Source organism: Schistocerca piceifrons, chromosome 4 (genome assembly GCF_021461385.2).
Source record: "Schistocerca piceifrons isolate TAMUIC-IGC-003096 chromosome 4, iqSchPice1.1, whole genome shotgun sequence".
Taxonomy (NCBI): Eukaryota; Metazoa; Arthropoda; class Insecta; order Orthoptera; family Acrididae; genus Schistocerca; species Schistocerca piceifrons.
Genome location: NC_060141.1, coordinates 506609735 through 506681823, shown reverse-complemented (window position 1 = coordinate 506681823; position 72089 = coordinate 506609735).

The following is a 72089-nucleotide window of genomic DNA, read 5'->3' as shown; positions in this document are numbered from 1 at the left end:
TTCAGTGTCATGGCCGTGTGGGCATTTCTGACGAGAAACAATATGAGAATTTTTTTAAAATGATGTCGTCTTTGGTTTTAGTTGTTACTGTTTCATTTCACTATTGCAATTTTAGCATTTGTGACATTTTCAAGCATGTACAAAGCATAATACAACGCACTGCGGACAATGTAATTTGAGATTAACAGTATGTGCAACCAATTATGCAGTTTGTTAACATTCACAGAGGCAAGTTACAATGTTTTTGACATACAGATTGACAATGGGCAGAGACAACAACGTAATATGTACGCACATCAAAGACCAAACAGTCATGAGACTGTGTTTTATGTATCGTAATTTTGAGTGGATTATGTATATTATCAAAGGTTTACACGCCTAACGTGTGCACTTGTAATCCATTAGAGTAAATGCCTAAAACAATACAGAAAGTATGTTCAATAAGGATGCATCTTGTTTGTTATTTGAAGGCACTGTCCGCAGCTCGTGGTCGTGCGGTAGCGTTCTCGCTTCTCGCGCCCGGGTTCCCGGGTTCGATTCCCGGCGGGGTCAGGGATCTTCTCTGCCTCGTGATGACTGGGTGTTGTGTGATGTCCTTAGGTTAGTTAGGTTTAAGTAGTTCTAAGTTCTAGGGGACTGATGACCATAGATGTTAAGTCACATAGTGCTGAGAGCCATTTGAACCATTTTTTTTAAGGCACTGTAAATCTCAGTGTCTTCTGGAGCGTCCGTTGATCTGCCTTCTTCCAGTCTATGAAGTAACTTTAAAGATTCCTCGTTGCTGCTAGTATTATGATTGTAGGGTCGTAGATGTGCACTAAATGCGGGTTACAATTCTCATATATGTTTGTGTGCTCTATAAATCTGGTGGAGAGACATTTAACCGTTTGTCCCAAATATAAACTTTTACATTCGTCACATTTGGTATTATAAATTACTGATTGTGCAAATAATTTTGTTTTGTGGATAGAATGCGGGGCTACTGTTCCTGTTCGTTGCTCGTGTGGAACCCGATTCGTATAGGTCTATTAGTTTTACGAAAATTATGGGCTCTTCTGTCTGATAGGTCACCATAATACGGTAAAGTAGTGTACTTAATTATTTTTGCCTCTCTTTATAACCCTTATGAACAAACGGACAACAACAGTAAATATTTCTGAATTGGTTTGGGCATTTACTATAATGTATTATAGGTGCACACTTTAAAAGTGTGAAACTGTCATGATGGAATTAATCCACTCAAAATTACAGTGCTTAAAATAAAGTGTCATGATGGATAATGTGTTGCTGATTGGTTACTTCCGATGTACATTCATATTTCGTTGTCAGCTCTGTCCCCTGTCAACCGGCATGTCAAAAATCTGTTAATTTCATATTACATTGTTCTCAATATGTTGTATCATGCTTTTTACATTCTTGGAAAAGTCACACATGCCGAAATTGCGATAATAAAATAAAAACAATGACATTTAAAAGCAAACATGTCATTTAAAAAAAGCCTATAGAAGCTGTGGACCCATATTACAAGAAAGTAATGAACGTGAAAACAGACCTCTGCTCAACCCACTCGCCTGATCCGGGCCCTTGAAATTTCTCTCTCTTCCCAGAAATTCGGTTGAACCTCAAAGGGCGGCGTTTTGATTCCACGGAAAAGATTGAAGGGGAAGCGCAACTAATATTGAACGCGATTCAGCGAACAGACTGCTTAAAACAAAAGAAAAATTGTTGGAAGCGTTGCGTACAAAAACGATGGGACTACATTTAAGGCGAAGATGGAAATTAAAGCTGTAAGAAAATTTTTTGATTTTTCGCAGATATTCACTGAAATTTTGTGTATCACCTCGTACGTGATCTGAAATCACCGCGACTGGTATATCATCTTCAAATTTTGGTCTCGATTATCGTCGTGTACGCGCCACAGCTGGAATGGTTGGAATTACTTATAACTGTTCCTACATGACCGTTAAGACAGTAATTTGTTATTTATTTTCTAAATTACCTTTTGAAAAAAACCTAAAATTTAAGCTTACGGCAGAAGCTTTCCCATTTGTCGTGTATGACGGAAGCAGCGCGTTTCACAAGAAAATAAGACTTCAACACATTGCGCCTCTCATACGCTCTCAATCTGTAGCTTACCCAATACATTTTCTTAACTCGGCAACGGCCGTTCTCACGCTAGGTCATCAAGAGTGCATGATTCACGCAATATGGCTTTCTTGTGCTCTGTGGGCCGCTGAGAACTCTCTGCTGACGCCAACTTCGCCTCTTCTTGTCTACAGCCTGCATCGGTAATTAATAAACTGGCCTTAAATAACAGGGCGAGTTAAATTAGTCTGTTACAAGCTGTACAATCGCTGACATTGGTCTGCTCAGTTCTCTCTCTCTCTCTCTCTCTCTCTCTCTCTCCGTCTGAACAGGCCTTGGAAGGCCCAACGATACCGACCGGCCGCCCTGTCATTCTCAGCCCACAGGCGTCACTGGATGCAGATACGGAGGGGCAAGTGGTCAGCACACCACTCTCCCCGCCGTATGTCAGTTTACGAGACCGGAGCCGCTACTTTTCAATCAAGCAATTCCTCAGTTTGCTTCACAGGGGCTGAGTTGCCAACAGCGCTCTGCAGACCAGATGGTCACCCATCCAAATGCTAGCCCAGTCCGACAGCCCTTAACTTTGGTGATCTGACGGCAACCGGTGTTACCACTGCAGCAAGGACGTTGGCAGTTCTATAAGTGTTGTGGACCGAAGAGATTTCAGGCTCTATGTTAACCTCGACGGTACTTCTGTATTAATAGTGTCTGAAACGATACTGAGTAATATCGCCAGTGTACGGTACGGATCAGGTGCCAATTATTCACGTCAGCTATTGCACAGAAATTTCGTACTAGCTCAGGTACACAGGTCAATGACGGAGAAATATGTCGAAACTCGATTATACCGGATTTTGACTGTGGTGCTGCTCCTTGCAATCAACCAATCGAAAGAATGAACGTGCGAAGTCAGTCAAGGTGGTGCAAGTAATGCCGTAATTGGTTTGTGTTGAAGTAAATGTAGGTTATCCAAGCCACAGTACTTGTGCATACGTGTCTCTGCCAGCTGATGTGTGATTTCAAAATATTGGGACCACTACTATCTTGAAACCAAATGTCACCTAGTGGTGTGGGGAATTGTGAAGTAAGGAAAATACGCAGGATGGTCAGAAACAGTCTGAAAAGCTTGCAAGGGTGTTTGTTGCAGGGTACGTTGTCCTGAGAAATAACTGTTAAGAAAATATTCGATACGTTACGCCATTTCCGATTCAGTTATGTTGAAGTTAGCCAATCAGGCCGTTGCGCAAATTTAAGCGACTGCCAGATGCAATTAGCGTCACTTGTCCTCATGAGGTAGGTGATAGCGCACGAGACTGCTCTGTCATTGGCTCAGATTCGATCCTTGCTACCGTCCCATGTCAAGTTTCTGTATCGCCTTCTAGTTCGGTTTTGGAGAACCAAACGAAGAACACCTTTGCCAACACCGCTCTGGCGGACCGCTTGAATTTTCGCACGCAGTGGCCTTATTGCCTAGCTTGAATGCTAATTGACTCCGATACGGCTCAACGTATCGAATTTTTTCTTTGTTCTCAGTGTAACCTACCCTGAAATTGCCTTGCAAGCTTCTCCAGACTGTTTCTGACCACATTTTGTAAGCGGAGCGGAGATTAATTGGAAATTATTCTAGCCACGATACGGACCGCGAACAGGGAAAAGCCACTGATGTAAGTGACTTTGACAAAGAACAGACTGGTATGGTGCGGCGAACTGCAACGATCATCTCGGGAACGGCGAAGTTGGTCGACTGCTCGTGTATTGCCCAAGTGTCTTTGGAAAGTGGTTGAAGGACGGTGAAACTACGAGTAGGCGACAAGTAGTTCGACAATCCATGCTTCAACGGAGTCATGCTAGTGGGCAAGATAGATCTGAGATAGATCTGACGACAAACTACAACACTGATGCAGACACAAGTGTTCAAAGTACAGCTTCAGCGCACATTGTTGAACATGTTGAACTACGTGCTACTAGTTTGACCCAAAGACATCGTCAAGTACGATTGCAGTGGGTGCTGGATCATTGGAATTGGACCATGGGTCAAGGTAAACGTGTCACCTCGTCGGACAAATCATCTTTCTTGATAAACTCCGTCGATTGATGTGCCCGTATAGTCCGTCATCCACGTGAACGGCTTTGGAGTGTGCACGGCACCACGTAAGCAAGCCAGTGGGGGAAATATTATGGTATTTGGGTAATTCACCTGGGCTTCCACATAACCTATCGTAGTACTTGGATATATCATGATAGGTCTAAACTATGTGAACAGCATTGCGAAACAACTGCATCGCCTCATCTGAAAGCAATGGAATACATATGCGACGCTATGCGATCCAGCCAAGCTCCCGCACTTTACGAAAACTGCGTGATCGGAGTTCGTAGACTTCTGATGCTACATGCCTTCGGAAAATTAATAAGGAAATTCATCCTAGATAGAACCGCTGTTTTATTATGTTCCACGGGTGGATCATCACACTATTTTTGGCCCACCAGTGTATATACGTATCCAAAAAAATAATACGAACATTATAGCGAGTAATGCTAATTAGTGTTCACATATTCGATAGCAATTATGACTTACAGACACAAGAAATTCGTTGCTGCCCTTCATCTCATTTTTCCAACGAAGCGCTCAAAACTGTAACGTCTTCAGCGTGTCGCTAGCGTTGACTAGCTGGCCACTTACATGTTGCAAAATAGCTTCCTAGGAGAGATGAAAAAGATAAACGCTTTTGGTTTCCCTATCTCTATTTTGGGCAGTTGGAGAACCATGCAAGCGTTGGGAGGGGGGGATGTAAATTCCATCCTCTTGACTTTGCCCGATTCCCGTATGTCACACAAGAACTCAGAATCATAAGTATGCTATCATGTCTCTCGGCTATCTTCTGAACTATGTTATTATTATTATTACTATTATTATTATTATTACAGTTATTCTTTTTTGTTATCTTCAAGGCTGATGCTGCTCTCCAGCTACTCAGTTCTTTGCAAACCTCTTCATCTTCGCATAATTTCTGCAAAATACATCAGTTTCAAACTGTATACCCTCTAATGTAGCGAAGTCTCTAACAAAATGACTATTCCTTGATGACTCTGGATGTGACCTACCAAGCACTGCCTTCTTTCTATCGAGTTGTGCAATAAATTTCTTTTTATTCCAATTCGTTTAACTATTTCTTGAATAGTTGCCTAATTTTCAGTATTTTTTTATGGTACCACATTTCAAAATGTTGGAAACTTTTCATCGTCCTCATTTCGCTTCCGCACAATATTCCGTTTCAGACAAATATTTTCACAAGAGATGCCCTGTAAGGTATCAGGCAAATCCAACACCTTCCACGAAAACCCTGACATGATAAGCAAATCCAGTAGTATGTCACATAGCTCCGAATAAATCGTGACATTAAATTAACCAAAGTAATACGAGTAACGAGTGAGCAAATGGAATACCACAGACTAACACAAGAATGCCTAAATGCATGTCATACCTTCCCACCGTGAGACAGACGCGGTTCCGAGGGGAGAAACGAGAACAGAACCGTGTTAAGCTGGAAGGCCCTACGATAAGGGACGGACACCCACGTCGCCAGCTAACCGCTAGGACCACCCCCCAGCCCATGTTAAAACCTAGAGCCCTCCAGAAGAACAGTATAGATCTTACGATAACACAAAAAGGGCCACCCCAGCTGCAAGTTTTAGCGTGAGACTTTCTCGCGTCTCTGTTACGTTGCAAACTTTAAAAACATTACCTCACCACTAAAAGTATAACGTTTCTCATTGGATAGACAGGATTTTTGTAGGCGGAGCTTAAGGTTAACATTGAGACTCTGATTGGTCAGATGAAAACACAGCCAGATAGTTTTTTTAAACCAACTTCGGTAAGTTGTAGTAAGGATAAGTTAGGAGAGAGTTGCTTCCGAGACGGTGAGGTGAGCGGAGCTGTGCTGCCCGCCGCCCCCTGACGAACACCGACAAGGTAATGAACGCACGCAATGCCGCATAACAGCGCATAAAGCTTCACTCAGAACTGCAAAAGTCTTATCTGTTACACCCCTTTTTTGCGTAATACTAGTGTTGATCGTCAATTAAAGCTCATGGTGTTCACATTTACCACTTGAAGTAAAAATTTGAAATGCGATGATTTTTCTGTTATACAGTTATTGAGAAGCCACAGCAGCCACTGTAATTTACGACAAGTTAGATAAGTAATTAAAGATAATTGAGGGTCACTGTAGACCATTTTGATAGTTTTCTCTTTTGTGAAACTTCATTTAAACCTAGATTATAGATGTGATATGGCATAGGTCATCCTTCGATCCATTGTAGAACTTGGAAACCCACTCAGGGAATATTCGTTCACATTTTTGTTGAACGCAGTTGGCTTTTATCATCCTGTATTAAAACATTTCCTTTCATCAATAGTGCAATTTATAAACAATGTTTTGTGAGTAGAACTGCTTTTTCGACGTTATTTTACCAGCTAACTAAAAATAGGAAAGCCTTGAACCCCTTCCACTAAATTTAGTTAGTATTAAGATTCTTTTACAGGGAGTGCAGTGGAGCTGACACTGAAATCATTAAGTATTTGGTTATATCATCGCTAGTCTCACTGAACTCTTCTGAACTCTACATGTCATGTGTGGTCTGGCGTCTCCTTACCAGCAACAGGTCCCAGGTTCAAACTAGTCAATTCCCTAAGAAACACGCTCAGAGCATCATTGTGCGAAAGTGGTAGGGAGACACGATATAGAACAAACAGACACCATGCAGAATGTTAGAAAATGGCGACCCTGCCAGGATGGTAAAATACCATGATTGAAGGTCGACCACATGCCTAACTAGGTCAGAAAAATATCCTGTTAAAAATTTTTCGTAATGAAAAAATTTTTTTTGAAAGGCATAAATAGTTGAAAACAGTAGCTGCAGCGATAGATAGTGAGACATTCTAGCAGAGACAATAGCATAATTAAGTTATGAATTTTAAAAATTGTTAAAATTAAGTTATGCAAGCGCACAGGTGGGGGATACATCGTTGACAAGTTGGTTCTGACCCAACAAGTAAGTGAATTGATTGTCAAGTCGTGTGAACAAAAAGTTTATGAAACGCGTGAGATCGTATGAGCGCATGTTGACTCGAAGTAGGGGGCGTGAATTGCTTTTAAAACAGAAAATAAGGGATTCGGAAAGATTAGCAATGGCAGATCGAGACCTTGACCGAATTGAGGTAGAGACCTAGCATGAAGACGGACAGAGATTAGAGGACAGTACAACAGACGATGCAGTATCGCGAGAAATAGGACATATAACGCACCATAACGAGGATAATGTACGTCAAGGCATAGAAAACATAAGTCAGCATACGACAGAGAAGGAGGAAAGTAGAGAGACAGTTGATGAGTATTCTAACTTGCGTCTTGAATACGTAGAACCCATAGTACAAGTAATCAGAGCTCCCTCACCACAGAGTACAAGGAATGCGAGCAGGAACGTGTCACAGCACAGTTAAATGCAATCGGTTGCGAACCAACACTTGGGCGAAAACACAGAGCGCAGGACGTCGGAAGAAAACGCAATAGGACTCCCCAAATTGGCAGAATTATTACAACAAATTACGGAAACCATGACAAGGCAAAATAAAGACATAGCGAACCAAATTCAAATTCAGAATGCAGAAACCACGAGACAAATGCGTGCGATTAAAGAACAAAACAAAAAAATTCAGTTACACCTAAGTCATATTGAAGACGAGGCAAAAGAATCTCGAGAAGTGATAGGAAACTTAATAACAGGTCACAATCAATTGAGAACAGACATTGACAAGGTACAAGCGGACGTACAAACATTGCGTAATGACATTCAGGACGAGATCAAAACATTACGTAACAACACCCAGGGAGAAGTCAAGAAACCAGAGAAACAGATAAACGAAATTACTAGACAAGCAGCAGGTACAGCGCGTGAAGTTGTTGTAAACAGTGCGTTACACAAACGTATCACAAAAGCGGCGCTGAAAAGATATGATAACAGCATAGACAAAATAGAAGCGCAAACGAAGCGACAATTTCAGAAATTGCGAACAGAGTTGTTGCAAATCATTGAAGAGCGTAGTGAACAGGATCGAACAAGCACAGAGTATGCAACCACATTCGTATCTGTAACAGCACCGGAGAAACAAGCAATTAACGAAGATATTACGCATTTGCGATTCCAATCACAGGCGGAAAGTAACATACGTGAAATCAGACAGCCTGCACAGCAACAAACACGTTTCGAAATTCTTGATGAACAAACGTCATCACAAACACATACGGAACCACAAATGTATGTTTCAAGACAGTTTGGATCGTGCAATGAAGCAGCAAGGTTTGCCAGACAAGATACCGAACCAATACCTGATAATGGAAAGCCAGGTCGCGAAGAGTACAGTGCAATGCATTCAGCTACACGTTCACAACCGATGGAAGAAAATTATTGCGTACCACTCCAACGATACTACGCAAGGGTAGGCGAAAGTTACAGTGGACAATATCCAATGGATCCACCACAACCGGAAGGAACGACGGGAGAAATGATCAGAAACAAAAGTGGCGAAGAATCGCGAATTTCATATGGAACCATGACGAAGTACGACAACGATCATTTCCTCACAGTCAGAAAACTTCAACACTTTCAAGAAGGAAACTCATTACATACACGAACGTTTATTGATCTATTCCGAGTAGGATTACCAGAACACTGGACGCTAGCACACAAATTAGACTTTATATGTGCACACATGTCAGGAACAGTCCCAGAAACCATGCAGAATGTTGCAGCGACATGCCGATCGTACGAAGATTTCAGAGAGAAGTTTCTCTCACGATATTGGTCCAGCGAAGCACAGAACAGAGTGGAGTACGAATTATTACAGAACCCATATTTTCAAAATTCAGGAGAGAAGAGTCCCGTGAAATTTTTCGAATTAATGGCAAAGAAAAATCAATGCTTAGATGTACCATACAGTGACGGAGAGTTGATTAAATTATGCGCGATGAAGCTACCATTGAAATACCAGCAATCATTAGTAGGTCGCGGAGGCAATGACGTCGAAGCATTTAAATGTATTCTAAGGGAACTAGAGTTCATATTTTCGGAAGATGACGCAAGAAAAAGACGAAGCGCACGTGAAAACGAAAGCAAAAAGCAGTGGAATCCATAAGACACAGTACGAAGAAACAATAATTACGAACCAAGAAACGACAATAGATTTCAACAAAGATCCGGTTATGGATTTAGAAGAGAATATGGCAATAACTATAATTCACCCAGGAACGGCAACAACTATTACAGAGGGAATAACGACAACCGGAACGGGTACTGGAGAACCAATAGACCGACAAATTACCAACAAAGAAACCACTATCAACAAGCTGAACAAGAAAAGAGAATACAGATAGAAGAGGTGGAGGTAAGACCACCAAATCCCAACAAACGTTCGAATTGAGAGCTAAGCGCCCATGCCAAAGAGAATGACACACCGACCCAGGACAATTGCAGCACCTTGAACAGAGAAGTAAAAATCTTATCACGAGAAGAGAAGAAGGAAGAAACAAATCTGCAGGGACCAGATGAAAACGAAGACAAGAAAATAACAATATCGTGTTGGGGCGAAATTAATTGGGAGAATACTGACGAGGAAGATGAATTACCAGAGGCATGCACAACGAATGTAGGAGGAAAGGACGAAGTAATGAGTATTGCAGAGCTATTTGGAATGGAAACCAGGCAAAGCGAATTCAATGAGGATAATGCGCAGTCGACAGAAGTTGAAAATAAGTTACGAGTGGGCACACAACCCAACGTATATAATGAAGGAAGTTATGAAGCGATAATTAGAGCATTTAAATGCGATTATGTGGAAGTAGCGACGAAGAAGGAGAATATAGATGAGGATGAGGAAAAAGTAGAGGATGTTGAAGAAAGCGTAAATGAAGGAAGAAATAGAGAAGAGGAAATAAAAGAGAGAGAAGTAGCAGTCGAAGCTTATCCTACAGAAAGTTAGAATTCACAAGGGAAATTCCTGAAGAGACTCATGTATGATTCGGTGGAGGATTCGTTGATGCAAGAAGAAGAAGAACTGAACCAACCCTTTCAAATTCAACCAATTGTGAAGGCCATAGTAAAGCATATCCCAGTCAATATTGTAATTGATAGCGGAAGTGAACTGATCACGATCTCAGAAAATTTATTCATGCAGTGTAATGCCAATGAGGAATTTCCAGTTCTGAAAACACGTAAGATTAAATAAGAGGTCCTATTAGAAACAATGCTGCGGAAGTTACGAGACAAACAAGATTAACTCTTTCGTGTCAAGGTCAAAAGATCGAAGCCAACTTCGTGATTATACCTAAACTGTAGATTTGATTATAGGTGCAGATTTTTTAAATGAGAGATGAGCGATAATAGATATGGGGAAAGGTAGCGTAAAATTCGGGAATGTCACACTTCTCTTTGAGCAAAAGCTTAAATTAGAAGAAATACCAGTTATAAACAAACAATTAAGAATGACGCGAGATAAAGAAGATGAAGAATTAGAATAGTATGCACAAAAGGGGGAATTGCCTCAACTCATGTTAGATGTCCATAAAGAAATCGACAAAAAATTGCAAGAAGTTCAGAGTATTTCGGAACACAGTAAAAGAGAATTAGAGGGAATTTTACGAGATAAAGCAGAGGTATTTTTACCTAAGGCTGGCAGTATTAAACACTTTCAGTACAAGTTTGAGGATTAATTTTATTACTGGTAAATAATCAGCACAATATTTCAAGATTATGTTGCAGATAAGATCGTCAGGAGAAAGAAGAATGAAGAGAGAGGAAGGTGGGAAAAAGAAAGTAGGTTCAATAAAAACAAAAACAAAAATAACACCAATAGTACCATAGATTAATGTGAAGGGATAAAGCGTAGATAGTCAAACAGCATGAAATACTAAAATGCTATGCACCACAACACTATACAAACAATAAAAAAAACGAATTTGAGGATTTTTGTAGAAGTTAAGACTCAAAATATCTTACAATTGTAAGATGTAAAAGGCGACGAAATTTGTAAAGCTTTTTAAGAAGGCGTAAAACAATGTAGGTACTAGACATATGTTAGATGATTATAAGCAAAACTTTTTGTAAGAACCATTGTAAAAACTCCAAGAAAGACCAGATGCAACGACCCACAAGTTGCGACGTGAGAAGTATCAAGAAAGAAAAGGATGTAATTAGCAAGACACGATTCCTACAAGGCAGAAGCATCAAGAGAAGGGAAAAGACAGGAAGACCAACAGAGGGTAGCTGAAGTGAGCAGTAAATCTGCTGAACCACAGGGTGGCGGAACCCTGCTGGGACAGAAGATGGAACCACAGAGTGGCGGAACACGGAAGGGACCAGTGCAGGGACTGACAAGCAAACACCGGACTTTCACCGCACATAAACCCCGGTACGCCCCAACTCAGTGGAGTGAGCAAAAAACAGCCCAACGGGAAGACCGCTTGGGCAAGCTTGTGAAACTTAATTTAAACCTAGATTATAGATGTGATATGGCATCGGTTATCCTTCAATCCATTGTAGAACTTGGAAACCCATTCAGGGAATATTCGTTCACATTTTTGTTGAACGGAGTTGGTTTTTATCATCCTGTATTAAAACATTTCCTTTTATCAATAGTGCTATTTATAAACAATGTTTTGTGAGTAGAATAAAATTTCCAGTGGTAAACTTAACTGCTTTTTCGACGTTATTTTACCAGCTAACTAAAAATAGGAAAGCCTTGAACCCCTTCCACTAAATTTAGTTAGTATTAAGATTCTTTTACAGGGAGTGCAGTGGAGCTGACGCTGAAATCATTAAGTATTTTGTTATACCATTGCTAGTCTCACTGAACTCTTCTGAACTCTACATGTCATGTGTGGTCTGGCGTCTCCTTACCAGCAACAGGTCCCAGGTTCAAACTAGTAAATTCCCTAATAAACACGCTCAGAGCGTCGTTGCGCGAAAGTGGTAGGGAGACACGATATAGAACAAACAGACACCACGCAGAATGTTAGAGCCCTAATCCTTAAATTATACGTTTCTCTTTTTCAGAAACGCTTTTTCTGCTATTGCCAGTTGGCATTTTATATACTCTCCACTTCCTTCTCAAATTTCTCAGATGTAACTGAAATTTGCCAGCAGAAATTAGTAACAAAATCTGCACCATGAAATAATCAAAAATCTTCTTTGTCTGAAGTTTCCCAACTGTTCCGGTCTGTTCAAATGATGCACTCTCATTCACACCGCTTGCCTGTTATTCATCAGGGCGAGATTAAAAGGTGTTCGACACTACACACACTGAACATTCTCGATCAAGATTTTGTAGAGTTACAGCGTTTTGATTTCTTCTGACTAGGTAGCATGGCCTTCATAAATCTAAAGGAAGATACCATTTTCATCAACCTATTTAGTTAGAATCAGTACTTTATTTAGCGTTAATGGTCAGTTTCGAATTTGTAGATTTTTAACTTCAGTAATGGATATGGATGCATCCTCCTACACCAAACCTCACATGCTATTAGTTCCTTTCCGGAAATATTTATTCATTTTAACGTGTACTGTTATGTATGTCTATGTATAAATAATATCAGTGACATATTTACTCACATTTTTCCTGAATATATCCTTATCTGACGCACAGAGCAGAATAACAGACACAACAAGATTGCTTCACACTTTCTAATACAGCGAGCTAGATTTCAAAGTTTCTTAATTTCAAATATAAAAGTTACTCCAATTGCTAAAATAGTACATACAAGAAAATGTATACACCTTTGATATTATCAAATTAACTAAGTACAGTGTAGAACATTTGAAGAAATTGTCATTATCACTTTCTAATCTGTCATTTAAGAACTTCTTGTCACGTACAGTGCCGTGAACAAAAAATTCTACTTCTTTGTATAAGACCATGACTTATCCCCTTATCCATTTTATGTAATATATGAATATAATTCGTGATATTGTAGAACAGACGGCCAATATCCTTAATGTGAGTGTGTATTCAAAAAATGCCAATGTTGCACCTTTACGTAACTCTCATTTCGTTGCTCCTCTTTTTGTGGGTGTATAAACAGTTGCAGATAACCCTATTTTAAATTAACTCCAACTGTACCTTCATAAGCAGTATCGAACTGTTGAATCGGCATTGCAACGAAAATAATTTGTGCAACACAGCGATCTTGTAAAAATCTTCATATGTCTCAAAAAAGTACATCTTACACATCAACTCAGTATAGTTTTCACATCATAAAAGTGTGGTCGAAACTCGCAGCGTCGTTCCCTCAACGACGCGAACTCAATAGATTTTCGATAATGCGAATCTTCATCTGCATCTACATGACTACTCCGCAATTCACACCAAGTTCCTGGCAGAGGTTTCCTTGAACTACTTTCACATTATTTCTCTACAGTTTGTTACGATGATCTTTTCCCCCCCATACAGGTGGGTGTCAACAAAATATTTTTATATAACTGAAATTTCGTGGAAAGATTTCACCGCAGCGCAGAACGCCTTTGTTTTAATGATTTCCACCCCAACCCCCGTATCATATCCATCACACTCGTTCACCTGTTTTGCGATAATATGTGACGTGTTGCCCGTCTTTAAACTTTTTCGATGTCTTTCGCCAATCTTGTCTGGTAAGGATCCAATATCGCACAGCAGTACCTTCGCAGAAGCCGGACAAACAGTGTGTAAGCAATCTCTTTTGTAGATCTATTGTATCTTCTAAGTATTCAAAAAAGAAATCGCAGTCTTTGGTTCACCTTCCCCACAGCATTATTTGTGATAGTTCCAATTTAAGTTGTTCGTAATTGTTATCCCCATGCATTCAGCTGAATTGACGGCCTTCATATTGCGTGATTCATGGTGTAACTGTACCCGTCAGGTAATGGTCTCACAGCCCTCAGAAGCATTCCAGAAGAGGTCGAACAACGTAGTACACTTCTAGGGACTTCTAAGGTTTATGTTAATGACTCAAGATTTGTTTCACCTTCCTTAAAACAAGTCATCTTGACCAGTTACGTTATTTACGCTATTGGCCATTAAAATTGCTGCACCAAGAAGAAATGCAGATGATAAACGGGTATTCATTGGACAACTATATTATACTAGAACTGACACGTGATTACATTTTCACGCAATTTGGGCGCATAGATCCTGACAAATCAGTACCCAGAAGAACCACCTCTGGCCGTAATAACGGCCTTGATACGCCTGGGCATTGAGTCAAACAGAGTTTGGATGGCGTGTACAGGTACAGTTGTCCATGCAACTTCAACACGATACCACAGATCATCGAGTGTAGTGACTGGCGTATTATGACGAGCCAGTTGCTCGGCACCATTGACAAACGTTTTCAGTTCGTGTGAGATCTGGAGAATGGCCAGGGCAGTAGTCGAACATTTTCTGTATCCAGAAAGGCCCGTACAGGACCTGTAACATGTGGTCGCGCATTATCCTGCTGGAACCTAGGGTTTCGCAGAGATCGAATGAAGGGTAGAGCCACGGGTCGTAACACATCTGAAATGTAACGTCCACTGTTCAAAGTGCCGTCAATGCGAACAAGAGGTGACAGAGACGTGTAACCAATGGCACCCCATACCATCACTCCGGGTGATATGCCAGTATGGGGATGACGGAGACACCCGTCCAATGTGCATTCACCGCGATGTCGCCAAACACGGATCCGACCATCATGATGCTGTAAACAGGACCTGGATTCATCCGAAAAAATCACGTTTTGCCATTCGTGCACCCAGGTTCGTCGTTGAGTACACCATCACAGGCGCTCGTGTCTGTGATGCAGTGTCAAGGGTAACCGCAGCCATGGTCTCCGAGCTGATAGTTCATGCTGCGGCAAACGTGGTCGAACTGTTCGTGCAGATGGTTGTTGTCTTGCAAACGTCCTCATCTGTTGACTCAGGGATCGAGACGTGGCTGCACGATCCGTTCCAGCCATGCGGATAAGATGCCTGTCATCTCGACTGCTAGTGATACGGGGCCGTTGGGATCCAGCACGGCGTTCCGTGTTATCCTCCTGAACCTACCGATTCCATATTCTGCTAACAGTCATTGGATATCGACCAACGCGAGCAGCAATGTCGCGATACGATAAACCGCAATCGCGATAGGCTACAATCCGACCTTTATCAAAGCCGGAAACGTGATGGTACGCATTTCTCCTCATTACACGAGGCATCACAACAACGTTTCACCAGGCAGCGCCGGTCAATTGCTGTTTGTGTATGAGAAATCGGTTGGAATCTTTCCTCATGTCAGCACGTTGTAGGTGTCGCCACCGGCGCCAACCTTGTGTGAATGCTCTGAAAAGCTAATCATTTGCATATCACAGCATCTTGTTCCTGTCGGCTAAATTTCGTGTCTTTAGCACGTCATCTTCGTGGTGTAGCAATTTTAATGGCCAGTAGTGTATGTCTGTAACCCCTAGGATATTCGTTAGTCCTACAACCCTCCAATTTATTTACTTATCGACTTCTCGAAGACTGACGAAACCTTCTTATTAACTATGTGAAGTACTCACACATTTTGTTATTTAGGGTCAACTATCACATTTTGCACCGCATTCCTAAATTCTTTCACGAAAGGAGACGAAGTAAATATTCCCAAATTTGAATCAAGAACAACTGCCAACATGAGTGACTTAGAAATAAATATCCTCAGAATAAAGAAGCAACTTATATCACCTAATAACGGAAGTCTTCCGGTGCATACTTTATACCATTTAGGTTCCTTTCAGAGTATGCAGATGCAATAGCTCCATCCTAATAATCATATACAACCGCTCGCTCGACGACAAATCCGTACGCAAAGACTGGAAAGTTACACAGATCACAACAGTAATCAAGGTAGATAGTAGGAGTAATCCAGTAAATTAGAGGCCCATACGCATATCATTGACGTCGATATGCAGCAGGATTGTGGAACATGAATTGTGCTGGGAAATTATGACTCATCTCGAAAGGAACGGTCTATTGACACAAAGTCAACACGGATTTTAAAAACATCGTTCTTGTGAAACACAACTAGCTCTTTACTCACACGAAGTGTTGAGTGCTATTGACAAGGGATTTCAAATTGATTCCGTACTTCTAGATTTCCAGAAGGCTTTTGAGACTGTACCTTAGAAGTTGCTTGTAATCAAATTGCGTGCTTAATGCATTTCATCTCAGTTATGTGACTGGATTTCTAATTTCCTATCAGAAAGGTCACAGTTCGTAGTAACTGACAGAAAGTCATCGATTTCTGGAGTTCACCAAGGTAGTGTTACAGGCCCTCTACTGTCCTTATCTATATAAACGACATAGGGAGCAATCTCAGCAGCCGTCTTCGGTCGTTTGCAAATGATACTGTAGCTTATTGTCTAGTAAAGACATCAGAAGATCAAAACAAATTACAAAACGATTTCGCAGTATGGTGCGGAAAGTGACAATTGAGCTCAACCTTATGAGTGGTGAAAGGATTCCGTTAAACTTCGGTTACACGATAAATCAGTGAAATATAGAGGTTGTAAATTGAACCAAATGCATAGGAATTACAATTACGAACAACTTAAAATAGAAAGAATACATAGAAAAAGTTGTGGGGAAGACGAACCAAAGACTGCGTTTTATTGGCACAAAACTTATAAGATGCAACCGATCTACTAAAGAGTCAGCGTACACTACAGTTTTCCGTCCTGTTTAGGAGTACCGCTGCGCGGTGTGGGGTCCTTACCAGATAGGATTAACGGAGTGCATAGAGAAAGTTCAAAGAAAATAAGAGCAGCGCGTTTTGTATTATCGAAAAATAGGAGAGAGAGTATCACTGACATGATACAAGATTTGGGATGGACATCATTCAAACAAAGGCGTTTTTCGTTCTAGCACAATCGTCTCACGAAATTTCAGACACCAAGTTTCCTTCACTACCTTCAGTAACCAGTAGATCTAGAGGTAAGGAACACAAAATACTGCGGAACTGTTACTGAAAAAACACAAATTTGTCAGTGAAATCATACCACATAATACTCTGTTAACTGTGCTTCATTCAGCAACCACTCTCACAGCCACAATGTCGTATTTACGTTGTAGTCCGGTAAAGCTTCCTGAATATGACAAAATATTTCACGTTTCATTAAGATAGCCATTCATTATATAGTATTATGATGAGACACCACTTGTATTAGTGTAGTGCTTATTAATAGCTTTTCAGGTTAGATTACTGAACAAACGGGACACAAATATCAGAGAAATTGTCAACAACATATTCAGCCTCATTACTGAAAACCATCCGATGATTCGCAGGTAGTCTTTCGATTCCACACGTGTAGCGACTTGTTGATTCCGAGTTAAGCTACGTTTAAAGCTCAATCGCCAAAACAAAACAAACAAAAACAGACAAAAAAAACAAAAGCTAGGTTTCTTGGTAGTTGATCGGTAAGGGGTGAGAAAGCTACATGCGGCTATCAGATTAGAAAGCGTGCGGTAGGTGTGTTTGCCAACCAAGTTCCTTGGCGCTGTCTTCCAGGTCGCATTCGGTACTCTGCAGCTGTAAGACATCTGATTTGCTGGCAGCAGATGTCAGCTGCTAAGGCCACATCTGCGTTAAGCATTTCGTAGCGCAAAACACTTTCTTTGTGTCACCATCTTTTGCGCCTTAAAACCATAACAAAAAAAAGTGTCACCAGATATATGTCAATAAAAATACATTTAGTGGATGTATACAGGTCATCGTTTGAAATAATGTTTGTTGTGGTTTACCCACTATTTTCTCCTTGTGAAGGTACCATACGATACTTCAAATCACCATCAGTAGGCACTGATTTACGTTTATAGTAACCTCCTTAAATCTGTTATAGCAAATGCCAGGATCAATTCTTTGAAAGGGCACAGCTGACTTCCTTCCCCATCTTTTGCAGTTCGACACTCTTCTTCACGTTTAATCTCGTTTCCAATGAGACTTTGTATTATAATACTTCTTTCTTTTAACCTCAATATGACTACTAAAGAGAAATGTCGCACTTGCCAATTATTGGATACACTGTCATTGACCACTGTATTAAATCTCAGAAACGTCCTTCATCAGAGCCTGTTTGTCTTTCTAAATGTGGTTATTAATTTATCTCAAAATGATCGTACTTGATGCGATACAACTTGACTTTCTGGACAGCTCTCACTCCATACAGCGCACAGCTGTTTTGAGTTGCCTCCACTGGTTTCATGCTTTTATTAAACACAAACAAAACATAATGTCCCTAGTGTTGGACATTACTCCGTTTTAGACTCCGTTTTGTGATGCATAAACGACGCTCCTCATAAAGTCAAAAATGAGAAATATTCAAGTTGTACTACAAACTTGAACAAAAAAATGGTTCAAATGGCTCTGAGTACTATGGGACTTAACATCTATGGTCATCAGTCCCCTAGAACTTAGAACTACTTAAACCTAACTAACCTAAGGACATAACACAACACCCAGCCATCTCGAGGCAGAGAAAATCCTTGACCCCGCCGGGAATCGAACCCGGGAACCCGGGCGTGGGAAGCGAGAACGCTACCGCACGACCACGAGCTGCGGGCGAACTTGAACAAAATAAGACCATAGTTAAATACGGTTACAGTAACATGCAATACAAAGTAGCCACGGAGCATGCTGAAACATAGTATATTATCATAGGCTACTTTAAATAATGTTATCCGTGGTAATTCAAGGGCGGAATAATCCACTGGAGATCACAGGCTCTATGCCCGATGCGTCGCCATCTCTTGGACTGACACCAGTCTGTATCGAGCGGCTGCTGGCTGATGGCGCTGGAATTAGTCCTACCATGACAGACACCTACTAACCGTTTCACAAACAAGTTTCTATTACTGACTTATTAATAATGAACGAAACTGCCTCTGACCTTCCGTCAGTCTGTCTGCTAACACAGACAGATGCAATACGGTTTGAAAAAGAAGGGAAAAGGATGGGTATAATATCTTGGTTTTGTGTCAGCACTGACTGATGTTTACTACTAGACCACGAATATATTACAATAACAATTCAAGTGTAAGTCGTCTTTTCTCATACCGTGTGCTGCATACACCAATACGACGGCCGGCCGGTGTGGTCGTGCTGTTCTAGGCGCTTCAGTCTGGAACCGCGTGTCCTCTACGGTCGCAGGTTCGAATCCTGCCTCGGGCGTGGATGTGTGTGATGTCCTTAGGTTGGTTAGGTTTAAGTAGTTCTAAGTTCTATGGGACTGATGACCACAGATGTTAAGTCCATAGTGCTCAGAGCCATTTGAACCAATATGACAAAGAAAATGATATTAACAGGTGTGAAATTCGGTGGTTAGTTGCACTGATGCTAGCATTTAATGGCTAAGGTTTGGGTTCCATTCGTGCTAGGGGTACTAGTTTTTAACAGCCATAAACATGACCTCTTCAACTGCAGTAACGCCAAGTAAAGAACGCAGGACTGTACCATAGTTCCGAATTAACATTAAACGTGTCCATTCGCTACTGACTGGAACAGAGTTGGATTAGTTTTGGTTATTCTGTCACAAGTAAGCTTCCTTATACTAGTAATGTTGTCTTAGTTCACGAACCAATCATCATGTAAAGTCATAGGACCTTCATTTCTTATTTAAGTGACCTTGGAATGTTGAAAATATTGGCATTGGACTGGGATTCGAGCTCCGATTCCTACTTTTCTCTGAATTTGAACCCTTCGAGATGATACTGACCCAACATTTTGTTGTTTCCGTACAATGCCAAACTGCTCCAGGTCTGTACTAACAGCGCGATCCTAGCTACCGGTGAAAAGGAATTTAATAGTTGCCGCTTCTTCATGTGGGGTCAAGAATGACAGTATGATGAGGTTTAGAGTCCCTCCAGTACAGAACTATTAATTGTGTTACCTCTAGCCGAACATGAGCAGATCTCACTACAGGTGAAGAAACAATAAATATTTCTCATCTATTCATAGCCATAAAACAATAGCGAAAGGTGCCGGGTTAGAATCCCTGCAAGGCAAAAGTCCTTAGTATCGTCGTTTCAGGTACCAATATACCGCTATTGGTGAACATATTTAATATCTGACTGCCGATATTTCTTAGTTAACAATTCATATAGGTATTGGATTCTACTTCCCGTCCATCACCACAACTTATCTTCATGGTGTTTCATACTTGTGTATTGCACTTTATTACGAACCTTTAGTGGTTACTTATCAGGGGCATTACAAGCTCTATGGGGTTCCCAATGCAGTGCTAAGCGTATCTCCACTTATTTTCAGGTTTGGGCGTTCGGCCTTGTAAAGTGATGCAGGTGAAAACTTCGATATTTTACGTCTCGTTATGCCTATTCGAATCTCGATAAGACATGCTAGCATTTTTCGGTTAACAATGGGTTCAAATGCAGATCACGAACCGAAACTCGTCATGTTATTTATTGGGAGTGATAAGACTTCTGAAATATTACTAATTGTAATGACGTTTAATTTATAAACGCTAGGGACTGTCTCACTTTTAATAACGTGTTTTGTAATATTTGTTGTATTGCAGTGTTAGTTTATATCTGTACTGACTGCCGTAATGAGCAGTGTTCTCTAGTGGTCTCTTTTGGTAGCCATTGTGTGTAGTCAAACGACTGTACCCCACAAGGTTTTGGCATTTAGAGGAACTGCCACACAGCTACATTAAGTTGGCTGCATTCAGCAGTGGTCCACTTTTTTGCTGTCAAACGCATATCTCTTACTTTCACAACATGACAAATAGTATGGCAACTACGACGTTCGAGCGTTAAACTGGTGTACTTCAACATTGATTTCCAAGTACTTTGAGAACGAAGAAGGCCATGGAGCTATCACCAGCATCTATTTGTCTGTTACGGGCGTGTTACATTATTCATATCAAGAAGCGTATTTAATGCGGTATATTGGCATGGGAAATGCGCTTTTAGGGCGAATAAAATCAATTTAAAAAAAAAAGTTTTTAGCACACTCAGAATGTTAGATCTTCAATACCTATTGGGCTTTTATGATCGCTCCTTCATGAGAATTTTAACGCAACCAAAGTTTTAGTTTAAAGAAAAACGTTAGCTTAGCGGTCTTGCGAAAGTAGTTTTCATGGGGTATATCAAGCAAGTGATCCAATGGAAAAGAAAGCAAAATAAACCAAGATAGGATGAACATTTCTTTATTTAAAACAATCTGTTTCGACAGACTTTCCTTTCATCCTCAGGTATTAAAAATGTTTTATTGTGAAACACGATCATTTTAAGTTGGACCCTACTCCAAGTTGTCAGGTGGATAAAAACAGCACATTATAAAAAGTCTGTCATAACTAAAGTATTTAAAAACTTAAGACATCTTGTCCAAATGGCCATGTCCATATACACTGAAGAGCCAAAGAAACTGGCACTCCTGTCTAATATCGTGTAGCGCCCTTCGAGAGCACGCAGAAGTGGCGCAATACGAAGTGGCATGGACTCGAATACTGTCTGAAGCAGTGCTGGAGGGAATTCAAAACACCACGAATCAAGCAGAGCTGTCCATAAATGCGTAAGGGTATGAGGGTGTGGAGATCTCTTCTGAAGTGCGCGTTGCACAACATCCCAGATATGCTCAATAATGTTCATCCCTGGGGAGTTTGGTGGCCAACGGAAATGTTTAAACTCAGAAGAGAGTTCCTGGATCCACTGTGTAGCAATTCTGAACATGCGGAGTCTGGAAATGCCCAAGTCGGTCGGAATATACAAAGGACATAATTGGATGCAGGTGATCAGACAGGATACTTATGTACGTGTCACCTGTGACGACTGCACACGCCCCACACCTTTACAGAGCCCCTACGAGCTTGAACCGCCCCTGCTGATATGCAGGATCCATAGATTTTTGTGGTTGTCTCCATAACCGTATACGTCCATCCACTTGATACAATTTGAAACGAGACTTGTCCGACCAGGCAACATGTTTCCAGTTAGCAACAGTCCAATGTCAGTGTTGACGGGCCCAGGCGAGCGTAAAGCTTTGTGTCGTGCAGTCATCAAGGGTACAAGAGGGGGCCTTCAACTTCAAAAGCCCATGTCGATGATGTTTCGTTGAATGGTTCGCACACTGACACTTGTTGATGGCCCAGAAGTGAAATCTGCAGCAATCTGCGGAAGAGCTGCACCTCTGTCATGCTGAACGATGCTTTTAAGTCGTCGTTGGTGCCGTTCTTGCAGGACCTTTTTCCGGCCGCAACGATGTCGGAGATCTAATGTTTCACCGGATTCCTGGCGTTCACGGTACACTCGTGAAATGGTCGTACGGAAAAGTCGCCACTTCATCGCTCCCTTGAAGTTGCTGTGTCCCATTGCTCGTGCACCGACTATAATACCACGTTCACACTCACTTAAATCTTGATAACCTGCCATTGTAAAAGCAGTAACAGATCTAACAACTGTGCCAGACACTTGTTGTCTTATTTGGGGTGGTCCATTGATAGTGACCGGGCCAAATATCTCACGAAAAAAGGCATCAAACGAAAAAACTACAAAGAACGAAACTCGTCTAGCTTGAAGTGAGAAACCAGATGGCAATATGGTTGTCCCGCTAGATGGCGCTGCCATAGGTCAAACGGATATCAGCTGCGTTTCTTTAAACAGGAACCCCCATTTTTTATTATATATTCGTGTAGTACGTAAAGAAATATGAATGTTTTAGTTGGACCACTTTTTTCGCTTTGTGGTAGATGGCACTGTAATAGTTACAAACGTGTAAGTACGTGGTATCACGTAACATTCCGTCAGTGCGAACGGTATTTGCCTCGTGATACATTACCTGTGTTAAAATGGACCGTTTACCAATTGCGGAAAAGGTCGATATCGTCTTGATGTATGGCTATTGTGATCAAAATGCCCAACGGGCGTGTGCAATCTATGCTCCTCGGTATCCTGGATGACATCATCCAAGTGTCTGGACCGTTCGCCGGATAGTTACGTTATTTAAGCAAACAGGGAAGTGTTCAGCCACATGTGAAACATCAACCACGACCTGCAACAAAAGATGATGCCCAAGTAGGTGTTTTAGCTGCTGTAGCGACTAATCCGCACATCAGTAACACACAAATTGCGCGAGAATCGGGAATCTCAAAAACGTCGGTGTTGAGAATGCTACATCAACGTCGATTGCACCCGTACCATATTTCTGTGCGCCAGTAATTACATGGCGACGACTCTGAACGTCGTGAATAGCTCTGCCACTGGGCACAAGAGAAATTACGGGACGATGACAGATTTTTTGCTATCGTTCTATTTAGGGACGAAGCGTCATTCAGCAACAGCGGTAACGTAAACCGGCATAATATTCACTACTGGGCAACGGAAAATCCACGATGGCTGCGACAAGTGGAACATCAGCGACCTTGGCGGGTTAATGTATGGTGCGGCATTATGCGAGGAAGGATAATTGGCCCCCATTTATCGATGGCAATCTAAATGGTGCAGTGTATACTGATTTCCTACGTAATGTTCTACCGATGTTACTAGAAGATGTTTCACTGCATGACTGAATGGCGATGTACTTCCAACATGATGGATGTCCGGCACATAGCTCGCGTGCGGTTTAAGCGGTATTGAACATGTGCGAACATTACGGAACGTGAATTGCTCGCTGTTGAGAGGAATGTCGTTACACGTATTGCCAAATGCATTGAGGTTGACGGACATCATTTTGAGCATTTATTGCATTAATGCAGTATTTACAGGTAATCACGGTGTAACAGCATGCGTTTTTAGAAGCGATAAGTTCACAAAGGTACATGTATCACATTGGAACAACCGAAATAATATGTTCAAACGTACCTACGTTCTGTATTTTAATTTAAAAAACCTACCATTTACCAACTGTCTATCTAAAATCGTGAGCCATATGTTTGTGACTATTACAGCGCCATCTATCACAAAGCCAAAAAAAGTGGTCCAACTAAAACATTCATGTTTCTTTACGTACCACACGAATATGTAATAAAAAATTGGGTTCCTATTTTTAAAAAACGCAGTTGATATCCGTTTGACCTATGGCAGCGCCATCTAGCGGGCCAACCATAGTGCCATCTGGTTTCCCCCTTCAAGCTAGACAAGTTTCTTTCTTTGTAGACTTTTTCGTTTGACGCTTATTTCGTGAGATATTTGGCCCGATCACGATCAATGGACCACCCTGTATAAGCGTTGCCGGCCGCTGCGCCGTATTATGCCTGTTTACATACCTCTGTATCTGAATACGCATGCCTATACCAGTTTCTTTGGCGCTTCAGTGAATATACTGCTTAGAGATGATTGTTACGTCACAAAAACAGAGTACACAGTGGCATATCTGTTGAAATTAGCTGGATGTATTCTAAACTTTGAAAATACACCTTAAATTTCTAATGCTCGATATATGTCTATCAGTAGTACCTAATACACATTTAAGGTAGATTTTCAATGTTAAGATTATGTCCAGCTCATGTAAATATATGTGCTACTGTGTACTCTGTTTTGTGACGTAACAGTCGTCTGTGAGCGGTATACATGTGGACATGGCCATTTGCACAAGGTAATTTCTTTTTAAAAAATTTAGTTGTGACAAATCTTTTGTACTGTGTTGTTTTTTTATCCACATGGGAACCTGGCATAAGATCCAACTTACAATGAACACGTTGCTTAACAAAAAGATTTGCTAAGACCTGAAGTTGACAACAAAGTCTGTCGAATACGGTTGTTTTAAATAAAGAAGTATTTATGCGATCTTACCTTTATAATGTTTTTAGCAAGTAAAAGACATAGCACTCACTCTAACTTATGAAACTGACAAAATTCAATCAAAACAAGAGAAGAAAGAACGACTTTTGAGTAATGATTTTTGCGCAGAATGCAGTCTTGACAGATACCGGGTGAAGGTGTCAGAAGCGGCGCTCAAGTCGGCGTCGTATACGCCGGTTGTTCGGTGGCGCCGCGCCATCCCGTGGGAACGCGGGCGGATGCCGCCATCCATCAGCGACGCTGGTAAACAACTGCGGATCTTCCGCTCAGCTTTCAGTCGCCTCCGCCGCCTTGCGGGTCAACCGCAGCGCCAGGAGAAAAATAACAGATTTATACAGGGGGACAGAAGGGGCGCTCTCAAGTCGCTCGACAGGGCAAGCCAGAACGACGTGAAGGAAAAATGTGCACATATCTTACAGCTAGGTACAATAAAAATGTTTGTGAACTGCCCACAAACATTTTCCATACCACACTCATATAACGATACGCCACATTTAGTTCTGAATACTTCCCTTCTACATTCATAACTTTTCTAGTGATCTACGAGCAGCGTTCAATAAGTAACTGAACTTTTTTTCCTGGCCCAATTTCGGTTGAAAACATGCGGAATGATTTGTGGGACATAGTGGAATACTCCCCCATCTGCCTTCTGTAGTTTCATGAAGTTCCGACATGCGTCTGCACTATACATAATCTCCAAAATGGGAATCTATCCGTTCCAAGTATAGAGCTTTTGGCGGAAAACCAGAGAATCGCAGATAGTCGTAGGCGCTTGCAGAACTTCTGCAGAGACCTGACAGTGAACAAAAGCACGGTCAGTCGTTGGCGACGCATCTATCATCATCTCAACAAGATCCCACAAACCGGCTCGATCTTCCGCATGCCGGCCGGTTTCACACGGCTGTGACTTCTTCAGCGTTTGACTTTAGCGTGTTCAGCCAGAAAAATGCAGACGAACTGCATGGCCATGCAAGGCCCCACACTAGTTTGCGCAACCTAGAGGAGCCGCAGAGCTTCATTGGACTGTTGTTCCTCGTCCATCATACAGCCCGGATCCTGAATCTGTTTGGCCCAACGTATGATGCACTCAGCGGGAAGCACTATGTGGGCCGTGTGGAGGTTATTATGGCAGCAAGACGTTAGCTCCGACATCGGCCAGTAGATTGGTACCATGTGGGCATAAAGGCCTTCCCAGTAAGGTGGCGCAAGAGCCATCGCATTGAACGGAATTTATGTTAAAAATGGGATTTACCAGCCAAAAAGGGGTGAATAATGTAGTGTACTGGAATCCGGAATAAAACCAACCTGTTTTCAGAAAAGAAATGTGTTACATGACTTATTGAACGTCCCTCGTATAAACAGATAGTTTTACGAAGAGTAGTCATGAGGTTTAATTATCATCTTGAAAAAATCAAGTCGCGATCATGAGGTTCGGCATTGGTCCTTGTTGGTCCTTCTCTACATACACGTATTCATTCTTGAAAAAAAATGTTCAGATGTGTGTGAATTCCTAAGGGACCAAACTGCTTAGGTTATCGGTCCCTAGACCTACACACTACTTAAACTAACTTAAACTAACCTATGCTAAGGACAACAGGCACACCCATGCCCGAGGGAGGAATCGAACATCCTGCGGGAAGGGCTGTGCATTCCGTAACATGACGCCTCAAACCGGTCGGCCACGCTCGGCCTATTCATCCTTGAATGCGACGCGTTTTTCCCAACGACGGATGATTTGGCAGATACCTTAATTATAGCAGTCCGCATTTTCGTTTCTCGGGAAACGTTCCAACTCGAAACTCACCTGTTTGTCATTCTGGAAATGCCTGCCGCGCAATGGTTTCTTCATTGGAAAGAGGAAGAAGAAATCACTGGGTGTCATTTCAGGGGAATAGTGGAGACTTTTGATACCACAAAGAAGCAGCATGTGAGTCTATATCCTGTGCACACTGAGCTGTCGTGGAGCAAAAACACGCCCATGTTCCGACTCCTGCAAAGCTTCGCCGGAACAACCATTTATAACCATTTCAGGTGATTTCAGTAGTATGGTCTTGCGACAGTTTGTTCCTTACGAATGGAACCTTTCAGCACCACTTTACGGGAGTTGTAAAAAACTCACAGCATCATTTTCTCCGGTGACAATTTGGTATTCACCTTTTTGAGCGTGTGTGAACGCACATGTTGTCACTGCTTCCACTGCTACTTTGTTTCGTATAATAGCACTCGACCATGATAATCAGGCGGCTAAAGAAGTCATCTAGGTTGGCCTGACACAGCAGCAACATTTTCATTTCAGCCTTCGCTTGGCGGGCGTTTGGAGAGCGTGTGAGCAGTCTGAGAACCCAGCCGGCGACGACCCTATCATGCTCAAAATGTCGTGCAAGATGAAATCTGATCCGTGATGGATTTTTGCTTATTTCACTATATCTTCGATTGGGACCCGCTGGTCTTGAGGCATCACGGCTTCAACTTCTGTGGCGATTCACGATTCTCTTCAGAGAGGGGATCTGCCTTCGTCCGTCACACTTGTCTGACCACAATGGGACTGTCTACGCCATCTAACCCTTGTGCTCTATTGCTATACACTTCCATTAAGTCAACACGAATTTTCGCAGCGTTATTCGAAACAAATTCAGAAAACGTATTACCACATGATACCACACTTCAAGCAGAATGTAATAATCTCAGTTCCAAAAAAGGTACGTGCTGATATGTATGAATATTAGCGAACCATCAGTTCGCTGTAAGTCAAGTTTACAGAACACTGACACAAATTATTTACCGACGAATGGAAAAACTGACCTTGGAAAAACCGACCTTGGGAACCATCAGTTAATGGTTCCGGCGAAATGTAGGTAAAGGCAAGTCAGTACCGATCCTATGACTTATCATAAAAGACAGATTGAAGAAAGCCAAACCTACGCTCATACCTTTTGTAGGCGTAGATAAAATTTTTGACTGGAACAGACTCTTTCAAATTCTGAAATTAGCAGGGATAAAACAGAGGAAGCGAAAGAATGTTTTCAACTTATGCTGAAACCAGACTGCACTTATAGGTGTAGAAAGAAGTAGTGGTTCAGAAGGAAGTGATACAACGCTGTAGCCTATTCCCGAAGTTATTCAATCTCTGTACTGGCCAAGCAGTAAAAGAAATCAAAATGGAGGAGGAGTTAAAGTTCAGTGAGAGGAAATACAAACTTCGTGGGTTGCTGATGACACTGAAATTTTGTCTGAGCCAGAACTGTTGAATCGAATGACTAGTATCTTGAAAAAACGTCATAAGATGAACATCAACAAAAGTAAAACCAGAGTAATGGAATCTGGTCGTATTAAATTGGACAGTACTGAAGTAGATTAGGATGATGGTCGAATTGGAGAGGATATAAAATGAGGTCTGGCAATAGCACTAAAACCAGTTTTGAAAAAGCGGAATTTCTTAACAGAAATGTATGTGTTCTTTTGTGAAAGTAGGCTTGTACAGAAGTGAAAGATGTCCTTCTAACGAAGAATATTGGGATTGTGTGGGTAGATCGAGCAACTAATGAGGAAATAGTGAATGGAATTGGAGAAAAGTAAATTTATGGCAAAACTTGACTAAAAGAAGGGATTGTTTGGTAAGACATACCCTGAGCCATTAAGGAATCTTCAGGTTGATAATGAAGGAAGTGGGGGGAGGTCAAAATTGTAGAGGGAAGACTAAAAGATAAGTATAGTAAGCAGATACAAATGGCTGTACATTGCATTAGTTATTTGGAGATGAAGGGATTAGCACAGGTTAGAGTAGTGTGAAGAGATGCATGAAACTAGTCTTCAGACTGAAGACTGCAACAACAACTCCACTTTATTAATGGGCTGCGCCCTTTTATGTTCTGACTCTCTGACAACATGTTGCCGGCAGGGGATTTGAGTCTGTACCAGCACGGCAGATATGCACCTGCAAATAAATAAAACATGACCAGACAAAAACATTTGTCTGGCTCATACAATTACCTCCAAAAGCTGTTCGTAACACTTAGAAGCTTATTTCCCGGTTTTAAAACAAAATTTCACGCAAACTCGTTGCTCCGTTTTTACGTCCATTTTCACACAGACAGAATCCAGCAACAAGCCCTAACAGATCTGCACTCAACCAGCTGCCACAACGAACTGAGTAAAGGGAACGCAGTTCCCTATAAGAGGGCGTTCAAGGACAAGGCAGTGAGTCACTCCCCACCCTCCGTGTACCTGCCCGTTAAACATGTAAGCAGTAGCGGATCAGTTCTTAAAACTTTTCAATCACACCTCATACTGCACAGTATTTTTGAAATTAATCCATTGATAATCTACTTCTTTATCTTCAGATATATCCGTTTCTACATCTACATGACTACTCTGCAATTCACATTTAAGTGCTTGGCTGAGGGTTCATCGCCGGCCACGGTGGCCGTGCGGTTCTGGGCGCTACAGTCCGGAACCGCGGGATTGCTACGGTCGCAGGTTCGAATCCTGCCTCGGGCATGGATGTGTGTGATGTCCTTAGGTTGGTTAGGTTTAAGTAGTTCTAAGTTCTAGGGGACTGATGACCTAAGATGTTAAGTCCCATAGTGCTCAGAGCCATTTTTAGAGGGTTCATAGAACCACAATCATACTATCTCTCTACCATTCCACTCCCGAACAGCGCGCGGGAAAAACGAACACATAAACCTTTCTGTTCGAGCTCTGATTTCTCTTATTTTATTTTAATGATCATTCCTACCTACGTATTTTGGGTTCAACAAAATATTTTCGCATTCGGAAGTGAAAGTTGGTGACTGAAATTTCGTAAATAGATCTCGCCGCGACGAAAAACGGCTTTGCTTTAATGACTTCCATCCCTACTCCCGTATCATATCTGCCACATTCTCTCCCCTATTACGTGATAATACAAAACGAGCTGCCCTTTTTTGCACCCTTTCGATGTCCTCCGTCAATACCACCTGGTAAGGATCCCACACCGCGCAGCAATATTCTAACAGAGGACAAGTGTGTCTTTTTAGTGGACTTGGTGCATCTTCTAAGTGTCCCGCCAATGAAACGCGACCTTTGGCTCGCCTTCCCCACAATATTATCTATGTGGTCTTTCCAACTGAAGTTGTTCGTAATTTTAACACCCAGGTACTTAGCTGAATTGGCAGCCTTGAGAATTGTACTATTTATCGAGTAATCTTATTCCAACGGATTTCTTTTGGAACTGATGTGGATCACCACACACTTTTCGTTATTTAGCGTCAACTGCCACCTGCCACGCCATACAGCAATTTTTTCTAAATCGCTTTGCAAATGATACTGGTCGTCGGAGAACCTTACTAGACGGTAAATTACAGCATGATCTGCGAACAACCTAAGAGAACTGCTCAGATTGTCACTCAGGTCATTTATATTGATCAGGAACAGCAGAGGTCCCAGGATGCTTCCCTGGGGAACACCTGATATCACTTCAGTTTTACTCGATGATTTGCCGTCTATTACTACGAACTGCGACCTTCCTGACAGGAAATCACGAATTCAGTCGCACAACTGAGACGATACCCCATAGGCCCGCAGCTTGATTAGAAGTCGCTTGTGAGGAACGGTATTAAAAGCTTTCCGGAAATCTAGAAATACGGAATCAACTTGAGATCCCCTGTCGATAGCAGCCATTACTTCGTGCGAATAAAGAGCTAACTGCGTCGCACAAGAACGATGTTTTCTGAAACCATGCTGATTACGCATCAATAGATCGTTCCCTTCGAGGTGATTCATAATGTTTGAATACAGTATATGCTCCAAAACCCTACTGCAAACCGACGTCAATGATATAGGTCTGTAGTTCGATGTATTACTCCTACTACCCTTCTTAAACACTGGTGCGACCTGCGCAATTTTCCAATCTGTAGGTACAGATCTATCGGTAAGCGAGCGGTTGTATATGATTGCTAAGTAGGGAGATATTGTATCAGTGTAATCTGAAAGGAACCTAATCGGTATAAAATCTGGACCTGAAGACTTGCCCGTATCAAGCAATTTGAGTTGCTTCGCAACCCCTAAGGTATCTACTTCTAAGAAACTCATGTTAGCAGCTGCTCGTGTTTCAAATTCTGGAATATTCCATTCGTCTTCCCTGGTGAAGGAATTTCGGAAAACTGCGTTCAATAACTCCGCTTTAGCGGCACAGTCGTCAGTAACAGTACCATCGGCACTGCGCAACGAAGGTATTGACTGCGTCTTGCCGCTTGTGTACTTGACATATGACCAGAATTTCTTCGGATTTTCTACCAAATTTCGAGACAATGTTTCGTTGTGGAACCTATTAAAGGCATCTCGCATTGAAGTCCGTGCCAAATTTCGCGCGTCTGTAAATTTTAGCCAATCTTCGGGATTTCGCGTTCTTCTGAACTTCGCATGCTTTTTCCGTTGCCTCTGCAACAGTGTTCGGACCTGTTTTGTGTACCATGGGGGATCAGTTCCATCTCTTACCAATTTATGCGGTATGAATCTCTTAATTGCTGTTGCTACTATATCTTTGAATTTGAGCCACATCTCGTCTACATTTGCGTAGTCAGTTCGGAAGGAATGGAGATTGACTCTTAGTAAGGCTTCTAGTGACACTTTATCCGCTTTTTTAAATAAAATTATTTTGCGTTTGTTTCTGGTGGATTTGGAAGAAACGGTATTGAGCCTAGCTACAACAACCATGTGATCACTAATCCCTGTATCAGTCATGATGCTCTCTATTAGCTCTGGATTAATTGTGGCTAAGAGGTCAAGTTTGTTTTCGCAACCATTTACAATTCGCGTGGGTTCGTGGACTAACTGCTCGGAATAATTTTCGGAGAAAGCATTTAGGACAATCTCGGAAGATGTTTTCTGCCTACCACCGGTTTTGAACAAGTATTTTTGCCAACATATCGAGGGAAAGTTGAAGTCCCCACCAACTATAACCGTATGAGTGGGGTATTTATTTGTTATGAGACTCAAATTTTCTCTGAACTGTTCAGCAACTGTATCATCGGAGTCTGGGGGTCGGTAGAAGGAGCCAATTATTAACTTAGTTCGGCTGTTAAGTATAACCTCCACCCATACCAATTCGCACGGAGTATCTACTTCTACTTCACTACAAGATAAACCACTACTGACAGACACAAACACTCCACCACCAATTCTGCCTAATCTGTCTTTCCTGAACTCCGTCTGAGACTTCGTAAAAATTTCTGCAGAACTTATTTCAGGCTTTAGCCAGCTTTCTGTACCTATAACGATTTCAGCTTCTGTGCTTTCTATTACCGCTTGAAGCTCAGGGACTTTCCCAGCACATCTACAACAATTTACAACTACAATTCCGACTGTTCCATGATCCAAGCACGTCCTGTATTTGCCATGCACCCTTTGAGATTGCAGCCCACCCCGTACTTTCCCGAGGCCTTCTAACCTAAAAAACCGCCCAGTCCACGCCACACAGCCTCCGCTACCCGTGTAGCCGCCAGCTGAGTGTAGTGAACTTCTGACCTATTCAGCGGAACCCGAAACCCCACCACCCTATGGCGCAAGTCAAGGAATCTGCAGCCAACACGGTCACAAAACCGTCTGAGCCTCTGATTCAGACCCTCCACCCGGCTCTGCACCAAAGGTCCGCAGTCGGTTCTGCCAACGATGCTGCAGATGGTGAGCTCTGCCTTCATCTCGTAAGCAAGACCGGCAGCCTTCACCAAATCAGATAGCCGCTGGAATCCAGAGAGAATTTCCTCAGATCCAAAGCGACACACGTCATTAGTGCCGACATGTGCCACCACCTGCAGCTGGCTGCACTCTGTGCTCTTCATGGCATCCGGAAGGTCTCTTTCCACATCAGGAATGACTCCACCCGGAATGCACACGGAGTGCACACTGGATTTCTTCCCCTCCTTAGCCGCTATACCCCTAAGGGGCCCCATTACGCGCCTAAGATTGGAGCTCCCAACAACCAATAAGCCCACCCTCTGCGATTGCCCGGACCTTGAAGGCTGAGAATCATCCTCTGAAACAGGGCAGGCAGCTGCATCTGGCTCAGCCAGAGACAGTACCTGAAACCTGTTTGTCAGACGCACCGGGGAGGCTTTCTGATCAGCCTCCGGGGACGTCTTTCGCTGCGTGCCTCGCCTTGGAACGACCTCCAAATCAACCACAGGCGAGGGCTCAGCCCCACTGCGGGCAGCATCCGGAGCAACCACAGTGGCAGACCGATCTGGGGATAGACGGGACGAGGTTGAGATCCCCGTGATACCCAAGTCCGGCTCCCCACAGTGGTGCCCATTGGCAACAGCCTCAAGCTGCGCGACCGAAGTCAGCGCCGCTTGCAGCTGTGAGCGAAGGGATGCCAACTCAGCCCTCATCCGAACACAGCAATCACAGTCCCTGTCCATTCTAATCGATGTTGAACAACAGTTACTGAAACACGAGTCCGTGCCTAGATAACGCAAGGGAAACACGCAAAGAATGTATGAACTAACCTGTACAAACGCCTAACGACTGCGCTACAATCTGCCTGAATTTACGATTACTGTAACTAAAACTCGAAATTACATCGCCTATACGAAACTCACACGCAATTTAAGTAAGAATCTACGAAGTAAACACTAAAGCGCGATGCTACAACTCCCAAATACTATAATACGCTCGAAATTTATGAATTAGACAATGCAAATACCCAAAAACACGAAAAGAAATTAAGAATTAAACTATGTAACAAATAAGTAAGCTAGGAGTATACGACTTGCTGCTGGCAGCTGCTTATCCAACGGCGGCTCCCTTAGTTACTGTAATCCCCTGTTGAGATTACCTAAGACCTTTTTCCTCTCATATTTGCTAAGTAAAAATGTGCCTACTTTTCTTAATATTCCTTTTAACTCCTCAAGTAATTAATGGTGTGACAGCATTATGATCACAATTCAGTCCTTTATATTACCTGATTAGAAAATTTCATGTCTGTTAGTTCTAGGAATTATAAGACGCTGTTTTACGAGCAGTTTCTATTAACTAACTGTTCGAATTAATTTTCTAAAATGACTTCCAGAATAATCTCTTGCAATTCCTACGTGAGTCTTCGCCAATTACAATAGAATATTCTGGAAACCTACCTGTCACTTTCTTCTAGTTTTCTGTGATCTGTCCTGCCATTACGCTTGCTGAGGCGTGTAGTCTACAAAAGCACCAGAGGAGGCCAGGTAACGTAACATTTGGAATCTGTAACATTGCTAGACATTAGCAAGTTCTTTTCTTCAATAAGTAGGCCACCATCATTGGCTCTAGCCTGTTATTGTAATTTTTTTAACTTGAATTTGAGACTGCACTGCTATCGCCTTCTGGTTTCAGACAGCTTTTTGTTCGTTGTTCTACATGGGCATTATTATCATTAATAAGTAATACTAATACTGTGACCTTACAATGTGCACTCGTACTCTACCTCATCATCATTTTCTCTTCGTCCGTTCCTAAGAACGAATATTCTATCTTGTATTCATGTAATCTGGTTCTTTCTCAGATTATGGCACATACGTTACTGAGGCTATGGAGGGATCCCTCGAACATAAAAAATAGATGTACACTCTGCACGAATTCTGCTACTCAATTAGCCTCTGAGGGGATTCCTAAAATTCTCGACACAATAACAGGGCAAGAAACCGATCCGATACCGACTCAGATTCATCAGCGAACCACGCTTCCTCCCAGCGTGAGAGACTGGCTGTCTACGTTAATTCCGCCAGTCGCCTAAAAGAAGCAAGAACGGCTTGAGGTACTAGGCGGCATGCGTCGTTCATTACGACTTGAGCTGCAATTTGCTACCGGACGCACTCACGGTATTCAATAGCCACCAGCAATCCTCCTTTCACATCTCAGATCAGAACGAGTAACATTTCCCCTGGTATTCTCCAGTACTCACCTAACATTTGTCCTTCCAATAACCAGCATGCCCGCCATCTATGAACTCACAAAAAATCAGTCACAGATGTATTACTTTCTATCATGTTTTAAGACACATATGTAAGGTTACCAAAGCAGCCTACTATTAATGAGGTAAGCTGTTCCAACACAAAGAATGTCACAATACTTGAATTCAAATACAAAACTGCGAATAATAAATACAATGCTGGCCATTAAAACAGGAACATCAGGAACGTTAGGAACGTTAGCAAATAATGAAGTTTTACTTTTTGTACGTATACAGTGCATTAAGAAGAACACACACACACAATGATGCGCCAAAACATTATGATCAACTGCTTTATGGTTAGTTTGGCAGTCTTTGGAAAGAAATACATAACTGATTTTGCGTATCAGATTGTTGGTAAGTTTGTAGAGGTACGTGATATTAGATGTCCATACACAGGTCATGCATTTCACGTAATTGCGGGCTGCTGGTTTGCGAACACGGTTATGGCACCCGATAGCAATCAAGATGGCTTCCATGGTATTTAAATTAGCGAGATTGGTAGCCCTGAAATCAATGTGAGTTCACTATAATGCTCTCGGTTCTCGCTATGAGACATGTACAGTCGTATTGCTGAAAGACGACATCGCCGTCGGGGCAGACACCAAGCATGAAGGGATGCAGGTGATTCGCAGCTGTCATCGTGTCTTCAATTACTATCACATGTCCCATGCAAGTGCAGGAGAATATCTCCTATAGCATAAAGCTTCTCCCTCCAGCCTGCGTCCATTGCGCTGCACTTTTTGAGCCGCCATCCGCCATTCATCTCGACGACGGCGTTTGTGGAGAAAATCAGCGACCTAGTGTAGCAAAAATGTGATTCACCGAAGAGCGAACACGTTTCCATTGATCGACAGTCGAATGCCAATGGTTCCGTGCTCACTGCTATATCATTGGGTCATTATGTGAACATGTAGAGGTGGTCTGCTGCAGAGCTCCATGTTCAACAATGTACAATGAATGGTGTGCTGCCAGTCAGTGTAGACGATCGGTTCTAGGCGCTTCTGTGTGGAACCGCGTGACCGCTACGGTCGGAGGTTCGAATCCTGCCTCAGGCATGGATGTGTGTGACGTCCTTAGGTTAGTTAGGTTTAAGTAGTTCTAAGTTCTAGGGGACTGATGACCTCAGATGTTAAGTCCCATAGGGCTCCGAGCCATTTGAATCGATGGTGTGCTTCAACACACTTGTGCATGCACTGGAACTGTGATCTTTCGGCATAGGTGCCACAGATCACCATCAATCCTACTTTACGACCGATCATTTAGCGCGTAGTGGTGGTTCACTGTCGTTCTATCTTTTTCCATAGATATTCACAACATTAGCACATGCACATTCAACCAGCTTCGCCGTTTCTGAGACACTCATTCACAGGCTCTGCGTAATAATAATCTGCCCTTTGTCAAAGTCACAATATTTTGGCTTATCAGTGTAAATGTGTAGGTACGACATTAAGTACACAGACGCACCACCTTTTGCTGTGACAACCTCTCTAACGGGGCTCGGTGTAACCCAGCTTATGTGACTGATATGGGTACGTTACCCCATGCTTATCAACCATATTGACTGAGGAGGTTGTGTGTCAGTCTGTCGGAACCCAGTAACCAGATGTTTACAGTGGGTGAGAGATCCAGTGAATATGCTGCTCAAAGCACCGGTCGAATACTACATCTATCGAAATAGGTCAAGACAGCACAGGCGATATGCGGTCTTGCACTATCTTGCTGAATGATAATGATAAGAGGTCTCAAAGATATAGCACATCAGTTGACTTTAATAAGTCAGAAATACATTGGCTACTGTCCAAACTAGTCTATGTTAGCCAGAGATCATCACATTGTGTACCATATGGCATCCCATGCCATCACGCTTAAAGTGGCCTTGTATGACGATGACATGCAATCGTATAACTTTTGTTTTCCTTGGAGCCTCCATAGTCAGTTATAATGATCATAATGCTGTATACAAAACCAGGACTCATCTCAAATATCGACGTGATATCCTTGAATGCACCATCACTGGCACACCTCTTTCAGCTGCTACATCAAGGGAAGCTCTACCAGTTGTTGCACTGCTCCACACGTCGTCGCAGTGCCCTTGTACGAGGGCAGTTCAATAAGTAATGCAACACATTTTTTTTTGAAACAGGGGTTGTTTTATTCAGCATTGAAATACACCAGGTTATTCCCCAATCTTTTAGCTACACAACACTATTTTTCAACGTAATCTCCATTCAATGCTACGGCCTTACGCCACCTTGAAATGAGGGCCTGTATGCCTGCACGGTACCATTCCACTGGTCGATGTCGGAGCCAACGTCGTACTGCATCAATAACTTCTTCATCATCCGCGTAGTGCCTCCCACGGATTGCGTCCTTCATTGGGCCAAACATATGGAAATCCGACGGTGCGAGATCGGGGCTGTAGGGTGCATGAGGAAGAACAGTCCACTGAAGTTTTGTGAGCTCCTCTCGGGTGCGAAGACTTGTGTGAGGTGTTGCGTTGTCATGAAGAAGGAGAAGTTCGTTCAGATTTTTGTGCCTACGAACACGCTGAAGTCGTTTCTTCAATTTCTGAAGAGTAGCACAATACACTTCAGAGTTGATCGTTTGACCATGGGGAAGGACATCGAACAGAATAACCCCTTCAGCGTCCCAGAAGACTGTAACCATGACTTTACCGGCTGAGGGTATGGCTTTAAACTTTTTCTTGGTAGGGGAGTGGGTGTGGCACCACTCCATTGATTGCCGTTTTGTTTCAGGTTCGAAGTGATGAACCCATGTTTCATCGCCTGTAACAATCTTTGACAAGAAATTGTCACCCTCAGCCACATGACGAGCAAGCAATTCTGCACAGATGGTTCTCCTTTGCTCTTTATGGTGTTCGGTTAGACAACGAGGGACCCAGCGGGAACAAACCTTTGAATATCCCAACTGGTGAACAATTGTGACAGCACTACCAACGGAGATGTCAAGTTGAGCACTGAGTTGTTTGATGGTGATCCGTCGATCATCTCGAACGAGTGTGTTCGCACGCTCCGCCATTGCAGGAGTCACAGCTGTGCACGGCCGGCCCGCACGCGGGAGATCAGACAGTCTTGCTTGACCTTGCGGCGATGATGACACACGCTTTGCCCAACGACTCACCGTGCTTTTGTCCACTGCCAGATCACCGTAGACATTCTGCAAGCGCCTATGAATATCTGAGATGCCCTGGTTTTCCGCCAAAAGAAACTCGATCACTGCCCGTTGTTTGCAACGCACATCCGTTACAGACGCCATTTTAACAGCTCCGTACAGCGCTGCCACCTGTCGGAAGTCAATGAAACTATACGAGACGAAGCGGGAATGTTTGAAAATATTCCACAAGAAATTTCCGGTTTTTTCAACCAAAATTGGCCGAGAAAAAAAAATGTGTTGCATTACTTATTGAACTGCCCTCGTATATACTACAGTCTGATTAAAATTGCTTGATAGTTGACATTTGCCACTTGCTGCTACACTGTTGGCACATTGGCTGGCAGTTACCGCTTGGTTATAGATCATATACATACTTGGTGGGTCTATTCACAAATAATGCTGGTGTGTAATTTGGAGCAATGTTGGAAGCGGCCGCTGTGAGGTATGATGGAAATACGAGATACTCTGTCACCACCTGATTATGAGTGACCAATGACTGAACTGTGGCAAGCAGGTAATACACTTATTAAAAGGCTCTCTGTCCAACGCCAACATCTGGCCGGTGTAATGTATTTCCCACCAAAAAAATGTAGTACCTTACATCCCAGCCTTTTTCCTGCACCAGCTTATAGGTGAAGGGTACAGTCTTAGAGTGCCTGCCACAAGTTTGAAGTGATAGTGATATTTTTTTCTCAGCAGGGTAATATTATGTGCATGGCATCGGCAATTTTTGAGCCGCATTGCAATTTTAGGCAGTCCTTGCGTAGCGCTATGCATATAGTTGTGTAATTAGGACCAACCTGTATGGTTAACTACATTATTAGGATCAATTGTTACCTGAGTTTCCCAATCAAAATAAATAAAATGCACTAACCTGACCTCCCTCGTCTGCATCTGGGCAGTTTCCATGTTTTGGGAGGTGAACGTAGGCTTTCTGTCCAGAACGAGCACAGATTGAGTCCCAGAAAGGGCTTCAGTAGAGCCCTGGGACAAAGAAACTCCTAATATATTTCGAAATTCCCGCCAAATTTGAAATTTCATCCAGAATTCGAAATTCACGCCAAAAATTGAAGTTCCCATTATCTTTTAAATTCCTGCCAAAATTCGAAATTCCCGCAAAAATTCGAAATTACCGCCTGTATTCTACATGGGGGAGGGCGAGGGGAGGGAGTGGGGTGTGGAGGGCAGAAGGGTCAGGGGACCCACGTGCAGGCTGAGGAAAACACATGACATCTGGGGGTGGGGTTCGGCGCGGTTTGGGGTAATTAATTGATAAAGTTAATTAGTTTTCATATCAATTTGATATCAAAACTGTCACAGTACCCCCATCTCCCTACTACTAATATCTACAGTGGGAAAATTTCTGTGGAAATTTAATCTTCATTCGCATCTTTCTTCTATACGGGTAAAACCATTTTCCTGATGACATGTAGATAATTGTTGTGTACATGTTATTCGGTATATGATAATTGATGTCGCATTATAAACCAATGTGAAATACAAGATGTGGCATGTTTCAAGAAAGCACGTAGCGAGCAGTTTGTGCTGCGTGATATTCTAGAATAGGACAGTCGATAAGATGATTAAACTCGCTATATCAGAAAACATCTATATTGTACACCTATGAATTCCTTTTACTTCTGCCACTATAGGTATTGTTATTTTCATTTAATTATTGTCGTTATTATTATGATTACTATCATCACTATTAGCGGCAGCAGCCGAAGTAGAACAATTACTGCCAATGTTAAAATAATTGAGGTCATGTTACTGTTGCCTTCAGTGTTACTAGTGGTTTAATGTAGCTCTCCACGCTACTCTATCCTGTGCAAGCCTCTTCATCTTCGCGTAACTGCTGCAACATACAGGAGATATAAAATAATGAGAAAAGCGGTAGTAATGGGATAGTTGTGTTTGACGGTCAACAACGCAGGTTAGGCACATGTCGCGATGGACTGTGCTTGTTCAGTATGGACTGGGCATCAGTGCAGGTGGTTTACGGGTAATGCACACTTCGTATTTGCATTCAGAGGCCGAGGTCGACGTGCAAGAAAGATCTAACAGAGTTCCAAAGAGGGCAGGTTGTGGGGGCCCGATTAGCTGGAGCATCAGTAACCAAGACAACCAAATTATTTATTGTTTCAAAAGCAACTGTTTCAACAGTTACAAAACATGGAAAGACATCATCGTGTAAACGTAATAGTGGGCCCAAATCAAAACTAAATGACAGAGATCGTCTTACGCTAACACAAATTGTGTCAAAACAACACAAAACTACGGCGGCTAAAGAGACTGCAGAACTCAATAGCCATTATCCTACATCAATCGACACTGTCCGCCGAGAACTCCATAAAACGAGCTTCCATACCGAAAGCGTTAGTGAGGAAAACCAATGCAAAGAAGTGTAATATATGAGGTCAGTACAAATCCTGCACGGCTGACCGGTGGAAACACGTCATATGGTCCGACGAGTCAAGGTTTTTCGTTATTTCCAACATCAGGCCGGGTTTACGCCTGGAGAACACCAAAAGAAGCCTACAATCCTGATTGCTTGATTCCAACGATTAAGCATGGAAATGAAAGTGTGATGGTGTGGGCAGCCATATCATGATATTCTGCTGGTCCCATCATTACTGTCAAGGCCCTGTCACAACCGGCGATTATGCGAACATCTTTGGTGATCACGTGCACCCCATGATTCAAATGTTGTTCCCCAAAAATGATGCTATATTTCAGGACGATAATGCACGAATTCGCACAGCCAGGATAGGGTGGAGCGTGTACCTGAACTGCGGCGTCTCCCCTGCCCAGCTTAGTCCCCGAGCTTGAACATTATCGAACCCGTGTGGGCGGTATTGGAGAGCAGACTTTGGAGCAGATTTCCGCCTTTCTCCGCAGTACAGGAGTTAGAAAATGTTCGGATCGAAGAGTGGCATAACATTCCACTGGAGACTATACAATCATTACATGCCAGTATTGCAAGATGAATCGAAGCTGTATAATGGGAAAATGGGGGTCCTGCCCCTTATTAATAAATCATTCATAAGTAAAGGTGTTCACATTATTTTGCCTATCCTCTGTACATCCTTCTGAATCTGCTTACTGCATTCATCTCTTGATATCCCTCTACGATTTTTACCCTCTGCACACTTCTCTCGAGAACTAAACTAATGAACCCTTGATGTCTCAGAATGTGACCTACCAGCTGATACCTTCTTCTAGTCAGGTTGTTCCACAAATTTCTTTGCTCCCCAATTCAACTGAGTACCTCCTCATTAATTACGTGTTCTACCCACCTAATAGTTCTTTTGTAGCACCACAATTAAAAAGCTTCTGTTCTCTTCTTGTCTAACCTGTTATCGTCCATATTTCACTTCCATACATGGCTACATTCCGGATACATACCTCCAGAAATGTCGAGCCAACAAATTTCTCTTTTTCAGAAACGCTTTTATTGTCACTTCCAGTCTACGTTGTATATCCTCTCTACATCGTCCCTCATCAGTTACTTTGCTACCCAAATAGCAAAACTCATCTACTAATTTAAGTGTCTCTTTTTCTAATCTAATTCCCTTAGCATCACCTGATTTAATTCGCCTATTTTCCATTATCCTCATTTTGCTTGTGTTGATGTTCATCTTACATCCTCCTTTCAAGACGCTGTCCATTCCGTTGAACTGCTGTTCCAAGTACTTTTCTGTCTCTGACAGAATTACAATGTCATCGGCGAACCTCAAAGTTTTTATTTTTTCTCCATGCGTTTCAATACCAACTCTGAACTTTTCTTATGTTTCCATTGTTGCTTGCTCAATATACAGAGTGAATAACATCGGGCATAGGCTACAACCCTGTCTCACTCCCTTCCCAACCACTGTTTCCCTTTCATGCCCCTCTACTCTTATAACTGCCATCTGACAGAATCACAATTTCACTGGCAAACATCAAAATTTTTATTTATTTTCCCTGAACTTTAATTCCAATCCCAATTTTTTATTTGGTTTCCGGATGACTGCTTTTTCAGTGTACAGACTGAATAACTTACATAATAAGCTACAACCCTATCTCACTCCCATCTCAACCGCTGCCTCCCTTTCAGGTCCCTCGACTCTTATAGCTGCCACCTAGTTTCCGTAATAGTTGCAAATAGCCCATTGCTCCTTATACTTTACCCCTGCTAGCCTCAGAATTTCAAAGAGAGTATTCCAGTCAACGTGGTCAAAAGCCTTCTGTAAGTCTACAAATGCTATAAACGTAGATTTGCCTTTCGTTATCCTATTTTGTATGAGAAGTCGTAGGGTCAGTATTGCCTCGCGTGTTCCTACATCTCTCCGGAATCCGAATTGATCTTCCCCTGAGGTCGGCTTCTACCAGTCTTTCCATTCTTCTGTAAAGAATTTATGTTAGTATTTTGCAACCATGACTTATTTAACTCATTGTTCTGGAATATTTACACCTACCAGCACTTGCTTTCTTTGGAATTAGAATTATATTTTGCTTGAAGTCTTGGGGTACTTCGCCTGTCTCATTCATCTTGTTCACCAGGTGGAAGAGCATTGCCAAGGCTGGTTCTCCCAGGGCCATCAGTAGTTATGTCAGTATTATTTACTTATATTGCCATTTCACTCATATCATTTTAATACTATTTCTCGAACTAAAATCGTTAATTTTAGTAAATAATTATGCAAAGAAAGGTGCCGTATGTGTGAAACCCTGGGCCTATGGAAGAGGGAGCCTGAGGTGTCTAATCAAATCTGGTTAAATAAATACATAAAAATAAATACAATAGGTCGCCATTTCTTTTCATAATGGTACACTATCACAAACGTGTATCAGTGCTCTAGTGGATAATTAATACTATAGCTGATTCGATGTCCAATCCTTAGTCTTTTTCGTTCACCTATCGTTTCTTTAACCTCTAGTAATGGTTTGTTGATATGAGCTCTATCGTCTTAGGAGTCCACGTTGAACTGTAGGTTATACTGCACGTGGCTGGATGAGTGAGCCTTTGGAAGCCCTAGAGTGTTAAAACGGTCGAGGTGAGGACAACTTTTTTTTTTTTTATCATCAATCTTCTGACTGCTCTGACGCGGACGCCACTGATTTTCCCCTTCGCCAGCCTCTTCATCTCAGAGTTTCTCTTACACCCAATGTCCTCGCTTATTTGCTGGACGTATTTCAATCTCTCTGTCTTCCTCTACGGTTTTTACCCTGCGCATCAACATCTAGTACCATTACAGTTGCCCTTTGATGTCTTAACACACGTCCTGTTATCCTATCCCTGCCACTTGTGCCATATGTTCCTCTCCTCAATGATTTTTCGGAGAATCCGCACATTTTTAATATCAATCCGAAGAATTTTCAACATCCTTCTACAGCACTGCACCTTTCGCTTCAGTTCTTTTCGTTTCCGGTTTTCTCAGAGCCCATTATGTACTTGCACATAATGCTGTAATCCAAATGTAAATTTTCAGAAATGTTCTCAAATGTAGGCCGATATTTGATGATAGCAGTTTTGTTTTGGCCATAAATGCCTTCTTTGCCTGTTCTAAATTGCACTATATGTCATCGGTGCTTCGTCTGTCACGTGTTATTTTGATTGTAATGTAGCAGAATTTCTTCATTTCGTCTACTTCGTAGTCTTTACTCTTGATCGCTTATCTCCTTTCTGCTACTCTTCATTCCATTCGTTTATCTTCGATATGCTCTCAACCCATAGCATGTGGTCATTACAGTGTTCATTCCATTCAACAGCACCAACAATTCTTCTTCTTCTTAACCGAGGATATAAATATACCAGCCAATCTTATCACTGATGCTCATTACAATGTTCGTTAGATTCAACAGCTCCAACAATTCTTCTTCTCCTTAACAGAGGATATAAATATACCAGCCAATCTTATTACTAATGCTGATTACAGTGTTCGTTCCAGTCAACAGCTCCAACAATTCTTCCCCTTCACAGAGGATATAAATATATTAGCCAATGTTATCACTGATATCCTTTGACCTGTAATTTTAATCCGACTTTTGAATCATTCTTCTTTTACACTACTAGCCATTAAAATTGCTACACCACGGATATGACGTGCTACAGGCGTCAAATTTAATCGACAGGAAGAAGATGCTGTGATATGCAAATGATTAGCTTTTCAGAGCATTCACACAAGGTTGGCGCCGGTGGCGACACCTACAACGTGATGACCACGAGTAAAGTAAACAGCAGTTGACCGGCGTTGTCTGGTGAAACGTTGTTGTGATGCCTCGTGTAAGGAGGGGACATGCGTACCATCACGTTTCCGACTTTGATAGAGGTCGGATTGTAGCCTATCGCGATTGCGGTTTATCGCGACATTGCTGCTCGCGTTGGTCGAGATCCAAAGACTGTTAGCAAAATATGGAATCGGTGGGTTGAGGAAGGTAATACGGAACGCCGTGCTGGATCACAACGGCCTCGTATCACTAGCAGTCGAGATGATTAGCATCTTACCCGCATGGCTGTAACGGATCGTGCAGCCACGTCTCGATCCCTGAGTCAACAGATGGGGACGTTTGCAAGACAACAACCATCTGCACGAACAGTTCGACGACGTTTGCAGCAGCATGGACTATCAGCTCGGGGACCATGGCTGCGGCTACCCTTGACGCTGCATCACAGACAGGAGCGCCTGCGATGGTGTACTCAGCGAAGAACCTGGGTGCACGAATGGCAAAACGTCATTTTTTCGGATGAATCCAGATTCTGTTTACAGCATCATGATGGTCGCATCCGTGTTTGGCGACATTGCGGTGAACGCACATTGGACGGGTGTCTTCGTCATCGCCATACTGGCGTATCACCCGGCGTGATGGTATGGGGTGTTACTGGTTACACGTCTCGGTCACCTCTTGTTCACACTGACGGCCCTTTGAACCGTGGACGTTACATTTCAGATGTGTTACGACCCGTGGCTCTACCCTTTATTCGATCCCTGCGAAACCCTACATTTCAGCAGGATATTGCACGACTGCATGTTGCAGGTCCTGTACGGGCGTATCAAGGCCGTTATTACGGCGAGAGGTGGCTGTTCTGGGTACTGATTTCTCAGGATCTATGCATCCAAATTGCGTGAAAATGTAATCAGATGTCAGTTCTAGTATAATATATTCGTCCAATGAATACCCTTTTATCATTTGCATTTCTTCTTGGTGTAGCAGTTTTAATGGCCAGTAGTGTATTTTCGCCATTGCTTCTTCCATGTAAGGATTAAACAGGGCAAAATATTGCATCATGGCCTTACTCTTTTCTAATCCGAGCACATTGTTCTCAGTTTTCTATACTATTTTTCTTCCTCTTGGTCCTTTTGCGTATTCTATACTATCCGCATTTCCCGTAGTTTACAACTATTTTCCTGTGAATTTCGAACGTCTTTGCAGCACTTTACATTGACTGCTTTTTCTAGGTCGATAAATCCCATGAAGTTGTCGTGAATTTTGTTAACTCTTGCTTTAGAGACAGGAGCTGTCTAATCTTTTGCGTCCGCGGTGTACCTTGTTTACACGTGCCATGTTGACAGCATATATTCCTTAGTGGAACCTGTCAAATTAAGAGTCCTGCCGCTACTCCGGATAACTGTTTTGAAGCCTTCTCAGCTAAGTGCCTCGTCTACTTCACCGCTGACGTCTATGACGTAAGGTAAGTGGTCCATCGGGACCTGTTCTTTTATCTTACTGTCTGTGTCCAGCTTTCTACTGAACGTCGTCGCACTACTTATTTTTTTAATGTCGTATGCGTTGACACGGCAGGTTTCATACAACTCTTTCAATTCTGGTTTGATGCTGTTTTTACAATTCTGTCAATGACAGAAAAGGCCTCGTAAGGGCAGCTGAACGGAGCAGACAGTCTCTTGGAAGAAGGATATAAAATGAACATCGAGGAACGCAAAAACAAGGATAACGGAGTCTAACTAGACAGGTGACGCTGTAGGAATTAGATTGGGAAAGGAGACACTAAAAGAAGTAGACGAATTTTGTGTTTTGCCACCAAAACAACCGATGACGGCGAAGTGGAGGGGCTGTAAAATGTTGACTGGCAACAGCAAGAAAGTGTTTTTGAAGAAGAGAAATTTCTAAAGACATAATATAAATTTAAGTATTTGGAAATCTTTTCTGATGTCTTTTGTCTCGAGTGCAGACTTTTGTGGAAGTGAAACGTATACGATAAGGAATTCTGACAAGAAAATAGTATGACATTTTGAAATGTGGTGCTACTGAAGATACTGAAAATTAGATAGGCTGATTGCTTAACTAACGAAGAGATATTGAGTAGAATCGGATTTGGGGCGCACGGCTAGGCGAAAAGAAGGGCTCGGTTCGTAGAACACATTCAAGGATTATACACACTTGACATTATCAAGCTAGGGGGCGATCTAGATTGATGTAGAAACAGAAGTACAACTTCGAACAGCCAAAATCGCTACTGTACAGCGTTTATTGTGGTAAACGGTTTCAACAAATTACGTTACCATCATCAGATCCGTAAAGCATGGATCAACACCCTCAAACAGACTGGCGTCATACTTAAAGGGGCCTAATACAATTTTACATACACATGGACTACACCATGGCATACAATATACCTTCTGCAGTAAGTTTCATTGAATCTAATCAACTGCATATATTATTTTAATACAATGTTATACAAAATGTTTAGGTTACCACTGGATGCCACAAGTGTAGAACAGGTATTGGCAACATTAAAACATATTGCTGAAGCTAATGGATATTCTCAGGGCTTAGTGGAACATCTTTATGCAGAACTAAAAAGACCACAAGGATGGTGCTACTTCAGGTCAATGCAAGAAAGTAAAACCTAAATTACAATACATTCTCATGACACATAGAAGGAAGGTGTCGGACCAAAGTGAGCGACACTTTCAAAAGTCAAATGTAATTCCCGCATTTAAAACTTCTTATACATTAAAGTCTAAGCTCAGACACGAAATTGAGATTAGTGATGACAGATATAGTAGAACGGGTGTTTACAAATGAAATTGTGGCGTTTACAGTGGTTCTTATGTGGAACAGACAGGTATGTCATTTTCTACAACATTTAAGGAACACATAAGTAGTTGTAATAAAACCACTTTCTGAGATCATCTTAGAGACAAAGAGCGTCGCATTACTGATATTCGTCGTAACGTCACAGTCTTACATGTCTCACATAATGTTTTCAAAGGGGAAAGAGTGGATATCTTAGAAAAACTACAAGTTTACAGTTATAGGAAAAGGTCTCCGAATAATTTATTGAATGATCAGTTAGAATCTAATAGAATTTCTTTTATTATTTTTGAAGATCTTTTGTGATACGTTTTCACAAAATTTACTTTGTCAAGACTGTGTGTTTCTACAATCTCACAGAAGTCGAGGCCTTCTTGTTCTTCGGTATTGGTTCCCTTTCATTGATTCATTGGAATTGCGGAAAGCCCAACTTGAAATACATTGAAGTTCTTCTTCGATGAACGGTATTCATATTAAGACTTTGACTTCGAACAAAATTTACAAAAAAGGATAGAAATATTAAACATTACGACATGACAATTTTTTAAGACTATGCTATGTTCCCGTTTCACACTGAGATCTGAAGCACTGTGCTAGCCTTGAACTACAAGTTGATAGCTGAATATAGTGTGAATTGTGTACAGAAAGCTTCATAGCCCTATTTATATAGCTATTATGTCATTAACGATTTAATCATAGTTTTAATGAGCAGAATAAGTGATTGTATTATATAACAAATTAATTTTTATTATATTGCATACCAAGTTACAGGGTTACACTATTTATTATTATGGTATTTTCATCAGTTTCTTTCAAACCTAAACGTCGAACTACATATTGACAGCGTAAATACTGCAATTTGTATAAAGTCAGTTAAGTTATTTCATTGAGTGATTTCTCTACTGTAATAAAGTGTTTGTGGTAGTACCGAACAACAGCATATGGTTGTCAAGGCTGTATGATGCCTGCATATTGTGACATGTATGTGTTTGTTGTATATGTGTTGACAATTGTAACATGTCATATCACTGCTTTCGTTACATGTGTATTAAACGATATATTGAAGGTATAGTGATTCCTGTTATGATTTTTAAAGTCGTTTAATATTTTATTTATGTTGACTTAAAATTATTATAACAAAATAAGTGTGACTTACTCTGATTCGGATTATTCGTTGTTTGTCTGCAGTGTAGCATTCTTGGATCGTTGGTTTGCATTTATACTTTATATGAAATGACGCATTTTTGTTTGTAACTATTATTACACTGCAACAGGATGGCTAGTTGTAGCTTCTATGATGTTTACTTGAGAATCTCAGTCTTCAATCTGCTAATGTACTAACATGAGCTTGTATAATCAGTGCAATATGTACGCAGTTTAATGTGATAGTTATTTTGTGCTTGACTTGCTGATATACTATTGTTCTCGTGTTCTTGAAGTCTCGTTCTGTGGTATGACATTGTATAATATACATCTGATCGAGACTGAGTGAAATGCACTGCGGAAGGTATGTTATATGCCATGGTATAGCCCATGTTTATGTAAAATTATATGAACCCCCTTTATATCTAGTCCCAGTGTGCTTTACAGATCTGATTATGGTGACGTAGTTTGCTGAAACTGATCAACACAATAAATACTGTACAATAGCGACCTTGGTTGTTTGAAGCTGTTCTTTTATTTTTACTTTCTTGGACATAAAGGAATCGTCGATTTGATATTTGAGAGAAACGAAGAGATGAATAGAGTAGTCACCTTGAAATGAGTGTATGTTACGGCAGTTATTCGGAGATTGTGAAGCTTGTACAGGATAGGGCAGTGTGGAGATCTGCATCAAACCAGTCTTCCGACTATAGATCGCAGCAACAACACTTTTTTTTTCTCTGCTTCTCCATGTGGTCAAATTGCGAAGGTCTTCGTTCGTTCGACAATCAACACAATGAAGTACCCACACCTCAGCTAAATTGTTCTATGCCCTGAGGAAACCTACACAACACGGCCGAAACGTCTGTGATTTTAGTATTTAAGCATATTGAGCATTTAGTAAGATAACGTTGCAATGCACCCAGAAAGATTTTAATGATACTGACACCGACCGCAGAGCCCTATGCACAGCAATTGGTAATGAATGTACCGATTAAAAAAGATTGTTACTACTTAAAATTTAGCGATACATCGATAAGAATTCAGTTTCATGTCAACTTAGAAAAAATAAACTTAATTATTATTTAAATATGGTTGCCACTCTCTCTCACACACATCAAGTAAGTAACTAATAACTTCGCACTAAATAAACAACAAGTTTCTCATAACCATTCATCTTCGAAGAAGTACTGATTGTCCAGAAGATACTCTTTCAACTTATTTTAACATATAAATATGTCATCTCTCAGGCATTTAATACCACTAAGATATTGTAGCAGCCTTGCCCTTCTCCTTCGAGCTAAACTGAGTTTTAATTATGAGTAATGAATTTTAACTAATACTGTAATTATGAACGTCATTACTCATTATGATCTCTAATAGATTAGTTAAAACCAGTTTGAAGTGAGAAAATGTGCGTTGCTGTGCAGTAGTTAAAATACTTAAGTCCTTAACCAGTCATTAATCATGGATTGCTGTCGACTATATAAAAATTTTTATTTTTTCTGATTGCAGTTTCTAGTAAACCACACTTTAAGGCAAAAATGACAAATGCAAAGAGAGAAGTTGTTAATAAAGATGCTATACGAATCTCAGGCAAGTACGAGCGCTGTACACGTCACACACTAAACAAATATACACAAAACCGTCCCAAAAGCACGACTGTAACATTCTGATGTTCCTATTATCCCACGCGACACTTTGAGTACTGAAGCAGTTGTTTAGAAAATGATCGATCCGAAGTACCACATGCTATTCTTATAGCATCATTTTGTGTAATGAAAATTGTATTTCTTAAAAAGGAATTACACTAGAACAGAATTCCGTAGAACATTACTGTATGTAGGTAAGTGAAGTATGTCAACCTACTGATTTTACCCTCTCGAAGCCTTTCAGTAACACTGAGTGCTAAAGTGGTTGAAAAGGATTGTTTAAGGAGCTCTAAAATACGTATTATTTTGTTTGAATGATCATATATATGTAAATCTATTCTATTTAGTAATATGAGTTACTTATACTAATCTGAAATCTCTGTTACACTTCACGTAAGTTCATTTTTCATTTTCCACAAGTGTGGTTTTGGACATAAGCACATATTCACACCGTAGCATACATACATAAATTTTCTGTGCTGAGAATTTGAGAAATTCATCAGGTTTATGAAAGTCAGCTCACGCTCAAAGACAGTTGTTGTTAAGAAAAAGTAAATCTGACACTCTAAGAAACTGATCCGACTTGTAATGTTTAACTTCATCATAGTTCTAAAATAGTCGCAGGACAGCAGGCGCTCTGGGGTGGGTAATGGTAAACAACACAAATAGAAATGTTGAGATCTGTGCACTGATAGCATCTGTTGGAGGGTGGCAAATCACTGATGGACTGCTATTTGAAGAAACTAAAAGTTGTCAGGTACATAAGGTGTTGTTACGAATTGCACTCAAACAGGAAACGTCATTATGTGCTTTAGTATGATAAACCACAACACCATGGTGTCTTGCAGAGGACACAAAGTGAGTTGTTGAGATCGTAAATGCGTAATGGAAACACTACGGAAGCTCATTGCTTTGAGAGTGAATCTTCGTGTGATGATACGGTTGCAGATGTGCACTATCAGCCAAATCAGTATAACACTGCGTCATCATCAGAGGTAAGCAACAAAATAATGAAACTATGTGGCATGCCATTTACAGAATGCGATTATGTGTCTTATCCAGAGTTACACTCTACCAAAACAAAGGTCGGTAGTTTTGATACAGCACGTAAGTGGCGTACTAAATGATAGAATTACCACCAGTATTGGTAGCATTAATAAGAAAGGAAACAAACTAAAGTGTGAGAGAGGAGCTGTAGTTAGTTTGTCCGGTCGTTTGTCTTTCACATAATTAGACCACACATCGATCAGCGGTAGTCCATTGTGTATTTTATATCCTTACAAAATACAAATTGCATTTTTAAGTAAAAATATTGATCGTGTAACTTCTGCACATTTATGTAACTAAAACAGTTATTTTTTATGTAAGCACAGTTTACAAGCATAAACACAAAAATTTTTTCAATTACTTTTGTTATTTTGTACTCAATAGAACGTTCCTCATCATGCTCAAACGCAACACTCCCCCGTTAAAACTGATAAGTTGGAAAGTTGTTTTGCTTAATGCCCAAGAGATATGCAGCACACACAACGTACAGGTAACGCGGTTACTATCTTAATTGACCAAAGCTACTAGGAAAGCTAGTGTAGTCTTCGCTTACTTAGACATTCTACAGTAGCCTATGGTAGTTTTACACCTCTATTCTTACCACGATGGTAAGTTATATGAAGCGCTCTTAAATAACACTGGTCTGAATGGAACCATGAACCATGGGACAATTTAGAGCATATTTATCTGGAGCCCATTAACGATAAAAATTGTTGTAGTTGTGATTGGCATCATTAAGTTCGTGCAGTAAGGGCTACTGTGGCTTGCCCTTATCTAGCTGCTAAACTGCTGTATTGTTCAATGTAGCTTCGTAGGTTCATGCTGTAAGTAATTTTTAGATATTTTTCTTCTGTAAAGAGTAAGACCTAACTCCAAACATAACAAAAGGAAATGTGGCAATAGATGGACATTATAATCGCTTTTCATCAACTACAGTGTTCAAATTTTCGGCCTCAAATCCTGCTTCACTTTTCTTGAATCACGCTATTCATGCAGAATGCCCTGAAATTGATGTATAGAAGGGTGACCGACCTACGCGGACATAACTGATTACAACGTTGACATCAATATGTTTTGTTGGCCTATTTCTACATAACCGAAGATACTGTAAGACGTCATAGACCTGCTTCCATATATACCTGTGGTGCATCATGGATATTGTGTGTCCATTACTCAGTACGAAGCCACAGGGCAGGTCGATGAACCTGAATTATTTGATGACAGTACCTTAGATTACGCTGACAGCAACGTGAATTGTCATTAGTGAAGCCAAATGTGGGCACTGAAGCTTAGTTGACATACAACGACAAGAAACAAAATTATATGTACTTTTTGTAGTTAATATCCACTTTCCCTAAGCGTAGTACTTAGAAACGTTCTATTTCATGTCACAAGAGACCCTTAATACACTCCTGGAAATTGAAATAAGAACACCGTGAAATCTTTGTCCCAGGAAGGGGAAACTTTATTGACACATTCCTGGGATCAGATACATCACATGATCACACCGACAGAACCACAGGCACATAGACACAGGCAACAGAGCATGCACAATGTCGGCACTAGTACAGTGTATATCCACCTTTCGCACCAATGCAAGCTGCTATTCTCCCATGGAGACGATCGTAGAGATGCTGGATGTAGTCCTGTGGAACGGCTTGCCATGCCATTTCCACCTGGCGCCTCAGTTGGACCAGCGTTCGTGCTGGACGTGCAGACCGCGTGAGACGACGCTTCATCCAGTCCCAAACATGCTCAATGGGGGACAGATCCGGAGATCTTGCTGGCCAGGGCAGTTGACTTACACCTTCTAGAGCACGTTGGGTGGCACGGGATACATGCGGACGTGCATTGTCCTGTTGGAACAGCAAGTTCCCTTGCCGGTCTAGGAATGGTAGAACGATGGGTTCGATGACGGTTTGGATGTACCGTGCACTATTCAGTGTCCCCTCGACGATCACCAGTGGTGTACGGCCAGTGTAGGAGATCGCTCCCCACACCATGATGCCGGGTGTTGGCCCTGTGTGCCTCGGTCGTATGCAGTCCTGATTGTGGCGCTCACCTGCACGGCGCCAAACACGCATACGACCATCATTGGCACCAAGGCAGAAGCGACTCTCATCGCTGAAGACGACACGTCTCCATTCGTCCCTCCATTCACGCCTGTCGCGACACCACTGGAGGCGGGCTGCACGATGTTGGGGCGTGAGCGGAAGACGGCCTAACGGTGTGCGGGACCGTAGCCCAGCTTCATGGAGACGGGTGCGAATGGTCCTCGCCGATACCCCAGGAGCAACAGTGTCCCAAATTTGCTGGGAAGTGGCGGTGCGGTCCCCTACGGCACTGCGTAGGATCCTACGGTCTTGGCGTGCATCCGTGCGTCGCTGCGGTCCGGTCCCAGGTCGACGGGCACGTGCACCTTCCGCCGACCACTGGCGACAACATCGATGTTCTGTGGAGACCTCACGCCCCACGTGTTGAGCAATTCGGCGGTACGTCCACCCGGCCTCCCGCATGCCCACTATACGCCCTCGCTCAAAGTCCGTCAACTGCACATACGGTTCACGTCCACGCTGTCGCGGCATGCTACCAGTGTTAAAGACTGCGATGGAGCTCCGTATGCCACGGCAAACTGGCTGACACTGACGGCGGCGGTGCACAAATGCTGCGCAGCTAGCGCCATTCGACGGCCAACACTGCGGTTCCTGGTGTGTCCGCTGTGCCGTGCGTGTGATCATTGCTTGTACAGGCCTCTCGCAGTGTCCGGAGCAAGTATGGTGGGTCTGACACACCGCTGTCAATGTGTTCTTTTTTCCATTTTCAGGAGTGTACTTCAACACATTCCAATAATCTAAATATATTTATTACGTCCATCACCTGATTTATGAATTTTTTTATCTTCGTATGTCTCTCCTGTAAAATTTACTGAATGTGGCTTATCATTATCCATCCCCGAGCGCCTCAAGTCTAATTTTGGACATAAGCACTTCTTAACACCACACCATACGTATAAACTGACGGAAATAGAATCGCAGCACCAAAAGAAGATTAATGTAGACTAACATAATTTCGGGAATGCATTTGTTGGGTAACAAATTTAAGTGATCAATGTGGCGAAATCGCATGTTAATGGAAAAGCGAGATAAGCCAACTGAAAACTGAATTGATTCTGCATTAATAACTGGTGTAACCGACAGAATGTTGCATGGAAACAAACATACATGTTGGTTGTGGAGTACGCTAAAGTTGTCGTCCGACGACGTACCATACGCGGTGGATTGGAGTTCACGGAGTCCAAGATAACGAGTCGGCACCCCGTACAGCATGTTGAGTTGCAACTGCGATATGTGGGTGAGCATTATCCTGTTGGAAAACACCCCCAGAAATGCTGTTCACGAATGGCAGTGTAACAGGTCGAATCACCAGATTGACGTTCAGCTTTGCAGTCAGGTGTCGTCATATTACCACAAGAGTGGTCCTGCTATCACACGAAATCGCACCCAAGACCATAGCAGTAGTGAGGCAAAGTGCATTTCAGTACAGTTTGTTAGTGTGGGTTGACTACATCAGGGGCAAACATACGTTCAGCGGCAAACCCGTTGTTCTCCTTTGATTGGCAGGTCCTTAACCTATTGTTCCACTGATAGGATTAAGACCCTGGGGTAAACCATCCTTTTGATTGACAGGTCATGATCCCTTGGTGGTAATCCTTCCTTTTAACTGACAGGTCCTTAACCAGTTGTTCCCTCACACTTCCCCATCCTCCTCCTCCCCCTCCACCTCCTCCTCCCCCATCCCTCAGGAAACTCCTCTCGCCAATGTAAGCTCATTTACTATATTAGTTTGACTGACTAATTAAATTGCCAAATTAATTAAATCAACCCTCTTTTTTGGAACGCCCACAGCCTTCCCCCTCCCCTAGTTGACGTTTGTGGTCTCCCACTCGTGTCCCTATCGACAAGGCAACGCAACAGAGGTCAAAACTGGCCAGTGTCCTCACTACAGATCACGTTACTAAACACCACCGACCACAGACAGTATATTGGCCTCCTCTGATCTCAGACCCACCAAAGACAGCCTCAAGTGGCGGCATTCTGTTGATTGGAAAATTACACTCTCGCTTTCTGTCTCTGCCTTTCTCAAGAGGCCAGACCCTCGCTGTGTGAACCAACGTCCCGATAGATGAAGACGGAGCTTTGCGTCTCTCCTCAGAATACAGTGTTGCTATTGGCTAATGCTGGAGACAATGGGAGACCTGAGACAAGTTCGATATTGTGAATAGAGTGAAATAAGATATTCGCACTACCCTTTCAAATTAATTGCTAAACAATTTATAGGAGTCAAATAGATCGCTTGAAACAATCACTACCACCTTACAATGGTCCTTCTTCGTAATAAAACTATTTTCAGCGCATGAGTATCACACAAAAATATTATGAAAATCAATTAATTGAAATTTCCACCAGAAATAGATCATAGCGCTAAATATATCAGAACTTGTATACACCAGCCTTTTTGAGCACAAAAACCCTCTTCCATCATAACTTTCCACTAAACATATCTGGTAAAAATAAAATCTACCGGTCACACGAGCTAGCGATGGCACGACACGCGGTGTTCGCCCTCTACAGCGTAGCGCCCGTCCACACCGGCCGGGAAAGAGACCCATACGCGAACGCTTGCGTGCGCGCAATACAACCATCGGAAACGACATGGGGTTTTGAAAAGAACTTTTGGATTCCTAGACTGGTTGTCTGTACTGTATTTGGAAGCAGGGAGGAAGGTTCTATTGTGTGATAGAATAGAAACATAGTAAATACTATCGCAAGGCAGTGTCCTTTGCGATGTATAGAGAAGCGCTAAACAAGATGTACTCAAACCACAAGCCAATCGATAACAAGAAGGTGTCCATGGTGAAATATCAGAGATCGCTATCAATCGGGAATCGGTCGTCGCGATTGGGTTTTTAAAGCACTACACAATTCCGAAATTCATTCTCTCCGCTACATTCGGAAGAAGGGAGGAAGATTCTACTGCCATGACGGAATAGAGACAATAGCAAATATCACTGCAAGCCAGATTCCAATGCGATGTACTGAGAAGCGTCAAACATGACACACCTAAAGCATGATCCAGTCCGTAGCACAGCCGCCGCACTCCTGTCTTGAAGTCCACACCCAGCGTTCCCATCCCCATTTACACGTCCAGCGCCGACGTAAAGAGGTCAGAGAAAATTTCCGCCGCGGCCGCATTCGCAGTCGTGCGCGCGCGTTTATACCACCGCCGGCGTTAGAGGGCATCTGGTGATGACTGGAGTTGTAGGAATTCGGATATTATCAATACGTCCAGCGCAAATGTCCATCATCTTGAATCTTCTCAGCACACTGATCCCTTCGCCAGCTCTCGCTGGTATGGGAAAGATCAGGCAGGTAGGCACATCTTTGTACAATTCTGAGGCTGAACTAGTCCGTTACTTCCCGCGTCCGACTCCTCGTGAGCGCACGTGCAGGCAGCCACGGTGCACTCCTAAACAAGCAACTGCAGACTTGACACGTACAGTACTTCTAACAATTCCACCCCGATATAGACCCACCAGTTTAAAAAATCTACCTAACCATTCCGAAGTTGCGATGTTGTTGATCACGCACCTCAAGCCACGCGGGATTAGCCGAGCGGTCTGGGGCGCTGCAGTCGTGGTCTGTGCGGCTGATCCCGGCGGAGGTTCGAGTCCTCCCTCGGGCATGGGTGTGAGTGTTTGTCATTACGATAATTTAGGTTAAGTAGTGTGTTAGCTTAGGGACTGATGACTTTAGCAGTTAAATCCCATAAGATTTCAGACTCATTTGAACATTTTTTAACGCACCTCAAATTTCTCATGGCAAATGCAGATTCCTCCCGTTTATACAAGTTATTTTCGAAGATAGCAGAAATTGGACAATGGAGAAGTTTCCACGTCCCCAAAAGTATCCCGTCCAGCAATATGGCGTAGACCATTTTCCCTGTAAGTATTCTTTCTTCAGGTAGAAAAATACCTTTCCCTATCTGTCACATCATGCATTCAAGGCTAGAATATTAAAGTCATTTTTGGCTTATGACAGAGCGCTAAGATGTACCACTCTAACAGGACAAATCCTCAATTTCGAACTCTCTCATAAGGTAACCAAACACGGTAACAGCACAGCTGTAAATATAAGATTTATACATACTCCATATCACTTTATAAATTCGGTAACACATCTGATTTTATTACTATGTTGTCTCTCCTTCTATAAAGTACATGTACCAAGTAAGGCCCGGTTCCTAATAAGGCCCACTCTCATTTTCTAGCGTAGAAAACTTGAAAACAGCGCTAAATGTCCTCGGTAGTGATAGCTTGTGACATCTAGTGGCCAAGGCTACAACTGTTTCCGCACCCGCTCTCGAGCCGGCCATTTTACTTTCAGTAGTGCTACAGCGTTCAGTTTACGAGGGCTGCTTCTTATTTTCATGGTACGTTTCATCTAATGCAATCGTTTTGGCTTATTAGTAAAAAAAAATGGTTCAAATGGCTCTGAGCACTATGGGACTTAACATCTGAGGTCATCAGTCCCATAGAACTTAGAACTACTTAAACCTAACTAACGTAAGGACATCACACACATCCATGCCCGAGGCAAGATTCGAACCTGCGACCGCAGCGGTAGCGCGGTTTCAGACTGTAGCGCCTAGAACCGCTCGGCCACCGGCTTACTAGTAAAAAATATGTATTTATGAACAGAAAATTGTGCTGTACTAAGATAGTTGCATTATCTTCCTAATAATAAGTTTCTTTTTAAACAATAAACTCACACGCGTTTTAAACTAGTTGTTCCCAATCAGGCCCATCCGTGGCGCTCCAAACAAGGCTCAGGCGGAGTTTATTATGCACCCCGTTCTGTAGGGCGGTGTAAATAGACAATGCACATTTAATTTTAGGGTATCCTGGAAAACCTCGTGTAACACGTATTTACTACCTCCAAATTGAATTACTGAGGTATTAGTTGTTCATTTCAAGAAATGTCTAAAAAAACATTTTAAATTCCTTCTTGGTAATCTTTGTGACAGGAATTCTGCATTTAGAACAATAGTTTTAAGTAGCTATATTGAAGTACGGTGCTTTAAAAAAACATATAATGGCAGTGTTACAGCCCTAATTCAGGATCGTCAGGCTTACTGGAAATGTTTGTTTTTAGATGGAGTCACAGAAAAAAAAGCAACATGGGATGCAGATAATTTAAAACAAGCTATAGAAGCTCTTGCTGATGGGACACCTGTCAGAGCCGCTTTAAAGACATACAGGATTCCTCGACGGACGTTACACAAACACATAAGTCCTTGACTAACAAGCAAAATTTTTGGACAAAAACTTGTTTTTACGAAGCTCAGGAAAGAGTTTTTCAACTCACTGAAGTTGGGTATCCAATTACAACAAAAGTGCTCAGAAAATGCGTATATGTATATTGCGAAAAGAATAGTGCGCAGAATCCTTTTAATGAATTGAAGAGATTGGTTGGACGCAAGTGGCTCAAGCTCTTCCTACAAAGACACCCCCAGACATTGCAAGGAGGAAGGAACAGCATCTGAATCCAGGAAGAACTGTAGAGCTAAACAAGATTATTGTAAATGATGAGCTTAAGAAACTGAAAACGGTCTTGTCCGAATTGGAGTTATTTGACAAATCCCACCTTATCTACAATAGGGACGAAAAGGGATGTCGCCTCTCACTTCACAAATCTCCTGAAGTTTTAGCGAAGAAAGGCGAGAAACGCTTGCACTATATTGCCCCAGAACACGGGGAAGATGTTACCATTGTCTCATGTGGGAATGCAACTGGGCAGGTTTTTCCTCCTATGATACTTTTCAAAGTATAGCAACGCAAGCCAGAATGGGAAGACTATTAGTCACCCGGGACAATAGAAATGACAGATAAGGGCTCAATGAATACTGTGATATTCTTCAAATTGATACATCATTTTGCCAAATACAAGCTTGCAAAAAAGGTTACTTTGGTATTTGATGGAGCATCGTCACATTTGGACTCTGAAATTTGCGACGGTGCTGAAGAGCACAACATCAGGCCTAACTGCTTGCCCAGCAACACAACACATGAGCTGCAACCCATGGATAAATAAGTATTCAAGCCGTTTGAGTCTTATTGGGATGACGAAGTTCAGCTGTATTGGTCTACGCATGAAAGGGAAGAAGAAAGAACAATTAATAGCCGTGTGTTTGGAAAAACCTTCAGTAAGGTGTGCCCAAAGGCAGCATTCCCAATAAATGTCATCCCTGGGTGCCTTGCCACAGGAATTTATCCTTTTGACCCAGAAGCTATTCCAGACACTGCATTTGCTCCCTCTCGTCTATCAGAGCGTCCTGACCCAGAAAAGGACATGACAATTACCCTTTGCAAACTGCCAGAGACACAATCAGTCCCAAAGGTTTCCCAAGAAAAGAGAAGCCAGTCCATTGATTGCAGTTCATCAGAAAGCGAGGCATATGCAGTAAAGGATAGTTCAAGTGACTTCACCCTTGAAGATAGTGACGCAGCTGAAGATCTCGATTGTTCTTTCAAGTAAATTTTGCAAACCGCAAAGCCGAAGAAAAAGAAAACCAAACAACACGGAAGAAGGCATTAAATTACATGGTGGAAGTCGAATGTAAGGCACTGTTCACGCAGAATCAAAAGAAAAATGGTACCAATGACAGCACTGGGCCTAAGGAAGATACACGCTCCAAAAATAATTCATTGTCAGTAAAGAATATTCAGAAGAAAAAATACAAATATAAAGACTCCGCTGAAGCAAGCAGCAGCTTTGCCTCTAAGAGTATGTTGCAAGAGGTTGGCTGGTTTTCTACATCTACATCTACATCTATACTCCGCGAGCCACCTTACGGTTCCATTCACGAATTGTGCGTGGGAAGAACGACTGCTTGTAAGTCTCCGTATTTGCTCTAATTTCTCGGATCTTTTCGTTGTGATCATTACGCGAGATATATGTGGGCGGTAGTAATATGTTGCCCATCTCTTCCCGGAATGTGCTCTCTCGTAATTTCGATAATAAACCTCTCCGTATTGCGTAACGCCTTTCTTGAAGTGTCCGCCACTGGAGCTTGTTCAGCATCTCCGTAATGCTTTCGCGCTGACTAAATGTCCCCATGACGAATCGCGCTGCTTTTCGCTGGATCATGTCTATCTCTTCTATTAATCCAACCTGGTAAGGGTCCCATACTGATGAGCAATACTCAAGAATCGGACGAACAAGCGTTTTGTAAGCTACTTCTTTCGTCGATGAGTCACATTTTCTTAGAATTCTTCCTATGAATCTCAACCTGGCGCCTGCTTTTCCCACTATTTGTTTTATGTGATCATTCCACTTCAGATCGCTCCGGATAGTAACTCTGAAACTTCCCCTTTTGAACAATTACAAATGACTGTGCTTAACCTGACACACAATATTTTTTTAGCGCAACGCAATCTGACTTTAAAAAAATCCCTACGAAAGAATGGCCCTGACTAACATTAACCTATACGTTTCACAAATCACTTACCTCACAAAAATCTTCGCTGCTCAAGCTACTGCAATACAGCGAGCGCCACTACTGCCAGCTAAATAAAAGATTCAAACTACTGAAGGCACTAACTACTGATAGGGATAGTTAGCAAATGAAAGATATTAATAGAGAACAAACAATGTATTTACCTTGATATCATCATATATAAATATAGCAGTTCATGACAAATTTCAAAACTCCGCCATCTCTCTCCCCACATCCACCACTGCTGGCGTCTCACCTCCAACTGCGCAACGCTACGCGCTGTTCACAGCCAGCTGCCGCTGCCCAACACTACAATGGCAGACAACAATGCAAACTAGCCACAGACTGCACACAGCACAGCCAGTGATTTTCATATTGAGCGTTACGTAACGTTGCCAATAAGAAAACATAAACAGCCTACTTACATAGAGAAAACATAAACAGCCTACTTACATAGAGAAAACATAAACAGCCTACTTACATAGAGAAAACATAAACAGCCTACTTACATAGCCCCCATGCCCCCCACAAAAAAATTTTACAAATTGGGTTGAGCAGTGGCCAATACAGATTTGAAAAAATTTTTCATAATTGCAATAACAAAGATATCAAATGCACACACTTCTTGATACAATGTTGGTCAAAAGCTAAAATTTCTCACAGTCCATAAAGACAGTCCAGATTGTTCATCACAGTAAAAATGCAGAGTTTTTCTCAAAGTTTGAGCAGTAAAAGAAAATGCACACAGAAGTAGTGGATTTCCATGCAATCTTGAAGAAGTAGTGTTGTCCTTCCAACGGAACAACAGTGCTGACTCTTGACATGCATACAGGTAATGGGCCACAACAGAGCAAACCCACAGCAGAGTCAGTCGAAGAATGACATGTTGTGTTCTTTCTTCTAGGAAATCCTGAATCCAATCACAAACCTGGTCCGATATTCCGTAAGCTCGTATTTTTTTCACTAAACGTAAGTGCGGAACCGTATCAAATGCCTTCCTGAAGTCCAGGAATACGGCATCAATCTGCTCGCCAGTGTCTACGGCACTGTGAATTTCTTGGGCAAATAGGGCGAGCTGAGTTTCACATGATCTCTGTTTGCGGAATCCATGTTGGTTATGATGAAGGAGATTTGTATTATCTAAGAACGTCATAATACGAGAACACAAAACATGTTCCATTATTCTACAACAGATTGACGTAAGCGAAATAGGCCTATAATTATTCGCATCTGATTTATGACCCTTCTTGAAAATGGGAACGACCTGCGCTTTCTTCCAGTCGCTAGGTACTTTACGTTCTTCCAGCGATCTACGATAAATTGCTGATAGAAAGGGGGCAAGTTCTTTAGCATAATCACTGTAGAATCTTAAGGGTATCTCGTCTGGTCCGGATGCTTTTCCGCTACTAAGTGATAGCAGTTGTTTTTCAATTCCGATATCGTTTATTTCAATATTTTCCATTTTGGCGTCCGTGCGACGGCTGAAGTCAGGGACCGTGTTACGATTTTCCGCAATGAAACAGTTTCGGAACACTGAATTCAGTATTTCTGCCTTTCTTCGGTCGTCCTCTGTTTCGGTGCCATCGCGGTCAACGAGTGACTGAATAGGGGATTTAGATCCGCTTACCGATTTTACATATGACCAAAACTTTTTAGGGCTCTTGTTTAGATTGTTTGATAATGTTTTATGTTCGAATTCGTTGAATGCTTCTCTCATTGCTCTCTTTACGCTCTTTTTCGCTTCGTTCAGCTTTTCCTTATCAGCTATGATTCGACTACTCTTAAACCTATGATGAAGCTTTCTTTGTTTCCGTAGTACCTTTCGTACATGATTGTTATACCACGGTGGATCTTTCCCCTCGCTTTGGACCTTAGTCGGTACTAACTTATCTAAGGCGTACTGGACGATGTTTCTGAATTTTTTCCATTTTTGTTCCACATCCTCTTCCTCAGAAATGAACGTTTGATGGTGGTCACTCAGATATTCTGCGATTTGTGCCCTATCACTCTTGTTAAGCAAATATATTTTCCTTCCTTTCTTGGCATTTCTTATTACACTTGTAGTCATTGATGCAACCACTGACTTATGATCACTGATACCCTCTTCTACATTCACGGAGTCGAAAAGTTCCGGTCTATTTGTTGCTATGAGGTCTAAAACGTTAGCTTCACGAGTTGGTTCTCTAACTATCTGCTCGAAGTAATTCTCGGACAAGGCAGTCAGGATAATGTCACAAGAGTCTCTGTCCCTGGCTCCAGTTCTGATTGTGTGACTATCCCATTCTATACCTGGTAGATTGAAGTCTCCCCCTATTACAATAGTATGATCACGAAACTTCTTCACGACGTTCTGCAGGTTCTCTCTGAGGCGCTCAACTACTACGGTTGCTGATGCAGGTGGTCTATAGAAGCATCCGACTATCATATCTGACCCACCTTTGATACTTAACTTAACCCAGATTATTTCACATTCGCATTCGCTAATAACTTCACTGGATATTATTGAATTCTTTACTGCTATAAATACTCCTCCACCATTGGCGTTTATCCTATCCTTGCGGTATATATTCCATTCTGTGTCTAGGATTTCGTTACTGTTCACTTCCGGTTTTAACCAACTTTCCGTTCCTAATACTATATGCGCACTATTTCCTTCAATAAGAGATACTAATTCAGGAACCTTGCCCTGGATACTCCTGCAGTTTACCAATATTACGTTAACTTTTACTGTATTTGGTCTCTGAGGACGGACGTTCTTTATCAACGATGATAATGTCCTCTCTGGTAAGCCGTCAGGTATTTTATCGTTTCGCCCAAGGGGGGGTCCCTCTAACCTAAAAAACCCCCGTGTGCACGCCACACGTACTCTGCTACCCTAGTAGCTGCTTCCGGTGTGTAGTGCACGCCTGACCTGTCTAGGGGGGCCCTACAGTTCTCCACCCAATAATGGAGGTCGATGAATTTGCAACCATTATAGTCGCAGAGTCGTCTGAGCCTCTGGTTTAGACCCTCCACACGGCTCCAAACCAGAGGACCGCGATCGACTCTGGGCACTATGCTGCAGATATTAAGCTCAGCTTGCACTCCGCGTGCGATGCTGATTGTCTTCACCAAATCAGCCAGCCGCCGGAAGGAACCAAGGATGGCCTCAGAACCCAAGCGGCAGGCGTCATTCGTTCCGACATGTGCTACTATCTGCAGCCGGTCACACCCAGTGCGTTCAATAGCTGCCGGAAGGGCCTCCTCCACATTACGGACGAGACCCCCCGGCAAGCACACCGAGTGCACACTGGCATTCTTCCCCGACCTACCCGCTATTTTCCTGAGGGGCTCCATAACCCGCCTAACGTTGGAGCTCCCTATAACTAATAGGCCCGCCCTCTGTGACTGTCGGGACCTTGCCGGAGAATCGGCCACTGGCCCAACAGGCGAGGCATCCTGTGGTGGCTCGGAAACGATGTCATCACCACTAGGAAGCACCCCGTACCTGTTGGAAAGGGGTAAGGCAGCTGCCACGCGGCCAGATCCCACCTTCGCCTTTCGGCCAGGCACGCGCGAGCCCACCACTGTCCGCCATTCACCCTGGAGTGATGGCTGACCGGTAAGATGCTCACTGCCGGAAGACGCAGCGACATCAGGGGTTCCATGTGATTCCAAGGCCACCGAAGTAGGCATAGGTCTCACCACAGTTGCCCCAACGCCACTACGAGCCGACGCCTGCGCCTCGAGGTCGATGAGCCTAACAGACAAAGCCTCCACCTGCCCCCGAAGAGTGGCCAATTCTCCTTGCGTCCGCTCACAACAACCACAGTCCCTACACATGACTATGTTTACCCTACTCTATACGGTGACAAATTCCCAAGATAATCTTCTGATGAGCTACTCTGATAATCAAGAAACACTCACTGAAATACGAGACGCGAAAACTACGCTAGGTTTTCCCAGAAAAACTATTTAAAAGCTAAGCGCAGCAAATAAGTACGAAAACGCTTTATACAAACAGTACTCGCTGCTGCTGGTGCTCTCGCTCTGGATGTCACAAGACAACTGCTGATTCAAGTGACTAGTGGCTAACGGCCGCGAAACAAACAAAAGACGGTTTTAGGGCGATTTCTGTTCTAAACGATCAAGAAAACACTAAGAAATCTAACACGAAAACTACGTAAAGTTTTATCAAGAACTGTTAGTTACTATGCAGAGCAGATAAACACAAATAGAATCCCTTCCTTAGTGGAAGGTCGTAAACAAAATGCAAAATAAACGCTTTATACAAACAGTACTCGCTGCTGCTGGTGCTCTCGCTCTGGCTGTCACAAGACAACTGCTGATTCAAGTGACTAGTGGCTAACGGCCGCGAAACAAACAAAAGACGGTTTTAGGGCGCTTTCTGCTCTAAACGATCAAGAAAACACTAAGAAATCTAACACGAAAACTACGTAAAGTTTTATCAAGAACTGTTAGTTACTATGCAGAGCAGATAAACACAAATAGAATCCCTTCCTTAGTGGAAGGTCGTAAACAAAATGCAAAATAAACGCTTTATACAAACAGTACTCGCTGCTGCTGGTGCTCTCGCTCTGGCTGTCACAAGACATGTTCTTTGAAGACAGGATATTTGACATGAGACTTTGCAAAAAAAATTGATTTGTATTAATACCTTCAGCTGATGATGGGCGCTGATATATATCAATGGGAACAGGTGAAAATGTGTGCCCCAACCGGGACTCGAACCCAAGGGCAGAGAGGATACTGCGAATGCACGGACTATCTAGCGTACGCCTCCCGTGAGATCCACATTCTCACCTTGTGTCCACAAACTACATTCGTAGTGACCCACCCCAACACACTCATGACTCGTGGAAGACATTCTTACCAAGTCCCGTAAGAGTTCAGGGAATAAGTGTGCATCCGCACAGAAGAAGATGGTCTTGACCGCTATTGCCAGAACTATATACTTATATGGATATCTTGTCTGTTCTTTCGGACATACTCCAAATACTTTAGAACTGATAACGCTGTTGTTTTAGGTAAAATGCTTAGAACTCTGTCGGTCTGGAGCTCCGTCATGCACAATAACCACCTCTTTCTTCTTCTTCTCCTTAACCACTACCATTACATCACATCACTGTCGTATTTACTGCAATACACCGACAAGGTATGCTAGCATCCTCGACATTTGCGCATCTGGAGAAATCATGAGATCGTAGATGCGTGAGGATCTATAGTTACGGACTCGTCTCGCTCTATTCCTTCACGAGACATGGGGTGTAGCGGTCAGCTGCAGATTAAATCAATGACAGTGGTGCAGGGATGGTTTTTCAAAGACAATGCGAAGAGATCTTTGAGCCTATCCTAAGAATGTGAGAATGCCCTGTGACTCCCAACTGCATAGAGAAAGATCTTAAATTGTGCACTATGCTCGAAATGCTAGAAATATGTATATCACAGTCTGGTATACTTTGATGTATATCTTCGAGAATTAACAATGAATGGACGTACTGCACGTTCATCTATCTACATTCGCAGTGGTACTCGCAAAGAAGAGGAAGTGCAGTTTAGCGATGATACAGAAATTGGGAAGCATGCGGCCACCTCATTGGTTGGTGTTGAAATTAAGGTAAAATTGCTATAATTGATAGCACTGTCAACTGTGCTGCTTATTACTACAGTCCATTGCCGATGTCTTTTCCATCACTTCCTTTCAATGTTACACTGTTGATTTCCAAATAATGATTGACTGAGATCGCTTGTTTGAGATGAAAAAAAAAATAATCTTGTACGTAGGGCTGCACCTACCTGGGATGGCTATCACCGGAACAGTGATTGCATACATCGCTGCAATATGAGGAATCAAACGAAATGGAACACCGGGCCATCAGCTATTGCATAAATGTGGAAGATGAGTTTAAATGTAGAGGCCATCAATCACCTCTGAACAGCAGTTTCTAAACACGTCACAACGCCACCAATCTCTTCCAGTTTCCATATGTTGTGACTGACTTTTATTTAAAATAATCCAGTGTGTGTGTTGTGGTAGCACCAGCAACATCATTTACACTGTGCGATGTCTAGTTTTCTTTGAGAGGCAATGGATCAAACTCGTTAATGTCAGTTTTTAAACTGACTCAGACCTCGAAGTCGTGGCGGAAAAGCAAAATGTATGGCAGTGTACAAAGCGTGTTGCAATTGAAAAAAACAGTGTTCCAAACAACAATACAGGGACATAGGACCCTCTCTTGCGACTGATACTATAGTCTGCAGGATATGGTTCTCCTCTTACAGTACCGGGATGAAACTTTACACTGACCTGTGCAAGCGACTTCGATGACTGGCCACCTGCTCTAATGGATCAGTACCTGTATATTTAATGGGATCACAACATATGCTCCATTTCGGTGCGCAGAAGGTATTTGTTTGCGATACATCCCATGAGGAAGATGCAGTATAAATCTTATTGAGTTTTTTGTCAGATGAAGTTCGTGGAGCTTTTATAGTTTATAAGTTTTTTCTGTTGGATGGTATAGAATAACGATGATAGAATGTTTGAGTGATAGATGTGAATAGACTATGAGGGACGGACATCTATTTCGGACTGTAGTACTATATGATATGGACTCTCTTCCTAATATTCCCGATAAGAAACACCACTGCAAATGTTGGTACTGTCCTTTAAGCTGCCTCGTGTTGCAGGAGCAGGCTTCATTTGGCACTGACCTTACACATCGTAAGCGGTTAGCGGAGCTACAGAAACATGTTTCCATTTTACTGAGTGGTCGAAACACAGTCCTGTCTCATTAATCAGGTCACTCTGTTTCTACACGGGTTGCAGATGGCGGTAGTTATACTGCTCTCCAATTTCTGCTCAGTTTCGACTTAAAGCTGCGCGGGGTAGCTGCGATGTCTGCTGGCGTATTGTCACAGTCCGGGTGGCTTCCCCCGTCGGAGGTTCGAGTCCTCCCTCGGGCATGAGTATGTGTGTTGTCCTTAGTGTAAGTTAGTTTAAGTTAGATTAAATAGTGCGTAAGCTTAGGGACCGATGACCTCAGCAGTTTGGTCCCATAAGCCTTTACGACAAATTTCCAATTTTCCGACTTAAATTGGGACAATGACATGGAAGAAGCTGCAGGGAGACCGAGGCAGAGACCGAGGGACAGTTACAAGACGCAGAAGAATTGTGTAAAACTACATTGGAGTTTTGCTGTAGCAGATAGGTTCGAAAAAGGTGACTCGTCTCGAGATATGAGGGTGGCTAGTGGCTGTAATCGTTAAAAGGCGTCTCCATAGAAGCCAATGCAAGTATGTGGCTGAATGGAGAGACTTGATTCCAAATCGCTGGGGGCATTTCCACCAGAAAGCGTTACACTATCAGCGACTCATGTGTGAGCCTGTAGAACCGATACCGCTTTTTATGCAGGGCGACGGTAACATAATCGCTTTTAATAGCGCGGTCCTTATGTGTAATGTATGTTGCCGGTGATAGAATCCTTGTGTGATTAGCTTCAAATGTCGGTTCTGAATAGAGTCCCTCGAAAAGAACATCATCTTCCCTACAGGGAAGAGAAATTACTCGCCATGTTACCGAATTTGTAAAATGATAAGTAGTATAAAACTTATATTTACAGCTGCTCTGTGGTGTTACCTTAAGACATATGGTTGCCTTAAGAGAGAGAAAATAGGGGGGGGGGGGGGTCCTGTGACAGTGGTAGATCTTAGCACTCTGTCAAAACTCGAAAATGACTTTAACATTCTAGCCCTGTAAGCATGATGTGATAGGTAAGGTCAGCTTTTTTTTTCTACCTGATAAATTAATACTTAGAGGGAATACATGTCATAGTCCTTTACGCGATTTTAGCAACAAGTAACAACACTTAAGCCACTTGAGAAAGAGTGTATCGCCCGATTCCTAATATCTTCGAAAATAACTCTTATAAACGGGACGAATCTACGTTTCGCGTGAGAAATTCGAAGTTTGTGGCCAACAACATCGCTGCCGCAGATTGGGTAAAGTAGATTTTTTTAAACAGGGTGGTCTACATCAGGGTGCAATTGTTTAGAACTACTGTAAACGCCCAAGCTACAGTTGCTTGTTTTGGAGTTTACTGTTGCTGCTTGCAAGTGCGGTCACAAAGGTCGGCAACTGTAAGTAACGGATTAGCTCAGCTTCTGACTTGCACAAAGATGTGCCTACGTGCCTGATCTTGCCCTCAGCAGTGAGGGCTGGTGAAGTGACCAGTGTGCCGGGTGAGCGCGACAGAAGCGGACGTGTGTGTGTTACGTGAGAGAAAATTCAAAATGATGGACATTTGCGCTGGACATATTGATAACGTCCGAATTCCTACCATTCCAATCATCCCTAGATGCCCTCCATTGCCGGGGGTGGTGCAGTCTGGAATACACGGGCGTGTACAACTGCGAATGGGGCCGCAGTGGAAATTTTCACTGACCTCTGACATCTAGCCATGACAGCTTGTTACTATGGACTGGATCGTGTTTTCAATGTGTCGTGTTTATCACTTCTCAATACATTGCAGTTGACTCTGTCTGGCAGTGGTATCTGCTGTTGTCCCTACCCTATCATGCAGTAGCCTTCCTCCTTCTCCTTCTTCCGAATGTAGTGGAGAGAAGCAGCTATTGCGTTATATAGTGGTTTAAAAACCCAATCGTGACGTCATATCCCGCTTGATAGCGATCTATGAGATTTGGCCGTGGACAGCTTATTACTGCCGAATGGATTACTATTTAAGCATGTCGTGTTTAGTGCTTCTCAATTCATCGCTATGGACTCTGTCTTGCAATAACATTTGCTGTTTCTCTATTCTGTCACGCAGTAGAACCTTCCTCTCCTTCAGAATGTAAGGGAGAAAATCTATTTAGGAATCCTAGAGTACTTTTCAAAACCCCATCGCGTTTCCGATAGTTGTATTTCGCGCACGCATTCGTTTGGGTATGGGTCTCTCTCCCAGTCGGTGTGGACGGGAGCTACGCTGTAAACGCCGAACAATGCCCGAGCGATCGCCAGTTTGTGTGACCGGTAGAATCCTTTTTTTTTTTTTTTTTTTTGTCACCAGGTATGGTTAATGGAACGTTGTGATGGAGAAAGGTTTTTGTGCTCTCAAACATTGGTGCATACAAGTTCTCTGATATATTTAGCGCTATGAACTATTTGTGGTGGAAATTTCATTACTTGGTTTGCATAATGTTTGTGTGTGAGACTCAGATCTTTGAAAAATGTCTCATTACGAAGAAGGATCATTGCAATGGGGAGTGAGTCTTCTAAGCGGTCTATTTGACTGTTGTAAATTGTTATACATTTAATTTGGAAGGCTAGTGCAAATGGCTTATTTCACTCTATTTTTGATACCATAATTGTGTCAGCTCTCCCTTTGCCTCCAGCGTTAGCCAATAGGAGCACTGTATTCTGAGGGGAGATGCATGCCTCTGTCTACATTTTTCTGGACATTGATTCACAAAGACAGTCAGGGAGTGGCTTGAGAAAGACAGAGACAAGAATAGAGTCTGGAATTTTCCAATCAATAAAATGCCGCACTTGATGCTTTGTTTGGGGGCCTCAAGATCAGCGGATGCCAATATGCGGTCCGCGGTCGGTGGCGTTTAGCGACGTGATCTGTAGTGAGGACATTGGGCGGTTTTAAGCATCGTTGCAGTTTCTTGACAATAGACACGCGAGGGAGACTCCAAACGGTGGATAGGGGAGAGCGCCGGCTAGGGACTTTCCCAGAGGGTGAATTTAATTAGTTTGTCAAAAATGGCTCTGAGCACTATGGGACTCAACATCTTAGGGCATAAGCCCCCTATAACTTAGAACTACTTAAACCTAACTAACCTAAGGACATCACACACACCCATGCCCGAGGCAGGATTCGAACCTGCGACCGTAGCAGTCCCGCGGTTCCGGACTGCAGCGCCAGAATCGCACGGCCACCGCGGCCGGCAGTTTGTCGATTTAATTAATTAGTCAATCGAACTGATATCAAAAGTGTGCTTGTGCTGACAGGGGAAGTTTCCTGAGGGTTGGAGGAAAAATAGTATAAGGCCTAGTCAATCAAAAAGAAGCATTATCCCCAGGGGCTTATGACCTGCCAATCAAAAGGAAGTATTACCCCAGGGTGTCTTAACCTTATTAGCAGAACGATAGATTAAGAACCCATCAATCAGAGGTCAACAATAGGTTTGCCCCTGAATGTATGGTTGCCTCTGATGCAGGTAACTGGCTCTAAAAACTGTGCTGAACTGAACATTGTCCCAATACTCATAACTGCAGGTGTGGTCCAGTGTGTCTACCATGCTTACAAGTTAGATGCAGTTCCTCAACTGCTTTCCTTCTAACGAACACATGTCCCTCACTGTCACCGCAGCAGAACCAGCTTTCATCACGGAACACAGCAGGCATCCACCCTACCCTCTTATGAGCTCTCGCTTGAGGCAATAGAAGTCGCTAATGGGAATGGTTTGGGGTCAGTGGAATACGCACTACAGGGCTTAGAGCTGTCCTTGGAGTAACTGATGTATGACAGTTCGTTGTGTCAGTGGGGTGCCATTTGCTGATGTAACTGCTATTGTAGATGCAGTGCGATGTGACAGAGGCATACGCCGTACACGCTTGTCTTCCCTCTCGGTAATTCCACGTGGCCGTCAGAAGCCCAGTCTCCTAGCGACCGTAAATTTTCGTGACCATCGCAGCCAGCAGTCATGCATCGTGACTACATTCCTGCCAATTCTCTCTGCAATATCGTAGAAAGGTATCCACTTTCTCGTAGGCCTATTAGAGGAACTCGTTCAGACTCAGTGAGGTGTTACTAATGGCATACTTGTCGCCGTAAAGGCATTTTTGACTAACATCAACTCGCCACGTCCAATCTTAAAGGTATTTACCGCTCGTGTCGTTACAGCGTGTATTGAAAGCAAAACCTGATTTGCATTCTCACAGTAGCATTACTAGCGCCACTCTTATGCGACTGGCTCGAAATTGGTACATACATCCCCTTTCAGATGTAGAAACACACCTACATACTTTCGTTTATATCGCACAACTCCTTCTTGGTGTTGCGATTTTTGTTTTCTGTCAGTATATTTTCCTGTGCTGAAAGTTCATGAAGGTAATCGGGCTTCTGAAAATGAGTTCATGTTCGAAACTCGATGAAGTCCACTCTGAGAAAACGTTCTCAGTTCTAAAATAGTTGCATAACTTCCGAAGAATTATGAATAAAATGATACGGCATAATTTCGTAACACTTTTGAACCCTTACGCGTATTAGATTCAAATGTTTGTTATCTTGACAAAAAAGAAATTGCGAACTGAGGGGTGAAGAAATGATGTTGTAGGCTTTTGCAGCTGTTTTTCGTAATAGTAAAATCACTGATCACCCCCACGACGTACGTGACGCAAGAGGTCGACATTACTTGGTGGCCTTTCGGCCTGGACCGTGGGGTTAAGTAAGTTGTTTGCCCACAAACGACTAAATGTGCTGGCCGGGCCCTGTGAGCGGGGCGAGATGTCAGCGGCAGCGCTGCTATGCAAATTCCTCTTTTGTTCTCATTACCTCTGAGCCGTGGCGAGTTCGTGAGCGGGCTGCGTATTG